Source organism: Rhineura floridana, chromosome 7, assembly GCF_030035675.1.
Source record: "Rhineura floridana isolate rRhiFlo1 chromosome 7, rRhiFlo1.hap2, whole genome shotgun sequence".
Lineage (NCBI taxonomy): Eukaryota > Metazoa > Chordata > Lepidosauria > Squamata > Rhineuridae > Rhineura > Rhineura floridana.
In genome coordinates, this window is record NC_084486.1 from 115,569,851 (window position 1) to 115,641,939 (window position 72,089).

General features: G+C 42.7%; 1 protein-coding gene across 7 annotated transcripts; it reads right to left on the minus strand.

Moving 5' to 3' along the window:
• Positions 1-11,642: 11,642 nt before the first annotated feature.
• On the minus strand, positions 11,643-37,100 carry PLSCR5 (phospholipid scramblase family member 5). 7 transcript variants are annotated; one of them, XR_009763840.1, is made up of 9 exons: positions 37,029-37,100; positions 27,096-27,247; positions 23,110-23,152; positions 20,981-21,201; positions 20,146-20,307; positions 17,296-17,457; positions 14,262-14,316; positions 13,164-13,299; positions 12,889-12,971 (listed from the first exon to the last, which is right to left on the minus strand). XR_009763840.1 is itself a non-coding variant. In XM_061634472.1 (8 exons), exons 1-7 carry the CDS (start codon positions 37,054-37,056, stop codon positions 12,933-12,935), a joined length of 807 nt encoding a protein of 268 aa, XP_061490456.1. In that variant the 5' UTR covers positions 37,057-37,100; the 3' UTR covers positions 11,643-12,797; positions 12,889-12,932. The 7 variants fall into 7 exon arrangements, 4 of the variants coding, with proteins under 4 accessions (XP_061490456.1, XP_061490454.1, XP_061490458.1 ...); XR_009763839.1 differs by having other exon boundaries at positions 13,164-13,365; XM_061634472.1 differs by lacking the exons at positions 13,164-13,299; positions 14,262-14,316 and adding an exon at positions 11,643-12,797.
• Positions 37,101-72,089: the final 34,989 nt, after the last annotated feature.

Consider the following 72,089-nt stretch of genomic DNA (forward strand, 5'->3'; position numbering starts at 1 on the left):
TCCTCCCCTCCCTCTTCCTTCTCCTCCCCTCCCCATTCCCTGTGGTCAGTTTCACCTATCCTAAGCATGATTGCAGGGGAGTAAATCCCACTGAACTCAATAAGCATGCAAATGATCAGTCCATTCTCGGCAAACTTGGACAGGATCCCATTTCTTACCTCCTGGATTAAAAAGCAGAGAAATTCACTAATAGGCAAAAAACCTTGCAGTTTAAGAACACACCTATAGCCTGCAAATATTTCTATGAAACTTTAAACAGCAGGGAAATTGGGCAGCTATAGTGAATGTACCAGGGAAGCAAGAGAACTGACCTCCTCTCTGAGATATTGTACTGCCCTACAAATTTGTCAAAATGCAAACACCATTTGGGTTGGTCTTTGACAGTCTTCTTTTGCCTATTTGTGAATATATATACCTGTCGGATCTAAATTTCTTCAATTTGTAAATATTACTGTACGAAGAGTCATTTTCCCCCTCAGGTTTTTTTTGTGTGGTGCGCACAAGCCTTTATTTCCTCTTTGATCACCTTCCTTTTCTAACTTGCTGCCATGAGAATCCAGATGCAGTGATGGCCAGAGGCATAGATGGCTTTGACAGTGGCTAAAATTCCTAGAAGAGATTGGTCTATCAGTGTCTACTAGTTTGCTAGCTATATAGAGTCTACTGATTCAGGGACAGTATTGGGTTGGCCATGTGCCCTATTTTACCAAGAACAGTCTTCTCTCTCATGGGTGGTCAAGCTCTGGCCTGCAGGTGAAAGATGGTCCACCAGGCCTCCCCATTTGGCTTGCAAGGCTGTTTTGGTGAAGTAATGCCCACCTGCTCTACATGACATCATATATGGCAGGTGTTGGGTGGGTAAGGATGGGGCTTCAAAGAAACAATTGGGAGCTTAAAGTGGGCTGTGATGTCCCTGTATATATATGACTGTAAATATGGTAAGTGCGGGTTTATTAGAGTGTATATGGTAAGTGGACTGAGTGAGAGAGGGGAGTACATGGGCTGGGATGCTGGATAATATTGTATTATGATTGGCTGAGCGTTTGAGTGTCTGAAGGTATAAATGAGAGGATGACAGTTGAGAGGGAGTTCTGTTGGTGGGAGTTCTGAGGGAGACTGTTGGTTGGTTTTGTGGGTTGGATTGGATTAGCCTGGTAGTGAGGCAGGTTATTGATGACTAGTAACATAAAGAGTAACGCATCTGATGAAACCATACGCTTGTTAAACTATACCTTTAAGTAATCTTGTTATTCCTGTGTATATAAATAAATATTTCTTGGTTTACCTAACGCCTGATCCTTGGCTGGGTTTACACAGACCAGAAGGCTGGGCAGGTCATATACCAAGGTTGGGAAACAGTATCAATAGTGGCAGCTGTGAAGAGATAGTGTAACATCATCAGGTATCCAGAGCAACCCAGGGCTGTATGCTTTATTAGGCACAAAGATACAGGGGGATTGTGGGCTGCAAGTGCACCCAGACACAAAGTATCAATAGGCCTGGAGGAGACTAAGTCACAGTCTCAAGGCAATATTGAATGACTGGTGGTGCTGCCTAGCAGTGGGATCTTGAGAGATCTTTGCTAGAGCCTATGAGAGAACCATTTAAAAACCAGGACCCTGAGGTGCGACTGTGACAAGGCAGTAGCCACAGGCGGGATCCTAGCAGGTGGTGGCCTGAGGTGGGATCCTGATGGAAGGGTCCTGACAGGGGCTCCTCTGATGGTTCCTTTGCTGGAGCAAGACATGCTGCCACCCATCCATCAGCTGATGGGCGGTAACAGTGTGTCTTGCTCAAGGTGAGGGAGGCAGTTTCCATTCAATGGCACTTCTCCCTCCCAAAGCTATTCTTTGAAGCAGCTTTGCACTGCTTCTTTGAAAAATGGAAATGGACTGCCTTCAATTCAATCCCTACTTACAGATTTTCATGGTAAGCGGTATTCAGAGGGGGGTTACCATTGCCTCCCTCTGAGGCTAGTCCTCCCCAGCTGGCTAGGGCCTGCTCATTATTTATTTATTTATTTATTAGATTTATATACCGCCCGACTAGCAATAGCTCTCTGGGCGGTGAACATAAAATAGCATAAAAATACAATAAATAACAAAATAATACTAAATAATACAATCAAAAATCCAATACAATAACATTTTTAAAAGTAAATCAACTTAACTTAAAATGCTTCAGAGAATAGGAAGGTTTTGACCTGGCGCCGAAAAGAGAGCAGAGTCGGCGCCAGGCGTACTACCTCAGGGAGACTGTTCCAAAGTTCAGGGGCCACCACTGAGAAGGCCGTAGATCTTGTCACTACCTTCCGGGCCTCCCTGTGAGTTGGAACCCAGAGGAAGGCCTTCGTAGCAGAACGTAATGTACGGGCCGGTTCATATCGGAAGAGGCGTTCCGCAAGGTATCGTGGTCCCGCACCGTATAAGGCTTTATAGGTCAGTACCAACACTTTGAATCTGGCCAAGTAGGAGCGGAACCACTGCCAAGCAGTACCTCCAACTCCCAACTCCGCGAGCCTCTCCAGAAGGATACCATGGTCGATGGTATCAAAAGCCACTGAGAGATCAAGGAGAATCAACAGAGTTACACTCCCTCTGTCTCTCTCCCGACATAGGTCATCGTACAGGGCGACCAAGGCTGTCTCAGTGCCAAAACTGGGCCTAAAACCCGATTGAAATGGATCTAGATAATCGGTTTCATCCAAAAGCGCCTGGAGCTGGCCAGCAACCACTCGTTCTAAGACCTTGCCCAGGAACGGAACATTCGACACTGGCCTGTAGCTGTTAAAATTGTCTGGGTCCAAGGAAGGCTTTTTCAGGAGTGGTCTCACCACTGCCTCTTTCAGACAGCCCGGGACCACTCCCTCTCGTAAAGAGGCATTTATCACTTCCTTGGCCCAGCTACCTGTTCCATTCCTGCTAGTTTTTATCAGCCAGGAGGGACAAGGATCCAGTACCGAAGTGGTTGCACGTACCTGTCCAAGCACCTTGTCCACGTCCTCGAGTTGAACCAACTGGAGCTCATCCAACAAAACAGGACAAGACCGTGCTCCGGACATCTCACTAGGATCAACTGCTATAACTTGAGAGTCTAGGTCCCGGCGGATACATGAGATCTTATTCTGGAAGTGATCGGCAAACTGATTACAGTGGGCCTCCGATGATTCCACCGTGTCCAGAGGGTTTGAATGAAGAAGCCCCCGGACAACTCAAAATAGCTCCGCTGGGCGGCAAAGAGATGATTTAATAGTGGCAGCAAAATGATGTTTTTTAGCTGCCTTAACCGCTCCTACATAGAGCTTAGTCGAAGCACTAGCCAGCGCATGATTGTATCCGTCGGGGGTTCGTCTCCATTTCCGCTCAAGCTGCCTCCTATCTTGCTTCATCGTTCTCAGCTCCGGAGTATACCATGGAGCTGTATGAGCTCTACACAGGAGAGGGCGTGCAGGAGCAATCGTGTTTACAGCCCAGGTCATCTTGCCACAGCTGCACAAGCCAGCCCCTTCCTTGTCCGCAACTGCCAGCTGGGGGGCAACTGGGCTCCTTGGGACTACAGGTGGTAGGAAATGTAATCTCTGAGCCACTCACTGTGGGGGTGATCTTTAGCTGGCCTTTGACACCCAAGAGACACGAGTGGGAATTTGAACTCACAGACTCTGGACTCCCAGCCAGGGTGTACTCCCCACTGTGCCATACCAGCTGTCTACTGCTTCTTTATACCTCTGAAAATCTGAAACTGCCTGCTAATGGGCTTTCAAAGAGCCACACACTGCTCCTTTAAACCTCCACATGATTTGCAAATAGCAAAGTTCTGATCATTGCGGCTTCAAAGTGCAGCATCACCTGATGTCGCTATGATGTCAGTTGATTGACAGTTGGGCGATCCCTCCCACCTGTTAAATTTGGCCCACAAGTAGTGGGGTGAGAACAAGCCGACCTACTGGCCAGAAAAGGTTCCCCATCCCTGCTCTGGGTGAAGGGCTGCTCGGTCCAAATGTAGTTTAAAGACAAAGAACCATAAGACAGGAGAGGAGCAGAGGCCTTGAAATTGCCTGTCAACACTTGTGGCCAGCAGACTGAGCAGGCACACGGGTTACCTGGTTTTAAATGTTTTTATTTTATTTTCAGTTGTAACCTTTGGGTGTTTGCTACCCTGGGCTCCTTTGGGAGGAAAGGTGAGAAAAAAATTAGTAAAATAAAGAACGTAATAAACTCCCAAGCCCAACCATCTTAATTTTGCTAGCCCTCCAGGGAAACTTTAAGAGTGGGCCTGGCATAATTAGGTTACAATGCAAAGGCATGATCTGGTGCATGATCCAGAGCTCTGAGCAGCACCACTATTAGGGTAGCACCAGTGCATGCTTGTCCATTAGGGTGAATGGGTCACTGCCCCACCTGCATCAGTCTGTCCTCAGCTAGGCCCCCCACTTGCCTGCCCTCAACTTACAACTAGTCCTGGGGTGGTAATGCCTGTTGGCTTCCTCCTTCTTAGTGTTGCCCCTTTAGAACTCAGCAAGGAGTTGGGGGCCCTGCCTTCTGCCCTACCAGCCACTATGGGCACCAGCACCACCGCCTACTGGTGAGTCCTCACCACAGGCAGGCTTTATGCCCTTTAGCAAGAATCAGAGGGGTGATGTGACAGCAGCGTTCGCAGGACCTCCAAAACCAGACCTGAACTTCGCAGTGACCCTAGTTTAATTATGCCAGCCCTGAATCTGCTCCAGGTTTTAGTCCAAACATTAAAAGAGCTCCCTTGGAAGTTCAGACTAAAACACAGAATGGATTCCGTTGTCCCACTGACATGGAACCAACACCCACCACAGCCTTAATGCACATAGATTGGGGCTAGGAATGACTTAATTAAGATGGAAGGGCTGGCATGTGCAGGCACACAACTCACAGCTCGGAGCTGGCTAATGGCCAGCTGCAGCAACAGTGATGGACCCTGTGGCAGTGGTAGTCAGCCCTGCTGGGCCAGCCAAGCCCACTCCCTTACTCTAGCATACTGAGTGTTGGTGCCTGGCCTGAGATGGGCCCTTGGTCAGAGCCAGTAGAGCTCTTTGTATACAGTATGCTTACGCTCTCTTCCAAATAGACTGTACTGGTAAAAGAACACTTAAAGTTATCAGCAGGGGAGGTCAACTTCTTGGAAGGCTAACACTGGTGTAATTCCTTTCTTCCACAAATGGCTTAATCGAGTGGGTTTGTGTAGGAGGGAAGCTGAGCTTATCAGTCAGAATGTCAGCCATATGGAGAGTGAGCAGGACCAGGGACTGCAGAAGTGACATTAGTCATTACTTGGGAAGCAACTTGGGGGGGGGGAATCACAGGAGGCCTGCCAGAAAAGACTGTTGCGATTCTCAAGAGGGATTCAGTCACATTACAGCAAAATCAGATTTCACAATGAAAGTACAGTTGATTTGGCACTCTTGCACAAGAAATCTGCTCCAGCCCCCCCCCCCATCAGCCTTTTTATCATAAGGAAAGTGATGGGACAATGCAAGTGCAGGATAACAATTGTTCAATGCTTGGGAAGTGTAGTTTGTGAAGGGTGCTGAGAGTTGTTAGGAGCCCCTATCCCGCTCACACAGATATAGTCCCTAGGGTTTCCTGGGAAGGGGGTTTGACTGTTAAACCGCTCTGGAAATTGTAGCTCTGTCCTGCAAATCACAATGCAGTCAGGTAGCTGGGAAAACACCTCAGGGGCTAGAGGCTGAAACACTTAAGGAGGCAATAGACTGGAGATGGGCTGTTCAGGTGGAACTAGGGCCCCATCTGCGCTATACACTGAAAGCAGTATTAACACCACTTGAAACGGTCATTGCTTGCTGTGAAGAATCCTGGGAACTGTTTGTTAAGAGTGCTAAGAATTGTCAGGTTAGGAGAACTACAATTTCCAGAGTGGTTTAACAATCCCTGTTCCTGGGGAACTCTGGAAATTGAAGTTCTGTGGGTGTTTTAAATGTACAGTGAAGATGGACCCTAGGTTGGAGATGGACTATCAAGGAGGAAACAGCAGCCTTTCTTCTGCTCTCGGATGTGACTCCTCCTCCATCAAGACCAATTGGAGAACAAGAGATGCTGAACATCTTAAAGTGACAGGTGACCATGAGGCCCGTGCCAGAGAGGGTCGCCCTTTAAATAACAGCCATAGGAGGGGGCAATCAGGACCAGTTCTGCCTTAATTTTTTTTCTGTTTCTTCTTTGCTGCAGCCCTGACCAAACAGACACAAAAGTCCTCTCCCCTGAAGCTGTGACTTTCTGTGGGGTGGGGGAGCTGCTCTGAAAGCCAGTGGCATTGTCCCTCTCATGCCAACTGTCAGTGGGGGGATTTTGTTAGAACCATGCCAAAAGGAAGGGTTAACCCTCCCTCCCTGCATACCATGGTTCCAGTCTTTAGTCACCCCCATGACTTACTAGCAGTAGCTGGGGAAGAGAGGCCTCCTCCTAGGCCACATGGCTCACCTTTTAAAGCAAGACTGGGAAGCCTATGGCCCTCCTGGTGTTGTTGGGCTCCACCTCCCATCACCCCATCCAGAATAGCCAGTTGACAGGTGGGAGATGGAGCCCAACAACATTTGGAGGGCCAGAGGTTGCCCATCCCTGTTTTAAAGGTTTAGTCCCCTTTTCCAAGCTGCAGTCGGGCAATCCAAGTGAAGAGTGCAATCCATGCTGTCTGAGCGGCACTGTTGGTTTCTGTGCATAGCTCCAGCAGTTGGCCAGTGAGGCATTCAGGTCCCTCCAAAAAACATCTGCAGAGGTGCCTACTTTCTGGGATCTGGATTGATGCAACTTGGGGAGTTTTCTTGATATGCATGTTTTATGCTTTGCATCTTCAGTATATAAAAAATGAAGGAAGAGGGGCTTGCAGCCTGGATTAATGAATTTCCCCAGATTCCTTACAAGCCAAGCAATGAGCAAATACCCAAACAATGTGAAACTCTGTGTTTGCATATTTTGAGAGCACAGCTTATTTCCTCTAGCTTGTTCAACTTTTAAGAATGTAAACAACAAATAATTTACAGCTCACAGCCCCATCACACCCTGCCACATTCTCTTTTCACCTGCTAGGATAGTTTGCTGATGATGTGGGAATATTTCCCTTTAATACATTCTCACACTGCCACCTGGTGGTGCCTTGACGTTATTTCTCATATGTTACTATCCTTTGGTACTTTGTAGCTTTTATTCAAGGCCACTTACAGTGCAATCCTGTACATGCCTACTCAAAGGTAAGCCCCAGTGAGTTCAAGGAGACTTACACCCAAGTAAGTTAATGCATAGGATTATAGCCTTACTAAGTTTTCAAAGCAGCCTTAGGGAGGGTGGGTAGGGCTCCCTTCCACAATCTGTGGCAGTGTCGGCTCCCAGTCCTGCTGCAGATCGCAGAGAGGGAACTCCCAGGCACCTCCCCCCATTACTGCACAGGCCTGCAATGCCCGTCTGCAAGCCCCACCCACCTCTCCCTTGAAGTAAATGCTGGCTGCGCTGTGCATATATGTATGCCATCAACCAAGATGGCGGCCAAGGTTTCCCTAAGGGGCTAATGCCCCTGCTGCCATCTTGGTTGATGGCAGATATGTGTGTGCGTAGCACGCTTGTGCCCACAGCACAGCCCACAGGGAGAGGTAGGTGGGGCATGCAGACGGGCATTGGAGAACTGCGCTGTAGTAGGAGGGGTGCCTGGGAGCTCCCTCTCTGTGATCTGTAGCAGGGTCGGGAGCTGACACTGCCATAGATCATGGTAGGGAGCGCTACCCACCCACCCTAAGGATGGGCCCTTTAGGGGCCCTTGGCCAGGGCCAGACCTGGCTGCCCTCTGGCGCTGGCCCTGGCGCTGCCTGAGATGCATACCAACAGTGCTCAGGGAATATAGAAGGGAATCTCTGAAGAGCACTGCTATACTGGTAGAGCAAAGAGTAAATAAACACCTGTGTCCTCCTCTTTGCTAACAGAAGTGGGTTGGTGAGGGAGCAGGGGCACAACAAGGTCCAATCTTCATCAAAATGGTCTACTGCAAGGGTAAGGAACATTGGCTATGCTGTCTGGGGCTGATGGGACTTGTAGTCCAGCAACTTCTTGAGGGCCACAGGGTTCCCATCCCTGATGTATAGCTTTCAGCAACTACTACAGCTTTTAATATTCATTTCTCCCCCTTTTCTGTGCCTTTCTGTCCTCTTTTCCCTGATCGTTGCTGTGTTGCAGAACCACATGCAACTAGTTGGCTCTGGAGAGGGACTTCGGTCAACTACTATAGCAAATGTGCTCCCATCCTCTCCCTCCACCAAGTACTGCCTAGGCAGCAAGCGAGGGTCACTAGTAGCATTGGCACTCATTCTTCTCAGAAAACAGTAGAATTGGGCAAAGTCAGGAAGATGGGATGAACCAATTACTGTTTAACAAGGAAGTGTTTTTCAGACACTCTGAAACTGGGGTCCAGATTTCAATATAACACAGGAACAAAGCAATTTCCCATTTTCCACAATTTGACATTCAGAAGAATCCTTTTAAGTTAAAGGTTTGGCAAAGATTTATTTATTTTATATAAATTATTCTAGTAACATCCAGACTGTTCCAGCAAGATATGTCAGCATTTGGAATGTCTGATGCCTGCCAACCAACAATGATGTCTGATGATGTAATGTTGTATCCTGGACCTCCTGAAAAAAAATCTACCAAAAAAACCCTGAAGAAGCAACAACATTTTGTTTACCTGACACAGTAGTTGTTGATTGTTCATTCCCCCCTTTTTTGTTGCAAATATGCATATGTACCTACCTATTTATGGAAAATTATGTATTGTTTTAATACTTTGTTTTATTAGCAGAGGTCCAAGTACAGTCATAAGTGATATTGCAATAATGAAGCAATGCTGCCACCTGATGGTCTTGTTTAGACATGCACAACACACGGTTAATTATATAATGCCTTGATCCCGTGAGCTGGTTTGTGTATTTGCAAGGTGCACACCATGGTGACTTTACCATGCCATTGTCACCCACAGAGTTGTGTGAAATAATCACCAAGTAAAAACTGTAAATGTATTGTGTCCAAGAGATGCTGGGCTTTCCCTCTGATTTAGCAGGGTGTTTTTTTTTTCTTGTGGATACTATTTTTAAAATAGTTCCCCAGGTAAAAATAGAGTAGTACAGTCATTGCATGAGGATTGCATCTTTTTCAAAATCAATGTACGAACTGTAGAAATCTGTCATGGGCATCAGTAATATCCAATCCACAGAATAAATGCTGTTGTTTCTCAGAACCATTGCCAACCCCAACAACAGCAGGCAAAACACCTACACATATTCCAAAATAAATAATAAGGAAAAGCAGACCACCTTCCTCAAAAAAGGCACCGCTCAAAGAAAAAATAACCCATCAATTTAAAAAGTGGATGCAAAGAGGGGTATTTTAGAGTGCCATGCTATTCATTGGTGCCACACTGGAGAATCCAGGTCTACAGTGATTGGCAGAAGTTGCCAGGATCTCAGACAGAGGTCTCTTCTAATCCTTTCAGGAGATGCCAAGCCCTTCTGCATGAAAAGCATATGGGCCCATATGCTCCAGCCCTTATACAAGAGCTCTTTCCGTCCTTAAAATATATGGTCTTGTGTGTGTCCTAAGAACAAAACCACCAGAACTCTGTGTGTCCTTTCACTTACGCTCATGGACTATACTGGGGACTAATCTTTTGTGCATCCATCGATTAAAGAGGTTCAGTGCATGTTGTCTCATTTCCTGTGGTAGCCCATTTATGGAATGGCCTCCTAAAGTGGCTCATCTGCAATGCAATCTTTTTACTGCTAGGCAAAGACATTTTTACTTACCCAGGTATTTTAAACTGTTTCTTGTTTTAAACTCTGATCTAAAGCTGCATTTGTTGTTTTATTATTTTTTGTACATTATGATAAGAAAATACAAAGAGCTCTACTGGATCTGACCAAGAGCCCATCTAGACCAACATCATATTTCCCACAACAGCCAACCAAATGCCCAATGGAAACCCACAATCAGGACATGAGGGCAACAGCCTCTCTCACTGTTGTTCTCCAGCAGCTGGCAATTGAGAGGCTTGCTGCCTCAAATCCTGGAGATGGTACACAAACCTCCTCATTAGTAGCCATTGATTATCCTCCGTGAATTTCTCTAAATTGGTGTCCATCAGCACATCTTGTGGCAGTGAATTCAATACATTGACTATGCACCGTGTGGAGTACTTCCTTTTGTCTCTTCTGAATTTTCTACTGTTTGCTTTCATTGGGTTACCTTGGGTTCTCATATTATGAGGGAGGAAAAAAACTTCTCTCTACCCACTTTCTTCACATGATGTATACACCTCTAAGTGTCTCTCCTTTGTTGCCTGCCTCCCCCTGAAATAAAAAGCCCCAATCGTTGTAACATTCCCTCATAGGGGAGTTGCTTCAGTCCCCGGATCACCTTTCCCTTTTGATCCATTTACTAACGACCCATACCATGGAATTCGCCTTTTTTTCACAGCTGCCACACACAGGGTTGACATTATCACTAAGCGATCTGGCACAGTGTTTCCACCATGACCCCAAGACATCTTTCCTGGTCAGCCAGCCAGTTCAGACCCCATCAGTGCGTATGTGGAATCTGGATTCTTTTTTTTTGTCCCAACATATACCACTTGTATAACTGTTTGAGAGCCAGTGTAGTGTAGTGGTTAGAGTGTTGGACTAGGACCTGGGAGACCAGGGTTCAAATCCTCACTCAGCTATGAAGCTCACTGGGTGACCTTGGGCCAGTCACTGTCTGTCAGCCTAAGCTACCTCACAGGGTTGTTGTGAGGATAAAATCAGGAGGGAGAGAACGATGTTTGTATACCACATTGAGCTCTTTGGAGGAAAGATGGGACAGAAATGTAATAAATAAACTGAGGCAGACCATTGGTCCATCTAGCTTGCCATTTTAATGACCATTCACCCAATTTAGAGACATTCTTTTGATGTTCTTCACAATCTCTTTGTTTTTAGCACCCTGAATAACTGGGTGTCATCAGCAAGCTTGGCGCCATAATGCTAACCACCCTGTCTCCAGATCATATATGAGCAAGATAAAAATCGTTGGCCCATCCCAATACAGCTGCGCAGTAGTGTAGTGGCAAATTCAGAAGTGCAGGATCCCTTTATGATAGTCACAGCCATGTCTTCTCCCCTTTCCCTCCTATTTTGCTGCTGGGTTGAGAATATGATCCTTGTGAATGCCTTCACTCACCACAACAGATGTTCCTAGGAGCCAATGAGCATGAAAGAGGAGTGTGTTAGCTACTGAGAAGAGTCTTCTCAGTGGCTGACTCACCTCCTTTCAGTCTGATTGGCTCTAACCAGCAGAAAAGGACAAGGAAGCTTGTTAGAATACTCTTCTCAGTGGCTAACACTCTCCCCTTTCATGCTGATAGGCTCATAGGATGCTGGAGACGTAGAGACCCTGCTGGGACCCTGCTCCTAAAAAAGTAAGGTGTCTAAGACCCCCTGAGATCCTGGACGACTACACCCCTGCAGCTGCATGGGAACCCTACTCCTTTATCTTATGGCCCTCCATTATGAGAAGTTTTTCTTACCATCTGCTTCCAGTTCTTTAACCAAGCACCAATCAATAAGAGAATCTGTCCTCAGGAGCTTTTAATGAAAGACTTTATCAAAAGTTTTTAAAAGTCTAGGTACACAATGTCTACCAGATCAGTCCTATCCATACATGTTTAATGTTACTCTCAAAGAACTCTAGCTAACCATTTGCAGAAAGCATGTTGATCCTTCTTCAACTATACTTCTTTTTCTACATACTTGATACCTTTAGCAATGCTTTTGACCAATTTCCTTAGAACAGATATTATGATAATTGGTCTCTAATTTCCCCTGGATATCCTCTGGATCCCCGTTTTTAAATCACTGTTACAGTGGCTTTTTTCCCAGTCCTCTGGTACAGATAGGAGACAATCTTAGGGACAAGTTATGTATTTTTGTAAGAAGCCCAGAAATTTTGCATTTGAGTTCTTTAAGAGTTATCTGGTGAAAACAAAGCACTTTGATAAATTTTAACTCAACAGTTAATAAGTCCTAGAATTCTGTCTCTTGTTACCGATACTTGCTCAGTTCTTCAATCTCCTGTTCAGGCACAAAGATCTTTAAAATCAATCACAACTTTAAAATCAATCACACCATATGCATTTCAAAGGGTTTGGTTTGATACGCTCTGATCCATCACCTATTACAGGAAACAGGCAATTGCCATCAGTGAGGCTATAAATTTTAACTATGTTATTTAAGTATATCTTAAATCTGAACAATTAACGCCATCACCTGCAAGCATCCCTTCAGACATCTCTTTAGGTTTCCCAGTGGATGGTGTTTAATCTATTAGTTTCTGTTAACTGAACTCTAAAGCTGAAAGCTTATTGGGATATAACAACAATCCTCCTTTTTCTTTTTGGTTAATAGCTGGTGCCAAGTCTCCCCAAATTTCAAAGGGCTCTATAAGTAAAGACTTTTCATCGGTGGGACGACACGCCTTAGTTCTAATCTTTCATGCTTTCTGACACAAAGACATCAAATGAGAGAATTTCAATATGCCAAAGCAATGTTGTGTGCACTCCCTCTTTTTCTCTGTAAAGTGTATGTTTAACAACCATCTGTGCAAATTAAAATGAGAAAATCATTATTTGCATTATTTATAGTTTAATAAACATGGTCATTCCCTTTATCCTCTTGCAAAAAGACCGCAAGGAAGCCATAGAATTCTGCAGTTCAAAAGTAATATCCAGAGCTCAAGGGACTGCTGGAAGAAAATGAAAAAGAATTAGAAAGTGTCTTATGTGTAAGTCTTCAAAGCAAAGGCGAACACTTTATGTTTCATTCTTACTTACTGAAATGTAGCTTGCATATTTTATTGTTCCTATCATCTTCCCTGTTACAATCCATCCAAGGAGTTTTCAAAGAACATTAAGTCCTACAAATAAATAAACGGTGAATGATGAGGAAGATACAAAAAGGCAACAATTAATATCAAAAGGCTGACTTGAAGGGTTTCATTCAAGCCTCTTTTAATTATTAGACAGCAGTTCTTCCGAGGCAACATAGTTTTGCATCAGAAGAAATCAATCATTATGCACCTTTACAATTTTTACAGCATGCTAGTTACCTGCCTTTCAAGCTTAAAACTAGGTTGGGACCGTTTGCACTCAGTCCTGTCCGCACCTTCAGATATATTTCAGGGCCTGCCAGTGACGACAATCAGACCTTCTTGGTGGTGCCTTTGCAATTATGGAACATAATTCCTATACAGATGAAGCAGGTCCCATCTTTAGTGTTTTGAAAGAAGGCTTCACAATTTTATCTCTTCTCTAAAGGGAAGGGGATATAAATAAGGATAGCTAGCTGGGGTTTGGCTTTATGCAAACTGCTTTGAGATTTATTGATTTTTTGATTAAGCCGCCAATAAATTACTATTGTTTCATGCTGGCTTTGAGATTAATGTTACGGTTTGTTTGTTGTTAGATATTTTATATCCCACCTTCAACCCGGATGGCATTGATGCGGACACCAGCAAAGTGGGAGCCTTCTTGTGTACCCGTGAAGCCTCCCCCTCTGCAGATGTCAATGTCAATACATGGACAATGGAGGGTGGAGACAGCATGGTGAGGAATGTGGGGTCATGGCAAACTGGCATGGTTCCACTCCCAGCTCAAGGACCAAGGGTCAACTTGTGAGCTCACAAATGAAGAAGGCTCCAATTTAGAACAAATCTGTGCATATATGTGCATGAGAGTTAACTCCAACTGACTGCTAGTTTTCAGCACACCTCATATCAGAAGTGGCTCATTGGGCAGGATGGAGCCACTATGCTAGCTTTTCAGCAGGTGGGTCGCTGCTGCTTCCCAGAAAGGAGAGGGGGAGAGGGCAGGTGGAGGTTGGTACAGGGCAAATGTGGCACTGCCCCACCTAGGGAGCTGCTCAGCCTTGTATGATTGTTCAGATCAAAGGATACTATGACTACCCCCATTAGATATAATTATGCAACATTTGAATTTAAGAAAATTAAAATTCTTTACAAATTATCTGACATGTTAAGAGCAAATCTGTGTCACTTTAGGCTTTCAGTAGCTTCAGGGTGTGTGTGAGAGTGAGAAATACCATAGTACAATTGAGAGCCAGTGTCCCAGAGAGGCTGGAGTGTTAGACTTGAACTAGAATTGGGGAGAGCAGGGTTCAAAAACTCCCATTCAGCCATGAAACTCACTGGTTGGGCCTTGGGAAGTAGTCTCTCTCTATATAACCTTCTTCACAGGGTTGTTCTGAGGATAAAATAAAGAGGGAGGAGAAGCAATGTACCCATCCTGAACTCCTTGGAAGAATGGTGAGATAAAAATGTCACAGATAAAATTAAACTATGAAAATTTTGGTTAACAGCATAATAAATGTGGAAGCCCCTCTTATGAATGTATCTAGTCAGGCAGAGATCTTTCCTAGCCCTACAAGGAGATGCTGGTGGAATGAACCTGGCCCATTCTGCATGCAAACCACGTCCTTATAACAACAACCTTGAGGGACGATCCACAGCCTCTCCTTCCAAGAAGGTAAAAGTTAATTGATTTATATAATTTTGCAACAAAGTGTTACCACTTACACTGCTAGCGTGAAGTAGGAACCCAGTTAAAAGAAAGGAAGGAAATATCTAGTCACTGCTTGATTATTTCCCTCATTCTTTAACTTACTTTATGCACATCTATCAAAAACAATGTCCTTTTGTCAGCAGTGAAGACTTTTCTGTTCCAGCAGGCTTTTGGGAACTGACACTGTAACAGCTATTAAATAGGGGGCTGTTTTTACTGATTTGTATTTTGTGGAGTTTTTTTAATTTTCTGTGTCTGTGTTAGAATTGCTTAATATGTTTTTTAATAATGTTTTTAACCCTTTTTTAAAGTTTTTTTTTTTAAATTTAATGCTGTTTTGTTTTAATGTATTTTAAGATCTGTTTTTATGATGTTTTAAAGTGTTTTTAGCGCTTTGTTTACCGCCCTGGGCTCCAGCTGGGAGGAAGGGCGGGATACAAATTAAATAATAAATAAATAAATAATTGCTGTTTTGAGTGGTTTTAATGTTACAGTTAGTTTAATTACATTTTAATTATAACTTCCGTATGTTTTATTTGTATGTTATTAACTGTATTTGTTTTCATGTCTGTAAGCTGCCTTGTGTTCCAATTCTGGGGAAAAGGTGGGATATAAATGAATATAAAAACCACAATAATAAATAATACCTTGACAGCCTCATTAACACTTCATTCACTTGGCAGAGCAAGGAAAGAAATCCCAGAGGGATCCTCCAAAAGAGGGTGTCCATTGCAAAAGGAAAGACCCTACAGAAACCTGCTCTGCCAACATGGTATATAGGTGGTGTTCTTAAGTTTATTTTATTTATTTATTTATTTATTTATTTATTTATTTATTGCACTTGTATACTGCCCCATAGCTGAAGCTCTCTGGGCAGTTTACAGCAATCAAAAACATGAAAACAAATATACAATTTAAAACACATATTTTAAAAACAATTTAAAACACAATTTTAAAATTTAAAACAATATAAAAACAATTTGAAACACATGCTAAAATGCCTGGGAGAAGAGGAAAGTCTTGACCTGGCGCCGAAAAGATAACAGTGTTGACGCCAGGCGCACCTCGTCAGGGAGATCATTCCATAATTTGGGGCCATAATTAAGTTGGCTCAGTCTTAGGGTTGCTTCTTCATACAATAGTGTACATGTGCTGTCTCTGTGATTTCCAGATTTGCCGATGGGGTCATATGTCACAGCTGTCCTGAGAGCACTGCACCGGCTGCCAGTGAGCGACCAGGACCAATTCTATTTTTTTTAAAAAACCTAGAGTTTTATTTGTAAATTTAACAATGAAAGGAAATAAAAAGAAAGCAAAGAAAATAACCAAATAAGCAAAAATACTGAAGGTACAAAAATTAAATATATATATATTTCTATCAGACCAATTCAAAATGTTAGTACTGGCATACAAAGCCCTAAATAACTTGGGACTCAAATATCTAAAAGAAAGGCTCCCTAAGTATCAACCATCTGGGGGCCTATAATCAATTGGGCCCTGTTGGTGGTGGTGCTGCTAGGTAATGCCCAGATGGCATTGACCCATGATAGGGCCTTCTCGATGGTGGCTCCCAGGTTATGAAATGCCCTCCATGGTGAGGTGTGCTTAACTCCTTCCTAATTAACATTCAGGAAGAATTTAAAAACATTCCTCTACTCAGGCTTTGATGGCTAAAAGATACTGTATCCAGCAACCTTGAAATGATTCATTGTGAAAAGTTTTTAGATGTTTTTAATTAAAAAATGTTTGGTGGTGTTGTTTGCTGCTCTGGGCTCCTTTGGGAGGAAGGGTGGGATAGAAATCATAATGTGTTTTTCTATGCAGTTGTATTCCATACACTTCAGTTGGTGGCCCAGCTACGCCCCTATCTGGACAGGGATAACCTGGCTTCAGTTGTCCATGCTCTGGTAACCTCCAAGTTAGATTACTGCAATGCACTCTACATGGGGCTGCCTTTGAAGATGGTTCGGAAACTGCAGCTTGTGCAAAATGCACCAGCCAGATTGGTAACAGGGACCAGATGGTTCGTACATATGAAACTGATTCTGGCCCGCTTGCATTGGCTGCCTGTATGTTTCCAAGCTCGATTCAAAGTGCTGGTTTTAACCTATAAAGCCTTACACAGCTTGGGGCCACAATACCTGATGGAATGCCTCTCCCGACACGAACCCACCCATACACTACACTCAACATCAAAGACCCTCCTCCGGGTGCCTACTCGGAGGGAAGCTCAGGGGATGGCAACAAGGGAGAGGGCTTTCTCAGTGGTGGCCCCCAAATTATGGATCTCCCTGACAAGGTGTGCCTGGCGCGAACACTGTTATCTTTTCAGCGCCAGGTCAAGACTTTCCTCTTTTCCCAGGCATTTTAGCATGTGTTTTTAAATTGTTTTTTTTAAGTGTTTTTAAATTTGTATATTTGTTTATTTGTTTTTAATGTTTTTAATTGTTGTAAACCGCCCAGAGAGCTTCGGCTATGGGGCGGTATACAAATGTAATAAATATTATTATTGTTGTTGTTGTTGTTGTTATTGCATGTGTGGATAGAGAATATAATGGGAAATAAACCAGTGTGGCATGGTGCATAGTGTATTGGGTTTGGATGTGGGAAACTCAGATTCAAGTCTGTGTTGATGATTTTGCCTTTTTTGGATATACTTACTAAGAGAAAACAAGCACCAATCATTACAGCCTTGATTTTTACATCAAGATCTACAGGAACCTGAATACCAAAGTTGGCTGTATTAGTAAAGATGTTATTGACAAATCCAGACCAATACTTGGAAATCTTGCCAATGGTCAACATTCCATTTAGAGATTTTACCTGCAGAAAAGGAAAAGGACATATAAGGGTTGAAAGGAATGTGTAGAGAACATCATTCAGATATTTGGATAGTTGGCAGTGTGGATAAATGGAGTTAAGGCTAACATACTGGTAGTTAACTATGACAATGGGACTAATTAAAAGACAGCAAATGAATTTTAAAAAGGGGGAGGCCATGAATCACTGAAAATAGGGAAAAGAGAGTTCATTTAAATGTTTAATGGTTTAAATTCAGGATAGGTATTTTATTTCCTATGAAAACTTACCAAGTAATACAAACCATAATTTAATCTGGGCTGAAAATGACATTCCAACCAGCAGAAAGCCTACAGCAATTTAATTTAATGATTCTGGTTGTTATAATAATAATAATTTATAAAGCACGAACTTCAATTATTACAAATATATTAAATAAAAATATTTGTGACTGTTTTTATTCATCCTGCCGTCCAAAATTTTCCTAGTATTTTTCAGACAGCTATCGGGGAAAAAGAATTGCCACAATTTCAAACCAAAATGATACAGTGAAAAAATAAGATCTTTCTGCAGAAGAACTTAGCTAGAGTGGACCTTAGCCAGCCTTCTTCATAGCCTTATACCTAGTCAAACTATTGGTCCATCCAGGTCAGTATTGTCTAAACGGAGTGGCAGTGTTCTCCAGGGTTTCAGATGGGAGACAATCCCATCTCTAACGGGTGATGCAGGGATTGAATTTGGGACCTTCTGCATGCAAAGCAGATGCTCTACCACTGAGCTGTGTTGTTTCCAAGGAAGTGGCACACAGAGATATACTGCCTCTGAATACAGATGTTCCATGCAACTGTCATGGTAATAGCTGTTGATTAGAGATGAGGGACAAATTAGCATCTAAAGGTGAATCTATCCGCCTCAGCCCTTCCCGAAACAATATTCAAGCTGAAACACAGCCATCCTTCAAAATTCACACTTGTCCAAATTTTGCCGTGCAGTTCTTTAGCCAAGTAATGTGTACAAAAATGCATATGCTAGGTAAAACATGCATTAAAAGTTGTATTTTAGTGAAATTGCATTCTATAAAAGGAAATTACTTGGGAAAATGTGTCTATTGTGAGAAATTAGCATTAAATACATGAATTTTCATTAGGACTTTTTCTTTTTTTAAAAAAATCACAAACGAATATGGAAATATGGAGACCTGAACCTAAGATTGGAAAAACATGAAAATAAGAGGAACTGAAATTGAACGGATATGCCTATCCCTACTATTGACAGAAATTTGAATCCTCTTTTAAAACCATGTAAACTAGCAGCCATAACCACATCTTGTGATAGCAAATTGCTTAAATTGACTGTGCATTGTGTGAAGAAGTACTTTTGTTTGCCTATCCTGAATCTACTTCCAATCAATTTTCATGATCCCAAGTTCTGGTAATATAAGAGAGGGAGAAAATCTTCCCTCTTGTCTGTTTTCTCCAAAGCACAAAATTCCTTTTTATTGCCTTATCGGATTGGAACTGACAGAGCTGACAGTACTGGTCACGTGGTACATTTGTGAGCTGTACACCATGGAGCCATGATGCTGCCTCCCACACATCCCCAACCTGCAGAACCTATTTGTGCTAGCGGTACAAAACAAGGACTATAAGGGAGGGAAGCACACAACCCAATAACATAAATTGCATTTAAAGACTGCAAATCACAGCCAGGTTAGTTTAAATATGATGAAAATGTGCATGTTTAGAAAACTTATTGATACTTTTAAAGCAGAGTTTAAACATGTATTTTGTTCCACTTGGCATTTGATTGATGGTTTTATGTCGTATTCATGTTTTTAATTATTGCTACTGTTACAGGGTTTGGGGGTTCAGACGGATAATTTTTATGAATCCCCTTTCTAGCCTCTGATTTGGGATCTGCAAAGGAAGAAACCTGCTCCACTGGTGAGACTAGTTTCCTTTGTCAATCTAAAGGTTTAGCCAAGTTAGCCTGTGAGTTAATGGGCTTTCTGAGTGGTCAATCTGCACGTCCAAATGGATTTGGCCAAGAGAGATCTTGCTGCTATTGGAACTCTGTTCAGGGGACAGGCCCTCCTTCCCGCCTCCTGGAGCCAAGGAGAGGCTCCCACTCATCTTGGGAGTGAAGTTGGAAAGACACAGAGAGAGGTTTGTCCTCAGTGTCTATAGCTTTGGGGAGCAAGATCTGATGGACTATTAATGCCGAGACTCCCTCCATCTTATGCTCAAGTTGTGAATACATGTGTAAATAAAAACCATATATGCTGTATGACACCGCAGTGTCCACTGACCTTCCTTTGCAAGGGAACCAAGCCCTGGGTAAGCTCAGGAATCCCTGGAAGTCTCACACCGCTCAGAGATGAGTGGCACACACTGATTTAGTCCTTAATTTAATGGACTTGATTCTAATGATTTTTTCAGTATGGGTATCTTACAGCACATTCACATACATGTCTACTCATAAGTAAGCCTTATTGACTTCAGTGGGGCTTATTTCCAGGTAAGTTGGCACAGGATTATAGTCTTATTGACTTTCATTAGTTGCCTTTTGCTATATTCCCCAAAGGTGGAGTGCATTACATAAATAAATTGCAGTATTTTGACTTGGGCATTTTTGCTGTGAAAGTACATCCCACCTCTCCCTGATAGTTTGCAGACTGAAAACACTGAAAATTTAGAACATGATCAAAAGTACCTCAAAGTCAACATCGCCAAAACAACCGCAAGTTGCACAAGGGCCTATGATCTTCAGCACATCTTCATTGCTCTCATTCCTGATAGTGAACTTGGGCAGGAGAGGATCCCATTTCTGTACCACATAGCCAACTGTAGTCCCAGGAGGAGACTGGACTTCTAACTATTGGACAGTAAAAAAAAAAAGATAAACTAACAGGTGGCTTACAAAGATAATTGCTATAGATTTTAATAAAAACACATCTGGATCAAAAACAATATGACAGAATAATATTTTAAGGTTTCTTCTCCCTTTTCATTTCAATATCATATTAAGCCTTGGGGGAGGGAGGCTAATTGTGGTGTGGGGATGGACAGTCTTCAGTGAGTTCACGGCCAAGGAGGGATGGATTGATCCTTCCTTGTGCTCCTGTCCCAGTGCAAATTGCCCCTACCTATGTTTGTAATTAAAGAAAGAAAAGACTTTTGGGGTACTTTTAGCGATGCAATTAAATTAGCACCTAGTTTCAATTGGAATCTAGTTACCACTCCCAAAGGACCCCTTAGATTGCAAGTAGGACTGCCCCTTCACAGATTAAAAAAATGGAGGAATTGGGCTCAGAAAAGGCACACTCTCATGCACCCATTCCTTGAACCCAATTCCACTTCCATAGGATCCTTTAAACAGGAAAGGCAAATGCCCCCTTACAATATAAAGGGCTATGGAATAAGTGGGATGCTTATGTACATTCAGTCTCAGGTGCACTTCTAAATGTAAAATCCCATCCAGATCAGGAGGCATGTATGGATGTAAATATGTGAAAAGAAAAGATGGATGGTTACTAGGATTTACTAACCTCTTGCAGGTAACATGGAAACCAGCAGCTATTACACCTTAAAGGTCTATTCACTGTGATCACCTCTTGGCCTGTGTTGTCTGTAATCCTTATGGTGAAAGACCTCAATGGTGAGCAGAAGTTACGGTCAAAGCAGCCATTTTCTTCCACTGCGAAGTAAACTCTTTGTCCCAGGTGGTTTTTTATCTCATACTTGCTGCAGGTCTCAGTCCCGAGGATAACTAAATAAAGCCAAACATGTAGTAATGTATGTAGCCTCATTATGATTGGTTAGAGATGAAGACCATTTTGATTCAGAGCTATATCTGAATTCTGTCCAAGGCTCATTCTTTCTGGATTAGATGCTTAATATGTGTCAAATGTTTCTTAAATGAGTTTTGTTAGCTGAGTGATGATTCGATTCAATTATGTTTTCTCTGGTTTTGCGGTTTTTTATGTCAAGTGTTAATCTATAGCAAATTAAAGTTTTAAATTTATATATATTTATTTTGACATATTTATATATTGCTTTCATATGTTTCTTAGTCACAGTTGCCTCTAAGTGGTGTACAGTGACTCAGTACAATGAAATTAAAAATGAGTCAAAATACAATCAGAATTCAATTAAAATGCCTGCTGGAATTAAAAAAAAAGGCTTCATTAGATGCCAGAAGGTAAACAAGGAGAGGCCCTGTCTGACCTCAGCTGGAAGGGAGCTCCACAACATTTTGTACCGTTTTCTGTTTTTAACTTCTGATTTGCTTGTAAGCTGCCTTAGATGGGCATTTGCCCAGAAAAGTGGCTTAACAATGTTTTTAAAAAATAAAATATTGGTTTTGCTTTTCACTGCTGTATCAACAAATTAATCATACTTTAGAAATTTTAAAGAAACATTCAGTATGACATGAAAATTTAGATCTTGCATTATTTTATATTAAAGACATAATTTTAATTATAATGTAGAATCATCTGGAGGGGAGTAGGTACTTTACAGACCAATCCTAAATAGTAGCAGCTACAGAAGGTGGAGGGAGCAGGCAGCTATCAGGTGTGGATCAGTCTCTTCACTGTCCAATGCCAGCTGTGAGAGTGGCTCAGGATCCAGCAGATCCCAAGCTAGCTCAACTCTACTCTGCCCTGCCCTCAGAATGCCCCATTTCAGGGTCTTCTGCTGGGCTTAGCCTCTGCTAACAGGGACACCGCCAGTGGGGTTTCTGCTCACCCACCTCCATGTTTGGGAGGAATGTGCTGATAGACTGGCACAAGCATCTTTCTGTTGGCAGCAGCCATTGGGAGGCTAGCTGAGCTGGCCAAAGCGAGCGGAGGGGTGCCTCCACTCAATCCTGGGCCGCCTTGGGCTCCTACTGGGAGGAAGAGTGGGGTATAAATCTATTAAATAAATAAATAACATGATAAATAAAATCCAAACTCCCCATCGCCCAGTGTAACATTGGACTGTAGTGCATATGTTTTGCGGAGACTGTGCTTGTTGATATGTTTATATAACTACAAATTTATAAATTAAGAATATATTGTTTTTTGCAGTTTTATTTTTTTTGCTGCCCTTGACACCTTCACAAGGAAGGGTGGTATTAAATAAATAAATAACCATTTAAAAAGAATATGGGCTGCTAGCTCATTTGAGGCACTACCTGGCCACATTAAAGAACTTTCAAGTCCGCTTGACTTTAGTGGGAGTGTTAAGCATGGGACAAGTTCTCTTCCAATGAAATAAAAGTTCTTTCATTGGAATGAGCCCATGATTTGCCAGCATCAGACCATAGCAGATTTTTATATTTAGTGTAAGAAAATTTGAGGAGTTGGATGTCTGAGAATTCTAATACAAACTGAACTGGTCTGTCCTTCCTCAACTAAAATGTGGACCAGAACTTAGTAATCAGCCAGCTTCTTTTGCACTTCTCAAATGTTTTGACATATCTGTAGCTCAAAAATATATTTTAAAATGTATATTATTTTGAGAGAGAATATGTTCAAAAATGTGTTTAAATGTAATCTATCTATATCTATTTCTGAAGCTTAATGCAGAAATGGGGACAGAATTGATGGTCAAAGACATGCAAAAATGTTACGGACTAGAAATAAATGGATTTGACACACCTAACAGCGTTTTGAGCTGGAATATGCAGTACCTTGGAGAAGCTCCACTTGCTGGTGAATAATGATCCGGTCCAACTGTTCAGAAATGAAAATAAATAAGACAAAATGAGAACTATGGATAGCTGAGAATATTTGGAGATTTGAATATTGATCAGCATCCAGAACTAATAAATAAAAGCACTTTGCATGATATAGCAGAAATATGGTATAGTACAGTATTTATTTATTTATATTTTGCATGTATATACTACCCCATTAAACCATGTCCTCTCGCCAGTTCACCCTTTAAAAAAATCAATAAAATGCAAAGACCATCAAAACTAAAAACAGTCAATACAAAAACAAAACTGTACCAGCGCAAACGTCTGCATAAAACCAACCCCAAACCATCATATGATAGTATAGCTTAATCCAATCCCCCTCACAATGGGAGAGAGAAACGGAGTCGGTTTGAGGGGAGAAAGTGCTGAAAGTGCTTTTAGGGCAAAAGTACATTTTGTTAAAGCAGGGGTGGGGAACTTTTCCATTCCAAGGGTCGCATTCCTTCATGGACAACCTCCCAGGGGCCACAGGCCAGTGATAGGCAAGCCAGAGGGTGGGCAACAGACATGACTCTTACCTTTGTACAAAGCGCTTTTTCTTTTTGACTACTATGTGAGTTTATTTCATATGTTTTTATGTACTATTGTAATATATCATATTGTCATTCCTATTAGTTACAGTAACTGCATCTTATACTGTTGATGAGTCCCACTAACTTTGTCTGGGGTTTTTGCGTACCTTTGTACAGCAACTGGGCAGCCAGGTTGGGCACTGACTGAGGGTCCTGGCTCTGAGAGGGGTCTCTGCTGCTGGGGCCAAGTGGGTGTAGCTCCCACTCCATGATCCACCCTAGCATAGAGTCTTGGAACATGCACCCTGCAACCCAATGCTGACATGGATTGTGAAGCTGCAGCCACCCTCCCAGGCATCACCCCTGCCACTGGTACAGGCTGACTGTGCAACTTCCTGTGGCACCACAGCGATGTGTGTGCATGCTTTCCATCACCCAAGTTGGTGGCAGGGGCATCCACCCCCCCCATCATCTTGGGTGATCTTGGGCTCCTGCAGTCTGGTGCTCAAGGGCCCACTGCAGGGTAGTGCCGGCCCTGTACAACAACACAAAAGCAGATGCTTCTTTACATGTATATCTCCATCCAGGCAAGTGAGGTGTTCATTATCACAGTTCAAGACCTCATTACTGTGAGGTATGGAGCAGGGCCAGTGAGGGGCGTGGCCTAGGGAAGAGCATGTGCTGAGAAGTTTCCCAAGGGCCACGCAGATAGGCCTGGAGGCCTCCAGGCTTGAATTTCCCCACTCCTCTGCTAAATGATGTACACAGATGGTTCATCCTTCATAGGAGAGGGAATATCTCCCGAAACACTAGGTAATCTGATGTGGATAAGAAATTATTCTGAGACTCAAATCAACTCTGAGTGAGCAAGTAAGGGCTGTCTCTAGTTGGAGTGCCAGAAAGAAGTCACCACTGTGAATGCCTGCTTGAAGATAGATCAGGTGTGTGACCGTAATGCTTTAAGGCAAGGGAGAGACCTCAGGCCTGAGAGTAGGGAGGATGCAGTCCTCCAGGCATCCCTTTCTGGCCTTGGGACTATGGCCAGCCACACTCTCTTTCCCCAGGCCACCATCCTCATTGGCTGCACTTCACACCCACATTGAATGTTTTTGACTAGTTAGAATGTGCCTTAGAACTCTGATTATGACTTCTGCTTGCCTGAATGGAGAACAGAGAGGGGTTTTTGAGTGTACAGAAACTAGCCTACAAAGGCTAAAAATACCCATCATTGCTCCTCCTACTTTTGCCTCTGGCCCACCCATCACTGGCATGTGGTCCCTGAAAGATTGCCCAGAAAGGAATGTAACACCTTGGGCTGAAAATGGTTTCCCACCCTGCTTTGAGAACTCAAGTTATTCCTCAATTCAGTCTGAGAAGCAGGGAAGTGACTTCTGTCCCACTGTAAACACATTTCTTGGGGTGACTCATGAGACATCCAGAACAGTAGAGTATTCAAAAAACCCAAAACTGTAGCTCAAATAAAGAATTTGATGCCTGCCCACTTTACAGGAAAGAACCACATCAAAAACAAAACATGATTACCAACAATAGTAATTCCTCGTCCAGTAATCCCCTTGGCATGAGCACTTTTGACAATATGCAAGTTTATCCCTTTAACTGTCTCAAAGTTCATCCCCTGTTCATTGTACAGAAAAGCCTGGAGAAAAAATGGGGCAACTTCCAACTGCAATTCTAAAAAAAAAAAATGCTTTCTGAAGCAGCTCTTGCCCTTGTTGAACTGGCTTTCTATTAACAATTTTCATGGAGTATTTGGAAGTGTTTGATCACATACAATATTCCCGGGCAAGAAGTCTCACATCTATGTACACTGATGGTGTGACATGAGTTCTAAGGCTTTGTAATTTAGATTTGATTTCAGCAGATCCAGCTATAAATCCAAGGTCCAGTTATAAATCAAAAGTTTTGTTTTTCAGAAAACTTCAAAGCGAACTTCTTTCATTCTACAAACATGAGCCTGCAACAGAATATCAGAATAAGTGGGCCCTTTGCAAGAATACCTATGGACTGCCTTCAAGTCAATTCCGACTTATGGTGACCTTGTGAATAGGGTTTTCATGGTAAGTGGTATTCACTTAAGAAGGATAGCTTCCTGAACATTTGCTCAGCACTCAAATACCATGACAGACAAATGTAGGTAGTGGTGTTTGTTCATAAGGGGAGGAAAAAAATATAGAATCACAGAATCGTAGAGCTAGAAGGGGCCTATAAGGCTATTGAGTCCAACCCCCTGCTCAATGCAGGAATCCATCTTAAAGCATACCTGACAGGTGGCTGTCCAGTTGCCTCTTGAATGCCTCCAGTGTTGGAGAGCCACCACCTCTCTAGGTAATTGGCCCCATTGTCATACTGCCCTAACAGTTAGGAAGTTTTTCCTGATGTTCAGTCGAAATCTGGCTTCCTGCCACTTGAGCCCATTATTCCATGTCCTGCACTCTGGGATGCCTGAGAACAGATCTTGTACTCTGTGTGGCAACCTTTCAAGTATATCTACAGTATGGTAATACCTGGTCAACCAAGAGCTTTCAAGTCCTTCACAACTCTTTACCAGACAAATTGTTCAGCAAAATGGGGGGAGAGAAAAAAAGTGATGTGTATACCTCAAAAGTCTGCGGTTTGTAACAGTTTTAAGGTGGATAGCAGGTTTGCAGACAGGTTTCAAGAGGCATCCAAGACTAGAGGGAGGGGGGAAGATAGAGAGGGTTGGAGACCCTGTGGCCCTCCAGATGTTGATGGACTACATTTTCCATTATCCCTGACCACTGGCCATGCTGGCTGGGGCTGATGGGAGTTGGAGGCTAATGACATCTGGAAAGCCACAGGTTTTCCATCCCTGGTTTAGGCAAACCCTCCATTTCTGGAAAAGTTGTTTCAGAAAAGAAATAACTGAAAATCTTGCATGCATCTGCTCAACCTACCTCTGACACTTCATCATACCAGGAAACAGGACAGAGTGTTTAGTTACCTACTGTAGAGGAAAGGTCAAGCATGGGATGGAATTGCCCAATAGCAAAAACACCACTCTATTCCCAGTGGAGGAAGCAGCACTGGCCAACACAGTTCTCATGCTGTGTTGATGTGTGGCATCCCCAAGGTGCTTGTGAAGGCAATTCATAACTACCCCAAAGGAAAAAAGTACCATCTGGAATTGCTATGCTTCTGAGGAGGAAAAAATGTTTCGAACACATCTGGAGTGAAATGTGAAGTAAATTACAAGAGAAGATAGATAATCAGTCCCAAGGTGAAAATTACAATAATCTGTTGATCCATTTTACAGAATCACAAAAAGTTAAAGACACAGCAGATCATTTTGGCAAGATGGAAGTAAATTTAAAACAGGCTGTTCAAACACATCTAACGTAAAGTTAGTTTGAAATGGAACACGACCTGGCTTAGGTACTCCAGACCAGGAGGCAAACTGGCAGGAGGCTGCGTTTGTTTCCAGACGACAGTGTTTTCTAAAGCCTTTGGTTGATCTGGAGGCTCTGGAGAACCAGAAAGAGGATGTTGTATGGTTTTTTGAATGTGGCCTGAAATATCTGCATGAAACAGTTAAAAAGTTGTTAATAAGAATAGGTGTTAGTTTGGTCAATAACAGTAGTGCTATTCAGACATTACATCTCCATCATGTGAGGCTCACATTCCCCTGTCACAAAATATCTTGACCAGCTCTGGATCTATCACTGTGAAAGGTGGGTAACTCAATTAGGCTATACCCACACAATATATTTAAAGCATTATGAAGCCACTTCGTCATGACTTCCCCCAAACATTCAGGGAACCATAGTTTGGTAAGCAGCTGGAGGAAGGAGAAGTGTGCAGAGGCCAGAGAAAGAACTGTGGGTGGAGGGACCTCGTTGGGACCTCCGGGAAACTCACCAAACAAAATCTGCTGCAGCCTGGAACTGGGTATGTATGGTGCAGCTGACTGCTGAATGGGACACAGTTGGGCACAGCCTGAGGAAACTCCCACCACCTTGGTGCCTGCCCATAAAAGCAACCTAGAGTGAGAGGCTAAGGCTGTGGGCACAGCAGCTACTTCAAAAGCAGACAGAATGGTTTTTCTGGCTGCACTTTGAAGCAACACTGTCCTCTAATGGTCACATCTTCCTTCCCCATTGCTGCCTTCAGACCTTTCAAGACCACCCACAGCAAAGTATTGGGCCAATCGCTGTCTCTGCCTGAGCCTGCAGCAAAGCATTTCCATTGGCCATACCTGGAAGACAAAGGGGTTGATCTATCAATCAGTTGTGAAACCTCCATGAAACTGATTTTTTAAAAAATGGGCACTGGAACTGATCTAACAAGGTTATAAGAGTAAAAAGGGGCAGAGTTTGACTAGTGTCATATGCTCCCGTATTGAGAAAAGGGAGGCAGAGACACACTGGAAGTGGCACAACAGTAAATGTTTTTCTACACTAGGATGATGTCAGCAGTTTTCAGCAGCAGTTTTCAGCAGCTGTGTTTTTGTGAGATTTTCTTTTGTGTGTGTGGATGGAATGAGCTGTGTTTGGGCCCTGGTGAGAGCCAGGGTGGATGTATGGAGTCCTGGGTGAGAGCCAGGCGGCTGAGAGGGGACCTGTGTCAGATGGAGAAGAAGAAATTGATATTGGTTTATATTTACATATTTATATTGGATTGATTGTTAAATCGCTCTGGGAAGTGTGGCTGTGTGACGGAAACATGGGTCTCCTAACAACTCTCAGTACCCCTAACAAACTAAAATTATAGGTTTTTGTTGGGGAAAAGCCATGATTGTTTAAAGTGGTATAAAAGTGCTTTAAATGTATGGTGCAGACGTGGAATTAATGTGCGAAGTCTGTATTGTTTGATGCTTCTAATTACTGTTTGAAAAAGTTTTTTTTTTAAAAAAAGGACTTCCTTTTTTTCTCCATCCATGAGACAAACAGAATTCTCAAGCTTTTATTTCCAACATCTTATCCCCCCCACCCCCCCACACTACCAGAGGTAAGGATGGCTGAATCTGTTAGTTTCTCTCCAGTTTTTCAGTCTTAAATTTCAGTTCACCACAGTGAGGAGATTTGAGAGTGCTGAAGAATCCGAGAGCAATGCCATCAGGAGTCTAGACCAAGAGGCTAGGCTCTTAGCAGGGGCACCCACGGCGGAATGGTCAAAGCTGAGACACCAGACTAAGATGCATCCAAACTCAGAGGAAGGCAATGGTAAACCACTTCTGAATACCTCTTACCACAAAAGCCCTATGAACAGAGTTCTGAGTTTGAGTTTTAGAAAATTTGGCAACATTTTATTCTAAAATACACATTTTTGCATATTAATTTCACTAATACATGATTTGATCATGGATGAAGGTGCTGATTTGGTGTGCATTACCAAGATCTGGGTGGGTGAGCTGGGAGGAGTTGATCTGACCCAGCATGGCCCACCTGGATACTCGGTGCAACACCAGCACAGGCTGCAGGGATGGGGGGGAGGAGTTGCTGTGGTCTACACAACTTCCATCTCTGTTACCAGGAAACCATTCTGTATTGGAGCTGGCTGTGGGGGCCTGCACCTGGTGTCGGGCCAAGGAGACAGGAAACTAGAGTTGCTGCGGGTGTACCATCCACCCTGCTGCCTGGCAGTTTCTTTGACCGAGCTGGCAGAGGCCGTCTGAGCTGTGGTATTGAAGGAGCCCAGAACAACAGTCCTGGGTGATTTCAATGTCCATGCTGAGTCTGCCTCTAGTGTTCCAGCTCAGGACTTCATGGCCTTCATGATGACCATGGGGCTGTCTAGGGTTGCCAGGTCTCCGGTTTTTGGCCGGAGTTTCAGGGAAAAAGGGGCCGTCTCCGGCCTCTGGCAATACTTTGCTTAAACTGGATGATCTCCGGCTTTTCATTGGCCGCCTTCCCGCCCTTTGTCATTGAGGCAGGGAGAGCTGGTGCCGCCAGGGCCGGGCTCTGTCTTCCCAGGCAGCAGCCTGTCTTGGACAGGGGCGGGTGGGAGCGGCAACGAGGGGCTGGCCCTGGGCATGCGAGGCGGGCGCTGCTTAAAAGGCCAGTCAGGCGAGCGCGGCGCTGTCATTCTCCCTCCTGCTGTGGGCGCCGCTGGGCAGGAGTGGCCGCGATGGAGCTCGGCAGTGGAGGCGGCGGCGGCGGCGGCCGCAGCATCTCTGGCTGGGGAGCGCATCGCAGCCGCTGCCGCCCAGCGGCGCCCACAGCACGAGGGGTGAAGCGGCTGGGTGTCCTCGGGGCTAAGAAGGAGCTGGCCCCGTCCGGCATCCACTGCTGCTGTGGGTAGCAGGCTGGAGAGAGAGAGAGAAAGAGAGAGAGGCTGGAGAAAGAGAGAGATGCGGGAGAAAGAGAGATAAAGAGAGAGAGGCTGGAGAAAGAGAGAGATGCTGGAGAGAGAGAGAGAGATGCTGGAGAAAGAGAGAGATGCTGGAGAAAGAGAGCGATGCTGGAGAGAGAGAGAGATGCTGAGAGAGAGAGAGAAAGAGAGAGATGCTGGAGAGAGAGAGAGAGAGAGAGAGAAAGAGAGCGATGCTGGAGAAAGAGAGAGATGCTGAGAGAGAGAGAGAAAGAGAGAGATGCTGGAGAGAGAGAGAGAGAGAAAGAGAGTGATGCTGGAGAAAGAGAGAGATGCTGGAGAAAGAGAGAGATGCTGAGAGAGAGAGAGAAAGAGAGAGATGCTGGAGAGAGAGAGAGAGAGAAAGAGAGCGATGCTGGAGAAAGAGAGAGAGAGAAAGAGAGAGAGAGAAAGAGAGAGAGAGAGAGAGAGAGAGAGAGAGAGAGAGAGAGAGAAAGAGAGCGATGCTGGAGAAAGAGAGAGATGCTGAGAGAGAGAGAGAAAGAGAGAGATGCTGGAGAGAGAGAGAGAGAGAAAGAGAGTGATGCTGGAGAAAGAGAGAGATGCTGGAGAAAGAGAGAGATGCTGAGAGAGAGAGAGAAAGAGAGAGATGCTGGAGAGAGAGAGAGAGAGAAAGAGAGAGAGAGAAAGAGAGAGAGAGAGAGAGAGAGAGAGAGAGATGCTGGAGAAAGAGAGAGATGCTGGAGAAAGAGAGAGATGCTGAGAGAGAGAGAGAGAGAGAGAGAGAGAGATGCTGGAGAGAGAGAGAGAGAAAGAGAGCGATGCTGGAGAAAGAGAGAGATGCTGGAGAGAGAGAAAGAGAGAGAGGCTGGAGAGAGAAAGAGAGAGTTTGGCCCTAATCCTCAGTTTCTTACTATTTCCTCTGGATAATTGCACTGCTGGAAACGGACAGAATCATCATGTAATTGTCTTTTCTTGACAGGATGTGGGAGTGAGATTGAAATGACAACAAATAGGAATGTGTGCCATTGTTCCATTTTTCTGCACATTTCCCATCTCCCCAAAGCAGCCTTCCCCAACCTGGTGCCTTCCAGATATCTTTGGGCATACAGCTGCCACCAGCTAACATCTGGAGGGCACCAAGCTGGGGAAGTCTGCCCTAAATTGTCAGCTGCTTCAGGTCTATCAGATCTAAGCATATGGTCACCCTGTTGTAGGAAAGTTCCCAATAAACTGACTCGTGTTGTCTCATTAAGTCTCTAATGTGGCAATTTAAGCGAACAGACCTGATCTTGTTCTGGGTTTTGGACTTCCAGCAGGGGCTTAGACTAGAAGGACTAAAAGGCCCCTTCTAGCTCTGTGATTCTATGCTACATGTAAGTGTGTGTGTGTGTGTGTTACACACAAACGCACAGGCACACACACAAGCATACTTTTTTTCTTTGATCAATTTTGCTTAGAAAAAAAGTGTCTTGTTCTTGTCAGTTGACTTCCTTTTTTATTCTTTGTATGTACTTAAACAAGCTGGTCTGTTTTAAAAGAAAAGCTTGGTGGTGTTTGTGAGAGCCCACGAAAGAGCAATTTCAGGTAACTGCCACAGCCAAATGGTTAAGAATTGGCCTTATGACATAATGTGTACTGGCTGGTCTCTACAGAATTCCAAACACCATTTCAGACTTAAGGCTGCCATCTATTATCCCAAAGGCAGCCAAAGTAGCATCCTCCAGATATTGTACTAAAACTCCCATGAGCCCTATCCTGCTTGGCCAGCAATCACAATAAAGTCCAAAAACTTGACTGCATCTGTTTAATTATATGCATGGAAATGGAAATGGACTGCCTTCAAGTCGATTCCGACTTATGGCTACCCTATGAATAGGGATTTCATGGTAAGCGGTATTCAGAGGCGGTTTACCATCTAAGGCTAGTACTCCCCACCTGGCTAGGGCCTGCTCAGCTTGCCACAGCTGCACAAGCCAGTCCCTTCCTTGTCCGCAACTGCCAGCTGGGGGAAATGGCTCCTTGCGACTATGCACCTTGCCCACAGGTGGCAGGGCACATAATCCCTGAGCCACTCACTGTGGGGGTGATCTTTAGCTGGCCTTTGACATCCAGGAGACACGAGTGGGGATTTGAACTCATAGACTCTGGACTCCCAGCCAGGCTCTCCTCCCCACTGTGCTATACCATCTGTTGCATGAGCATACAGTTAACATACAACTGACTTCACAGCACCATGCAGATAACAACTGGCTCACTCTGCATTAGCATAGCTGCTGCAAGCACTCTTAGTTCATTTTTACAAGATAGTTCAACATGCTACCTTGTTCATTAAAAAAATGCATTCATTCCTGACTTTACCTCTTACCACTTCTCCAGGCTGTAAAAAATAAAATAAAACACCTTCCACTTTCCTTTTTTGTATCTTTAATTCAGTTGTTGTTGTTAATGTGCCTTCAAGTCAATTTCAACTTATGGTGACCCTATGAATCAGCGACCCCAATAGCATCTGTCATAAACCACCCTGTTCAGATCTTACAAGTTCAGGTCTGTGGCTTCCTTTATGGAATCAATCCATCTCTTGTTTGGCCTTCCTCTTTCTACTCCCTTCTGTTTTCCCCAGTATTATTGTCTTTTCTAATGAATCATGTCTTCTCATTTTGTGTCCAAAGTATATGTGTCCAAAGTCAGAGGAAGGCAATGGTAAACCACCTCTGAATACCTCTTACCATGAAAACCCTATTCATAGGGTCACCAAAAGTTGGGATCAACTTGAAAGCATTCCATTTCCATTTTCCATCCATACTCCCTAAGATGGTAAGAAGGAATGACCTTGTCACTTCAGCTGGACCTCTTTTAGGTAAGATTTCTATTTTAATTTCCAATCAGAAAATTTTTTTTGAATGGTATGCTGCACGCAAGCGTGGTTGATACAATGTATCATGCTTCATGACGTCACTAGGGCCCGCCCCATGATGTCACTAGGGCCTGCCCCATGATGTCACTAGGGCCCGCCCCATGACATCACTAGGGCCCACCCCGTGATGTCACTAGGGCCCGCCCCATGACGTCACTAGGGCCCGCCCTCATTTTCTCAGGTTTTTGGATGGTTCCGACCTGGCAACGCTAGGGCTGTCTCAAATTGTCACCGGCCCAACCCATATGGCAGGGCACACCCTTAACTTGGTTTTTGCTCCAGATGAAAGGTGGTCTGGAGATAGGGGGGTGGATGTCTTCCCATTGTCATAGTCAGACCACTTCCTGGTGAAGTTTAGACTATGGCTCCAATCCTCCCCTGCAGGAGTGATGGACAGACTAAGATGGTCCGCCCCCAGAGACTAGTCGAATCCACAAGATTCCTGAATGCTCTGGGGGAGTTCCCAGTAGATAAAGCAGGTGACCCTGTTGAAACCCTTGTCATGCTATTGAACAGCAGGGCGCATCAGGCTTTTGACACGGTTGCCCCTGAGCACTGTCTCTGGCATTGTGTAGCCCAGTTTGCACCTTGGTACACTAGTGGACTATGGGTAATGAAACAGGCTGGATGATGGCTAGAGCGCAAGTAGCAAAAGTTGAGCTGTGAGGCTGATTGGGCACAAGTAAAACATCATCATCATCATCATCATCATAAATTTTATTTTTCAGTCGCCTATCTGTCTGGGTTAGGGACACTCTAGGCGACGTACAACAAAATTAAAAACAATACATATAAGTATCAGCATAACCAAATTTAAGCTAAAAAACCATCCTTCAGTTCATAATAACATAAAATTAATCTGTCCCAATCTGGTAGGCCTGCCTGAATAGCCAGGACTTTAAGGCTCGGTGAAAGCTGGACAAGGAGGGAGCATGTCTGAGATCAAAAGGGAGGGAGTTCCAAAGGGTGGGGGCCACAATAGAAAATGCCCTCTCTCTGGTCCGTACCAGCCTAGCTGTTCTCACCGGTGGGACCGAGAGAAGGTCTTGCGAGGCTGATCTCGTCAGGCGGCATAATCGATGATTCTGGAGGCGTTCCTTCAGATATACTGGGCCGAAACCGTATAGGGTTTTAAAGGTCAACACCAACACCTTGAATTGGGGCCGGTAAACAACTGCTAACAACATCATAACCATGCCTACTGTGCAGCCCACTTCTCTGCCACCATCACATCCTCAAGTAGCCATCCAATGGAGCTTTTCCATATTGTCAGTGGTCTGTTGACATCTGCTCCAGGAAATGGGAGTTGTAGACCCTTCGGAGACCCACTGTGAATGTTTTGCAAGGCACTTTGAGGGTAAAGTTGTTTGCCTCCGTAGCAGTCTTGATGCGTCATCCACATCTACTGTAGTCCCCAGTGAGGTGGCCAGTGCAACGTCTGCTGCAACTTCTTGGGACCAGTTTCAGTTGATGTGGCCTGATGACATGGACAAAGTGCTTGCGACGATGCAGCCAGCAACATGCCCTCTCAACCCATGCCCTTCCTGGCTTATTAAAGCTTGCAGAGGGGGGTTAACCGATTGGATCCAGGGTGCGGTCAATGCATTGTTGTGGGCAGGGCTGGCACCAAAGTGTGGCCAGGTCGGGCCCTGGCTGAGGGTCCCTGCAGCCCAAAGGGCCCCCTGAAGGGACCCTCATTAGGGTGGGAGAGTAGCATTCTCCTTCCACGATCCATGGCAGGGTCCTTGCTGTGGATCGCAGAGTTGGAGGTTCCAGGCCACCCACCCATTCAGTCGCTCCACCTATCTCTCTCCTGTGTTCTGCTGCTGTGTGCACCGGGCTGCCATCAATGGTGGGGGAGGCTTCTTTAAGAGGCTGATGCCCCTACAGCCATCTTGTACATGCATGTAGCGGCGGCGGCATCAGCCCCTTAGAAAAGCCTCCGCCACCATCTTGGTTGATGGCAATCCTGGACATGCAGCAGCAGAACACAGGACAGAGGTAGGTGGAAAAGGCAGGAGCTACGGGCCTGGGGAAGGCTGGTGCGCAAGGGCACAGTCATGCCTGGTGCCAGCCCTGGTTGTGGGAGGGAGTGGTTCCAACCATCCTGAAAGCGGTGATCTGACTACTCCTGAAAAAGCCCACCCTGGACCCATTAGTTTGTGACAACTACCGCCTAGTTGCAAATACCCCCTTCTAGGGAAGGTGATTGAGAGGGTTATGACACAGCTATTGCAATTACTCTTGGATGAAACAGACTATCTGGACTAGGGTTGCCAGGTCAAGCAACCCAAAACCTGAGATTTGAGGGGCAGGCCCGAATGATGTCACGGGGTGGGCCCTAGTGATGTCATTAAGCATGATACATTAAGCATCAATCACAGTTGCTTGGAGCATACAATTAAAAAAAATCTGATTGGAAATTAAGATAGAAATCTTAGCTAAAAGATGGAGCCTGGGTAGCGAACATTTAATCTAGCCTACTCGCTTTCAGCAAGAAGGGTTGAGTGCCTTCAGGCCAGGCCAGTCATCAGAAGGCCACTGTAGGGACAAAGGAGCCTAGTGTTGTGGAGATGTTAGATGGGAGCTTTGGGAGGTAAAGATGGATGCTCCTGAAGGCTGCAATTCTAAACACACTTACTAAGGGATTAAGCCCCATAGAACTCAACAAGACTGACTTCTAGTAGATATAGTTTGGATTGTGCTGTTGGTAAAGCTTGACTAGGGATCCTCTGCAAAGACATCCATATCCAAGCAGGGTTGGCAACCCCCTGCCTGGAATGCCCTGCCCTTATCTTTTAACGTGGCTGCTCCAAACTTCTTTACAGATTTGACCCTTCACTTCAGAAAGAGGTCTGAGAAATGAGTAAGAGTAAGAAGTATCTTTTAAAATTGTTCTTTTCAATTCACTCTTGAATGCACATCATGCCTAGGGCAGATCCACACCATTCATTTAAAGCACATTCAACACCCATTTGAAGAACATGAATCCCACCACAGAATCATGGGAACTGCAGTTTGGTAAGAGTGGTGAGAACTATAACTGTGACGGGGAAATGACACTTCCCAGGATTCTTTAGGGGACGTCATGCGCTTCAAATGCAAGTTGGATGTGCTTTAAACGTATTGTGTGAATCCACTTAATAAATTTAACCTGCATGTAAATTGTTTTAATTAATTTTTCAAAATGGAAATGAGCTATAAACTGTAATGGGTGACCAAGGGCTGCTCACCATCTCTCAGCCTATCTGCCCCTGAGGATGAAAACAATGGAGAACCATGACCACCCCAAGGCATACTTAAAATGTAAAGGAAGTATTGTACCACCATAGTGTGAAATCGGATACTTATTGGGACACAGTATGACAAAATATTTATATAAACATGACTATCAAATATGTTCATTATTTACACAACCTGTAAAGATACTTATAGTGCAATCCTGTGTTTGTTTACTCAGAAGCAAGTCCCAATGTATTCAATGGGGCTTACTCAACCAGGGAAAACTGTACCCTGAAGTGATAAGGAACTTGTTCTTTTAACAAGCCTTTTAAGTTGAGACCTTATCCCAGTCTGTGTCTGTGTTAGAATTGCTTTTTAATATGCTTTTAAACCTTTTCTTTAAAAAAAATGTTTTTAAAGCTTTTAAAAATGTTTTTAAAGATGTTTTGTTTTAATATGTTTTAAAGTCTGATTTTATGATTTTTAAAGTGTTTTTAGTGCTTTTGTTTGCCGCCCTGAGCTCCTACTGGGAGGAAGGGCAGGATATAAATCAAATAATAAATAAATAAAAATAAATAAATAAATTTCATTCACTCAACCCAAAATTCAGAATCATGCCACTTTAAGCTGTTTTGCAACTGTTTATACTTGTTTTATGGTTATTGGTTTTTAAAGTGATTTATTTCTTATTGTGAGCTGCCATGGTTTTCAGTCACCAACCCTACCTCACAGGGTTGATGGAAAGGACACACACACACAGAGAGGTGTAAAAATACACCCCATATAATCCTAACCATGTCTACTCAAAAGTAAGTCCTAATGGAGTATTAGATTAAATACTTTCATATTTCATAGCCCAGGGTCTGACTCTTGCACAGAAGAGAAAAAAAACTTTAAGCCATATTACTTACACAAACTGCAAAATCTGAAAGCCTCCATTTTCTGACGTTGAAATTAAGTTTAGGCATGCCTGGATCAAGAAGTCACAACCTGGCTTCATTTATTGGCTACAATCCTGAAAGGGCCAGAACTTGAACAAGTTACTTTTTTAAACTACAGCTCCCATCAGCCCCAGCCAGCATAGCCACTGGATTGGGCTGATGGGAGTTGTAGTTAGAGCTAGGAGCTGTTCTAAACATCTGTAAAACAGATTTAACAGTCATGTGGGGGCAGTTGACATTTTGGTGTATATCTCGGGAACCAGACCACCTAGAAACTTAATTTTTAAAAAAATTGAAGCTGAGATTCCAGAGATTAAGGGGCACTAGCCGGAGAGTCGGAGGGCCCCCCAAAAAACCAGAGACTCTGGTCAAAAACCAGAGACCTGGTAACCCTAATCTGGACCCATTCCAGTCTGGGTTCAGTCATGGTTATGGGACTGAATCGGCCTTGGTCACCCTGATGGATGACCTTTATCAGGAGAAGGACAGGGGGAGTGTGACCCTGTTATTCTTACTTGATCTCTCAGGGACTTTTGATACAATTGACCCTGGTATCCTTCTGGGCCGACTTGGTGAGATGGGTATTGGAGGTACTGTTTTACAGTAGTTCCAATCCTATCTACAATGTCGCTCTCAGAGAATAGCATTGGGTGACTGTCTTTCGGCCCACTGGCAGTCGTGTTATGGGGTGCCACAGGGTACCATCTTGTCCCCCATGCTGCTGAACATCTATATGAAGCCCTTGGGAGCAGTCATCAGGAGATTTGGGGTGAGGTGTGAACAGTATGCTGACGATACCCAGCTCTATTTCTCCGTAACATCTGAATTGGAAGAGGCCATGCAAGCCTTGGACTGCTGCCAGGACTCGGTGGTGGGCTGGATGAGGGCCAATAAACTGACTCTGAATCCTAGCAAGAGGGAGATGCTGTGGGTTGGTGGTTCCCGAGTTCGGATAATTGGTCGGTTGCCTGCTTTGGATGGGGCTGAATCCCCTCTGAAAGAGCAGGGCTGAAGATGCTCTTGGATCCATCTTTGTTGCAGTGGCTAGGAGTGCTGTTTACCAGTTTTGGCTGGTAAGACAGCTGCAGTCATTTCTGGACTGGGATAGCCTGATCACTGTTGTCCATGCATTGGTAACCTTCAGGCTGGATTACTGTAATGCACTCTATGTGGAGCTACCCTTGAAGTTGGTATGGAAACTGCAGCTGGTGCAAAATGCGGCAGCAAGACTTCTCACTGGGGCAAGGTATCACCAACATGTCACCCCACTGCTGAAAGAATTGCATTGGCTACCTATTAGCTACCGAGCTAAGTTCAAGGTTCTAGTCTTGGTGTACAAAGCCCTCTACAGCTCAGGACCAGGATACCTAAAAGGCTGTCTTATCCCTTATATGCCCAGTTGATCACTGCACTCTGCAGAGGAGGGCCTCCTGTGGATACCATCTTATCAGGAGGTCCATTCCACACAACATAGGAAATGGACCTATAGTGTAGTCGCACCTACCCTTTGGAATTCCCTCCTCTTAAACATTAAACAGGTGCCATCTCTGTTATCTTTCCATCACCTACTGAAATCCTTCTTCTTTCAACAACCCTTTTAAGTAGAGCCCTTATCCCAGTCTGTGTCTGTGTTAGAATTGCTTTTCAATGTTTTTTAAACCTTCTTTTTTTTAAAAAAAATAGATGTTTTTAAAGCTTTGTTGTTGTTATGTGCTTTCAAGTCGACCATGACCTATGGTGACCCCATGAACCAGCGACCTCCAAGAGCATCTGTCATGAACCACCCTGTTCAGATCTTGTAAGTTCAGGTCTGTGGCTTCCTTTATGGAATCAATTCATCGTTTGTTTGGACTTCCTCTTTTTCTACTCCCTGCTGTTTTTCCCAGCATTATTGTCTTTTCTAGAGAATCGTGTCTTCTCATGATGTGTCCAAAGTAACCTCAGTTTCATCGTTTTAGCTTCTAAAGATTTGTTCTAACACCCAATTGTTTGTCTTTTTTGCAGTCCATGGTATGTGCAAAGCTCTCCTCCAACACCACATTTCAAACGAGTTGATTTTTCTCTTACCCGCTTTTTTCACTGTCCAACTTTCACATCCATACATAGAAATCGGGAATACCATGGTCTGAATGATCCTGACTTTAGTGTTCAGTGATACACCTTTGCATTTGAGGACCTTTTCTAGTTCTGTCATAGCTGCCCTCCCCAGTCCTAGCCTTCTCCTGATTTCTTGACTATGGTCTCCCTTTTGGTTAATGACTGTGCTGAGGTATTGATAATCCTTGACAAGTTCAATGTCCTCATTGTCAACTTTAAAGTTACATAAATCTTCTGTTGTCATTACTTTAGTCTTTTTGGCGTTGAGCTGTAGTCCTGCTTTTGTGCTTTCCTCTTTAACTTTCATCAGCATTCTTTTCAAATTATTACTGGTTTCTGCTAAGAGTATGGTATCATCTGCATATCTTAAATTATTGATATTTCTCCCTCCAGTTTTCACACCTCCTTCATCTTGGTCCAATCCCGCTTTCTGTATGATATGTTCTGCGTATAGGTTAAGCAAATAGGGTGATAAAATACACCCCTGTCTCACACCCTTTCCGATTGGGAACCAATCGGTTTCTCCATATTCTGTCCTTACAGTAGCTTCTTGTGCAGAGTATAGGTTGCGCATCAGGACAATCAGATGCTGTGGCACCCCCATTTCTTTTAAAGCATTGCATAGTTTTTCATGATCTACACAGTCAAAGGCTTTGCTGTAGTCTATAAAGCACAAGGTGAGTTTCTTCTGAAATTCCTTGCTCCGTTCCATTATCCAACGTATGCTTGTGATATGATCTCTGGTGCCTCTTCCCTTTCTAAATCCAGCTTGGACGTCTGGCATTTCTCACTCCATGTATGATAAGAGTCTTTGTTGTAGAATCTTGAGTATTACTTTACTTGCATGGGATATTAAGACAATAGTTCGATAATTACTGCATTCCCTGGGATCCCCTTTCTTTGGAAGTGGGATATATATTGAACGCTTCCAGTCTGTGGGACATTGTTTAGTTTTCCATATTTCTTGACAAATTTTTGACAAAATTTGGACAGATTCAGTTTCAGTAGCTTGTAGCAACTCTATTGGTATGCTGTCTATTCCTGGTGATTTGTTTCTTCCAAGAATTTTAAGAGCAGCTTTCACCTCACATTCTAAAATTTCTGGTTCTTCATCATATGGTTCCTCCATGAATGAATCTGTCACCCTGTTATTTAAATTGTATTTTGGCATTATGATTGCTTTGCTGTTCTTCTTTAGCTTTACTCTGATTTTCGATATGACCAGTTCATGATCTGTACTGCAGTCTGCTCCTGGTCTTGTTTTTGCAGAAAATATGGAACTTCTCCATCTTCTGTTGTCAATTATATAATCAATTTGATGCCTACATTGACCATCTGGTGATGTCCGCTTGTATAGTCATCTTTTCGGTTGCTCAAAAAATGTATTTGCAAGAAACAAATTATTGACTTCACAGAATTCAATAAGTCTTTCTCTTGCTTCATTTCTGTCTCCTAAGCCCCATTTCCCCACAATTCTTAGTTCTTCTCTGTTCCCTACGTTTGCATTCCAGTTCCCCATGATTATCATCATATCTTGTTTTGGTGTGTGATCAATTTCCTCCTGTACTTCTGCGTAAAATCTCTCTAATTCTTCTTCTTTTGCATTTTGACGTTGGAGCGTAGACTTGGATGATGGTTATGTTAATAGGTTTCCCGTTTAGTCTCATTGATATTACTTGCTCAGATGTTGCGTTGTAGCTCCTAATTGCTTTTGCTACATCACTTCTCACTATTAAAGCAACCCCGTTTCATCTTGATTTCTTATTTCCTGCATAAAAGATTTTGTAGTTGCCTGACTGAAAATGTCCCATTCCCGTCCATTTCAATTCACTCACTCCAAGTATTTTAATGTTGATTCGTTCCATTTCTTGCTTGACAATTTCTAACTTTCCCTGGTTCATGCTTCTTACATTCTATGTTCCTATTGTGTGCATCATACAACTCCAGACTCTCCTTTCACATTTGTGCGCATCAGCCTCTGGGCTTCCTTTCGGCTTTGACCCAGCTGCTACTCGTACAGAGCTACTCGTACTTGTCCTTTTTTCTTCCCCAGTAGCTCGGTGAGTGCCATCTGACCTGGGGGTCTCATCTTCTAGCACTATCTCGTGTTTCGTTTTGGATACTCATAGGATATTTGTGGTAAGAGATATTCAGAGGTGGTTTACCATTGCCTTCCTCTGAGTCTGGATGCATCTTAGTCTGGTGTCTCAGCTTTTACCATTCTGCCTTGGGTGCCCCTGCTAGGAGTCTATCCTCTTGGTCTAGACTCCTGACTGCATTGCTCTCAGCTTCTTCGACACTCTCTTTTTTTTTTCAATAATTTTTATTCAGATTTTCATAAAACATACAAGACAAAATCATAAAACATTCAAAGACAAAAAACAAAATCAAAAATAGTTAAACAAAAAGAAAAAAAGAAAAAAAAAACAAAAATAAAAAATAAAGAGTAAAATATTGACTTCCCATTTGTCAAAGATCAAATCAGTTATAAGTCTATAATATATAACAATCCTGTCTCTTAAGTCATATTATAAAATCACTTTCCTCCAGTAGTTATCTTACTTAATCATCAAATCTCATAAACATTACTTTATTCTTTCCACAAAAAGTCAAAGAGAGGTTTCAATTCTTTAAGAAATATATCTATCAATTTTTTTTTCCAGATAAGCATATCGATTAATCCATCTCATTACTAATTATGATAATCTTATTGTCATAACCATAGTCAAAATAAACATTTCAATTAATCCATCACATCAGAATCTGTTAGGTTCAGTAATTTCAATAGCCATTGTTCTATTATCTCTAGTAATTCCATTTTCCATCTTCCATCTTCAGTAGTCTTGTTAAGTCCAGTAATTTCAATATCCAATCTTCCATTATCAGTATTCCATAATAATCTTGCTGTCAAAGCCATAGTCATATAGTAAGAGTCTGATGGGAATTACCTCTATCCCAAATATTTTCTTGCCATCCATTCTGAATAGGTTGCTGAAATACTGCTGTAAAATCATATCTCTGTTCTTTTTTTCAAAATACACTGGGTCATCTCTTAAAAGTTTTTCCATTGTCACATGGCTGCAGTTAATTCCATAGATTTTCTCTATATTGGGCTCCATCACATCATTCCAGTCCAGAAGATAGTCCATGCCATTGATAACTTTATCTCTAGAATCTTCATTAATTTCTTCAGAGATAACATTGAGTTCCAAACAATAGATTTTATTTCTAAAGTCCATAGACTCCAAATCTTGTTCCTGTTCCACGTTTGTTCCAATCTCCGGGATCTCCTCTCTCACAGGGACCCCTATTCCAGTCTCCAGGGTCTCCTCTCTCACAGGGACCCCTGTTCCAATCTCCGGGGTCTCCCCTCTCACAGGGACCCCTTCCAGGGTCACCTCTCTCACAGGGACCCTTATATCTTTAATCTCCTGCTTCATTTTACTCAATTCAATTTTCATTATCTCAATCTCATCCATTATTTTCTGAAACATAGTTATTTCCAGATTCTCAGCCACTTTCTTAATTGCCATTTTAAAAGAAAAATATAGGAAAACCACTTCTTATTTCAGCAACAATTGGGTTAATACTCCAAACTTGGTGACATCACAGTATAAACAGAGCAGACAGCCTTATCTCTCCAATAGTTAAGTAAACAAAATGCAGTTCCCAGGATCGAAACAATTAATGGCAATCGTCAAGAAACAGATTCGTCAAAATAAAATAGACCAAAAAGAGAGTAGTCTCAAAACAGTATAATATTTTTCAAAATAAAAATCTGGAATAGAAATCCCTCTTCTGTGTGTATCTTTAGAATGCAAATCCAGGACAGCTTTTTGCAACAAAAACAGAGATAAGCTATTAATTAGTGCGTAGCAGAGAGAAGTTACGGCTCCCCAGTGAGATGTCAAAAACCGATCAATCTGGCAAATCTCTTTTAAACAGCAACAATTTAAGTCAAGTAAAAGAAAAATATAGAAAGAAGGGTGCTTGCCTGTTAGTGCGTTCTCTCTTAGAAGATAAGATGAACGTTCGCTTTAACAGATAGAGCTTGCTGTTGAAAATCCGTCCCACCTTCGTCGGCTGGACCTCGTCCCATAAATTAATGAGATCTGGTCGTCCCAACAAAAATAGGCTTTGAGGTTAATCTCTTCGTTTCTCCCTACCCGGGAGAAGTTTAATCAGTCAAAAAAAAAAAGAAAAAACTGACTGATATATCTGAATAAGCTTCTTTTGAGGCAGGAGCCCGTCTCAAAAGCAGGCACAGGCTAAGTCACCCTTCCCGGAAGTCAGCTTCTTCGACACTCTCAAACCCCCTCACCACGTTTAGGTGTGCATCCTAAAGGGGTTTTTAAAGCTTTAAAAAAAGAAATGTTTTGTTTTAATATGTTTTTAATGGCAGTTTTTTTTTAATATATCTTAGAGTCTGTTTCTATATGTTAAAGTGTTTTTAGTGCTTTTGTTTGCCATTCTGGGCTCCTACTGGGAGAAAGGGTGGGTTATAAATCTAAATAATAATAATAATAATAATAATAATTATTATTATTATTATTATTATGAAGAAGAAGAAGGAGGAGGAGGAGGAGGAGGAGGATATTTTTATGCATACTTTACCCTAATATAATTTTTGTACACTTTTTTGGTGGTAGTGGCGGCGTAGAAAACGGCATCATAAAATTTGGAGAAGGGAGAATTTGAAAGGATACCTGCATTTGGTCCACATACTGCAAATTAGACAATGTGAAAAGGCAGAATGGTCTCTGAATATTCTGTTGTAGGGGTGGGGAAATTCTGGCCTGTGGGCCAAATTGAGTCCAGCATGGCTCCCAGTTGAGGACCCAATTTGGCCTGTGAGGCCATTTCCTTCAAATTGCGCCCACCTGCTCCACACCTGATGATTTATGTGACATCCTGTGGGGCATGTATCAGCTGGATTGGCTGTGCAACCGAGTTTCCTTGGGGGAAGTTGATCACTTAGCCGATCTCTGCAAAAATCAGGGTTGAAGTCACTGCCCAGCAGCTGAGAGGCAGTGACTCCAAGCCTGCTGATCAGTGCTGCTTCAAAGGGCAAATTAGGTAGGTTCACATTAAAATGTGAACTAAATCAGATTTCCCTGTCCCTAACCAGAGGGATCAGCCAAGCTCATACAGCAGTCTATACCCTGTAAAGTTCTTTATGGTCTCCAGTTCTGCTTCATCCTTATATTTTCAGTGCCTGATCATCTCCCATCTGTCTCATTTCATGTCAGACTCCAAGGAAGCTTTCTCTCTCCCTTCCCTAATCGCACTCTGCTCACTTTTCACACTTTCCTAGGATTTTTAAAGAGATCAGGTATCCCATTTGAAGAAACCTTGTGTGACAATGATGTGTATTTTACCTTTTGCAGGTAAACCATGAAGGTTTTGTTTCTGTTATTGTAGGTTTAGAAGAGGCCACTTTGTATTATTTGAATGTGAGCATGTCTGTTTCATTGTGCAATTTTACTTTGATCTTAATTTATCATTGCAGCCACAGCTTTCTTTCAAAAGCCCAAGACCACAGGAAGGAGGAGGAATCCCTTTGAATTTCTATCTGGCTTTTAAAAAATGTATAACCAGGTCATAAATATTTCATATGCTCTCCTGCATCATTTTACCTCACAGAGTCCTGTTGTTGCCCAAACTCGTGTTTCACGAAATGGCATGAAGTTTTATTGGCCAAGTGTAAGTGTCATTTTTAAAGAAGGGGGCAGGCGAGGGGGGGAGAAAAGGGAAAGTGACTGCCCCGTCAGTCAGACTGAAATGACAGAAAATCAAGCAGCAAGTGCAGTAAATATGGAAATAGAAGGCAATTTGAGGAGGTATATATTATTTTGTGCATCTTTAAAGGTGGAACACGGAGGATCCTATTTCAGTAGTTTTCCACACTTAAAAAATACTGTGTTGTAAATAAAGCAGATGACATGATTGCAATGTTTTAAACCACTGGCTGATGATTAGTTGTGGATTTATGATTTATGTTCCTTTGCTGCAAGAAGGATCCCTTACTCCAAATGATTTTCCTAACTCCATTTAAACATCGTTCTGTTCGTTTTCATATAAACAAAACATTACATTTTGCACAGTGCTTTACATTTTTTTCTTTTTCCAATAACCACAGCCATTATTTCTTCCATTGTACAGATGGGACAACTGACTTTTTCTATTGCTTTAGGAAGTACATTAATTCACACTTGCCAAGATGACAATCTATTTAATGGCATACAATAAAAAGTGTCATAAAAATTTCTCAGAAATGAAGACTATCCATATTAAAAAAGCATTTCATATATAATTTTCTTTGAGGGGGGGATTAAGGAAGTTTGGGTGTGATCTTATTAGTACTTCTAGAGAACCCTCATGCCAAATTTTTAACACCCGTGCTATTAAAAGAGACAACATGGTAGCTGTGAGAGAAAAATTTGACTTCATTTTTAAGTGTAACATTTCATTTCTTTTTTTAAGGGAAACGGTTTGAAAGGATTTCCATTTGCTGGCAATTTTCACCTTTAATGAGAAGTTAGCTGTCACAAAGTAAAGAGAAGACATGGCACGAACTACCCCCTTCAGTCTGATTGCACTCAGTTGTCCTTCAGATGCTTGTTAGCAGGAATTTTGTCAACCATGTTCCAAATGATCGCTAGTTGCTGATGAGATATTACTGAAGTGAAGTGTGCCTGAAGGATGCAAACCTTTTAATGGAAGTATGACCTTTCCATGTTTCCTATTGTTGAATAAATAGCATGCATGCAAAAGCAGGAAGAGGCAGGTGCAGAGTTATCACCACCAACATCACACATCTGCAAAGCAATACCGGCTGCAATTTATATATTATATTTGGTATTCTATTATATTCCGCCTCCACTGAGGCATAGTCAGAGCAGAAATTACCATGTCTTCAAGCTGTCACTTTCCTGTTTAATCAGATTTCTGATTGGGGTGGGTTTCTTTTTTAGTAAACATCCCTTTATAGGTTATATATAATCACTTACCTTGAGAGGCCATGAAGCTGCCTGATTCACTTCTTCAAAGGAAGCCAGGTTAAAAGAAAAGGTTTTTCTTGTTGCAGCAAAGGAGGTGGGGGGAAACACAGCATGCACAAACTTCAGAAGGTGTCTGTCTACTTCATGTCAGGTTACAAAAGAACAGCAAGGAAACACATCGCCTTTCTCATATTCCTGATCACTGCATTTTATGGGTATGGACAACAGGGGGAGACGATGCTTGTAATCAAGGCTTCAGAACCAAGAAACATAAACGGGATACATAAAGAAATTAAACTGACAATCTGTGTTTGTATTAAGAACCTGGAATTCAGACTAACCTTTACATTATATGTACTGTTTGTTTTTAGATATCAATGGTCTACCCTGAGAAGAAGCATCAGCAAAATAAATGGGGTAATGTGAGGTCTGCCCAAAGCTAAACACAACGTTTTCTATAATACAGAAGAATGAAGCATGGTTGTGCACAATGGTGGTTTCAATCTTCATGGGATCCTGCAGCAGGGAAGGGTGGTTATTCCTGTACAGAATGAAATTATTTCCAGGGTAAAATGCCATCTGCCTTGATCAGTGGAATGCAATAAGTGCTAAGGAAATTAACGTGTAGACCAGCCTTCGGTGGCTCTTTGGATTAGACTAAGAATGGGAAATAGGATATAGGTACAGAGATCTTGCTTCAGAATGGAGACAAAATTATAAAGCTAATGGTTACTCTAAAAGCATTGGGAGAGTAACCTTGAGTTGCCAGCCATATTTCTAATTCAGGTGATCAAGTTGCCATGGAGACTGTATCTGTGTGTGACTCACATAGGCATGATTCACAACTATATAGTGACCACAAAAAGGACAAGGCAGGAAAAGGCTGTCATGTAATACTTGGCAGACTGAGACATAGGAATTCTCATTCATAGTTATCTGTACTCACATCTCTTTGTACCCTTTTAGCTTGTTCTCCAGGTCATTATATGCAAATTGCAGTTCCACTGCAGACAATATGGCAAGTGCAGATGTCTCTGTCCCTTCACACCCTTATTATTCTGGGTGGGGGGAGTATGGAATCCATTCTTCTCTCATTTGTACTCATAAATGTTCAGTGCATAATTTAACCTATCAAATTCATTGACACAAGATGTCCACTACCTCAGGGTTGATTGACATATTCCTTTTATTATACACAAACAACTTAATATCTGGTGTTGCTCAGAATTCCAAGAAATCAAAAAATCAGCGCAGTTTTGAAAGCAGTGATTAAAATCAGTGCAGTCTTAAAACGTTCAGTCTGCCATCTTGATTCAAAATGGCATCCAAGTGTATCCAAACGTGATGAAAAACTACTCCTTGATCTCAGGAACCATCATGCAAATTTTTGTAACAATATCTTAAGTGGTGTCAAATGCATAGCAAACAGACAAACACAAATTAGATACTAGGTCAGCATCTGGAAGCCATTTTCAAATGGCCTCCATGTGATAAAATTAACATGTAGATCAGCCTTCAGTGATTTTTTGGATTAGACTAAGAATGGGAGACCTGTGGCCCTCCAGATGTTGTTGGACCAATTCCCTACATCTCTGATCATCTGCTAGACACCAGAGTGCCTGCCTGAAGAACAAGAACTACTTGGGAGTTATGGTCTACTCATAAGGAAGCTGTGCTCTTGATGGGGCTAGAACAATATCCTTGCACCAGCTTCCTGACTTGTTGTTTGATCTCACTAGTGATGGGATTTCCCTGTGTTTTGACCTTGTTTCTCATGTTGCCTCTGTGTTTTGACTTGGGACCATGACTAGACTTCTTTTGACTTTTCCCTTTGAGTGGACTTGGGACTGCTCGATTTGGTTTCATATGAAGCAGGACAATAACCAAATTTTGCATGATGGTTCCTGAGATCGATGAGGTTTGTGGGTTTTTTTGGTCTCATTTTGGATAAAATTGGATGCCACTTTGAATCAAGATGGTGAACTGAACCTTTCAAAACTGCACTGATATTAACCATATTTGGTAGGAAACTAATAAATTACAGTATCTATTTATAAATCTCAGTATTTGGGAGTTTCTTAGAATTCCTGAACAATGCCAGGTATTTTCCGCTAGTTATCTATAAAGCCCTAAATAACTTGTACCCAAGCTACTTGAAAAATTGTCTCTTCTTATGTAAATCTACCCATCCTTTGAGATCAACTGTGGTGCCCTTGCACCTGCTGTTGCCTTCTGAGGCAAGGTTGGTGGCAACACCTGGGAGCGCTTTCTCTTTGGTGGCACCCCATATGTGGAACTCCCTGCTCCAAGAGGTTAAGTTATAGAATCATAGAATACTAGAGTTGGAAGGGGCCTATGAGGCCATCGAGTCCAACCCCCCCCCTCCGCTCAATGCAGGAATCCAACTTAAAGCATACCCAACAGGTGGCTGTCCAGCTGCCTCTTGAATGCCTCTAGTGTTGGATAGCCCACCACCTCCCTAGGTAATTGGTTCCATTGTTGTATTGTGCTAACAGGAAGTTTTTGCTGATGTGCAGCTGAAATTTGGCTTCCTGTAACTTGAGCCTCTGTGTCCTGCACTCTGGAATGATTGAGAAGAGATCCTGGCCCTCATCTCTGTGACAACCTTTCAAGTACTTGAAGATTACTTTCATATCTCCCCTCAGTCTTCTCTTCTCAAAACTAAACATGCCCAGTTCTTTCAGTCTTTCCCCATAGTGCTTTGTTTCCAGTCCCCTGATCATCCTTGTTACCCTCCTCTGAACTATTCCAGTCTGCATCCTTCTCAAAGTGTGGTATCCAGAACTGGATACAGTACTCAAAATGAGGCTTAACCAGTGCCAAACAGAGAGGGACTAGTACTTCACATGACTGGGAAATTATACTTCTGTTAATGCAGCCTAAAATAGCATTTGCCTTTTTTGCAGCCACATCACACTGTTGGCTTAGATTCAGCTTGTGATTAACAACAGTTCCAAGATCCTTCTCGCATGTAGTATTGCTGAAACAAATATCCCCCATCTTATAACTGCGCATTTGGTTTCTTTTTCCTAGGTGTAGAACTTTGCAGTTATCCTTGTTAAATTTCATTTTGTTGTTTTCAGCCAATGCTCCAGCCTAAGTTCACTTTGAATCCTGTTTCTGTCCTCCAGGGTATTAGCTATCCCTCCCAGTTTTGAATCACCTGCAAATCTGATAAGCATTCCTTGTACCTCCTCATCCAAGTGATTAATAAAAATGTTGAAGAGCACTGGGCCCATGTCCGAGGCCTACAGTATTCCACTTGTTACCTCCCCCCAGTTTGAGAAGGAACCATTGATAAGTACTCTTTGAGTATGATTCTGTAGCCAACTGTGGACCCACCTGATAGTTGTTCCATCCAGCCCACATTTAGCTAGCTTGCTAATCAGAATATCATGGGGCACTTTGTCAATAGCTTTACTGAAGTTGTGATATATTATACCCACAGCATTCCCACAGTCTACCAGGCAGATTACCCAATCTTCCTCTTTATTTCTTTTCTGCCAGCAATACAAATCATTCCCTTTTAAACAAGTTTTTGATTCTGTTGTTGCTTAATGTATTGATCGCTAGTATTGCTTTGTGTTTTTTGCTGCTGTATTTATATTGATAACTGTTGTTTTCATGGTTGCGTCATGCTCTCCTCACCAAAACTCTGGGGAAAACTTTGAGATGGAGAAATGCAAAAGTCATATGCAAAGGGCCACAGGTTCAATGCGTGGCATCAACAGCTATAGCTGGGACAGGTTCCTGCCTGAAACTCTGATGAGCTGCTGCCAGTCAGTGCAAAATACTGAGCTAGATGGACCAATGGTCTGACTCAGTATAAAGCAGATTCTTATGTTCCGTACCTGGAGTCCCGAACCCAACCATGGTTTTTGTGTAACTCAAGGAAGCAGCCAAAGTGAAAAAAGTGTTGCAATTTGAGCTCAACCAAGATTCTCAGAATACATTTTTTTCTGAGAAAATGGGAGAGATTCGATTATATTCTCCCTCTCCCTACTTATTTATTAATTAAAATTACAAGTTCCTTTCACTGTCTACTGTGGCTGGTGTGATGCAGTGGTTGATCTACTACTCTGCACCTCCCTGGTGGCCACACTCAGGACTGCTCTGCTACGCTCTGCATAGAACAGATTAGAGAGGAGTGAATTTAAACCTAATCCTCAGTAGTGTACAGGATTTGGTGCAAGACCTGAGTGTTGTCAAACCGATTTGGAAAGTGTTCCGTCAGTGCAAGGATTTCCACTTGCACAATAGGACTTTTTCTCCCTTTCCTCCCATTTTGTGCATCCCACACTCTCCCCAAATCTGCTCTAGAGGGTTGAGGAAGCCCCTAGAACAGATTTAGGGGGCCCACAGGTGGAGGAGAGGGGGATGTCCTGCTGTGCAAGCAGAAATTCATGTGCTGATGGGACCGTGTTTTAATGCTACATTGGATACAACCCAGTGGCCACTGTATCAAATTCAACATACATGTAAGAGGAAGTTGTCAAGGAAGACCAGCACAGTCACTTTTTAAAAAGAAGAAGAAATCTAAATAATGAGTGGGGCTGATTAAAAAAAAGATGGGTCAAATCATTCCAAGATGATTCAAGGTTATTTGAAACCTCAATAACAGAAGATCTTCCCCAATATAAACTTTCCTCACTCTGATTCTTCTTGATGTTTTGAACTGCAACTCCCTTCATCTCTGACCATGGGCTGGGCCTCACTGGACTTGGAGTCCAACAAAGTCTAGAGGGCAAAGCTTGTGGCTGGCTGAGCTAGAAGGTGTCCCACATATTAGGGAGGGTACTGACATATCTAAGAGGATAGCAGTGTAGTTAACCAGTAATAACAAGCAAGAAGAGTTTCTTTTAAAAATGGAATTTCTTTATGAGGAAAATTCTCAGATGAGGAAAACACCCCAGACCGTCACTAGCTGCAGAACCTAATGACACCTATGGAATTCACTCATGGTGAATTTGATAAAGTGGCCTCATCCGTTGAGAGGTATGTGAACTTGTTCAGGCTTCATACAACCACCCTGTTCAAAATTTGGCATTTTTATTATTATTATAATTCAGGGAACATAAGCAAGCTTGATATGCTTTGTTGCTAAGGCCTTTCAGCTATCAGACCATTCAGTACTGAGAATGCTTATATCTACAGGATTTGCAGTTTAAACATGTTTTACTAATGGAAAGATTTGCTACTGAAGTGTCAATATTATTTGTTATCATGGGTGGCTAATGTTCATTTGATTGTTTGGAACCTTGGTTTCTTTTCAACAAAAAAACATAATGTAAAAATTAAAGCCAGCATAAGAAAGTAATAAGAATTTAGCTTTTGCATATTTTTGCATTATTTTAGTAGGCAAAATTTGTCGCATCAGATGCTCATTCTTTCCTACAAAATATGCTCATTTTCTTGCCTTATACTCACATTACCACCGTGCTAGGCTTGATCCTGAAAAAAGAAGTGGCAAGAGAGGATAGGATACGCATATAGAAAGATCTGAATGGAAGAGATTGCCCATGGCATCTCCACATAGGATTGGGAATGTCCCCTCTCTGAAACCCTGGAGAGCTGCTGCCGTCCACTGTAGGCAATACTGAGCTAGGTGGATCAATAGTCTGACTCAGTATACGACACCTTCTTCTGTTCCAACCCAATCAAATGAACCTGACAATAAATTCAAGTGAGACAACCGGAAGTCAGGGAGGGACCATAGCTCAGTTGGAGAGCACATGCTTTGCATGCAGAAGGCCCCAGTTAAACCTTCACTTAAAAGGTTCAGGTAGCAGGTTATGGGAAAGGTCTCTGCCTGAGATCCTGGAGAACTGCTCAGTCAGAGAAGACAAAACTGGGTTGGATGAACAAATAGTCTGACATGGTACAAGGCAGTTTTCTGAGTATGTTCCCACAGAATACATGCTTCATTTATGGAATTCACTACTAAAAGATGTGATTATGGCTATGAGATTGATTGCTTAAAAACAAATGAACAACAATTATCCAGATCAACTCATTGCTATTTGGCATTATATAGTTAAATGGAATTGCTCTGTTCAAAGAAAGACACCTCTGACTGCAAGATGTTTGGAACAAAAGGAATGGCTATCACTATTATGCCTGGCTTGTGAACTTTCCAGAGAAATATGGGTAGCTATTGTCGGAGACAGAATACTTGTCTAGATATTTATTTATTTATTATTTATTTAAGGCATTTATGTACCACTTTTCAGGCAGACCTCACAAAGCGGTTTACATAAAATTATTATAATAATAAGTAACTTTTAAAAAAAAAAGTTACAATAAAATGGAAAAGACAGCTTGTTTAAGAAGATTCTGTTACTGCTTCTTCTCCTCTCCCCTCGGGTCAAGATTAGGGTTGCCTCCAAGAGGTCTTCTGTAGCTTTAGAAGTTGTGCAGGGGAAGGGAGAATTCCACCTTGTGGTTATTCCCATTACAGTGTTGCAAGAACACCTGCACTTGGCTGACTTTCTCTTCTCCTAAAGATACAGGATCAGTCTTAGGCCCTGAACCTGGCAACCCTAGTCAAGATGGTTCTACTGCAGATGCCCCTGTGGTGACAGTATATGCCTTTGGCCTGATCCAGACAGGAAAGGCTTGAGTGTCATGTGAAAAGGGAGCCCTTTTTCCTCAAGACATTCTCATGCTTACCCGAGTAAGCCATGTAGACTTAAAGGCTTTACATCTCATGCTGGTTTTGCTATCTGGCTTTCATAAGTAAATAAACTGGAACACACATCTTCTATATTTCTCAAGCCTTATAATACTATACTGGTAATTCAAACTGTAAGATACTCACCTGTATGTATGCACTTACCTATATGATCTTATACTCCTACATATGAGATACATCATTATCAGAAATACTGGCTCTGGGGAGGGGGGAGGGGAACAGGTTTACATTTATATTGCTGTATTATCTGTGTTATGTTTTTGTATAACAATAAAAGCTTTAAAAAAAACTGCATGAGATTAATACCTGGTGCATGATTCTCCATATTAGACCTATGTGTACATGATGTTTGTGTACAAAAAGAAATTCCTGAATATTATTCCTTACTGCTGTTGGTCCAATTTGTGCTTGCACACACAAAATGATGTAAGTAACTTCTATCCACTTTGCTTAGTCCTACAGCTAATTGTATTGATATAGATCAAATGAAAAGCCCAATATTATCATATTTAGTAAGCTGGAACTAGTGGCCCATAACTTGTCATTGTTCTTGGAACTGATTAGAGATTACTCAGCTATTTGGTTATTTGACTTAGTTTCAAAGTTCCAGACCATTCAAACAACAGAATCTGTCTGTACTTGGTTAAAGTTTTAAATCATGAAAATGAGCAAGGTTCTGGAAAAAATAGTCACAGGAGCTCTGGATGATGGTGACAATGAAGCAGCTTTCAAGGGTATGATTTAAAGAAATTCAGAATTTCAAGTATGTGAGCTGAGCTTCACATTTAATACCATATTTAAATTTAATTTGTTTTCAAAATGTGTACCTCAACAAGTACAAACCACACTTTAAGGAAGGGTTGTTTTCTTTTCGTCAAAGAATTTGATATTTTAACAAATATTTTACTTTCAGTGTTTCACACCAGTGGGTCCCAAACTGTTTTTCTGATGGACCACTTGAAAATGGATGAGGGTCTTGATGGACCATTTGATTTTTTAAGCCTGTTGTAGCAATTGTAATGAGCTGTACGAGATGCTGTATGATTTTAACTTATTTGTATTGCTTTATATATATATCTATATGTATATCTATTGTACTGTATTTTATTGTATTCCATAGAGTTCGAATTGTAATACAACATAAGAAATAAGATAAACAATTAAAATACAATTAAAAATCACTATGAATGTGATTGATGTGCTGTATCCCATCATCAACCACAAATCCACAACATGCTGTGAACCACCTAAAGGAAGCTTGTGGACCACTGGTGGTCCATTGACCAGTTGGGGAACCCCTGCTTTAGATATTTTAGATTTGAGCTAAAGAGCTCCTTTTGTTTTCAATATTCTGCTTTGTCCATTTGCCCTCTTCCTTTCTCTTGTTCTTAACAAACATTCTACGGTATGACAGTTAAGTCTGCATGCATGATTGCCAAACTCACAGGGTCTTGTGAACCCATCCCCCTTGAGCTTAAGCCACTTGGTTCGTGCTACAGTGCTGCAGGATTTGGGGTTGACAGAGGAAAGTAGGCAGCTCTGATCTAGGAGAGAGACACAGAGCTGGGCGATGGATGTGTACTCCTTGTAAATTAAAGAGGAGTCTTGTTGGGGTAAGCAAGTTCCTTTCCCTTTGCAAAGGGCCAAGGGAGTGAGAGCTACCTCGGAGTTCCTATTTAATTGTCTGGCCTAAGAGTACCAGACTTCCCTCCTGTCTGGCAGCTATAAGCATAAAAGGGGAGGGTGGTGGCAGCGATTACTGGATAGTTTGGGACTAAATGGCCTTCTCTGCTGAGCAGGTGGGTAGCAGTTGTGCAAGGAAGGGCATAAGCAGGCTCTTTTGGCCTCTCCCATCACAGTAGTCATATCCTAATGTGGCAAACTGTGGCTTGTTCAACCCAGTTAAAAAACTTTGCTGTCAATCCACAATCTGCTTTGCCAGTGCCAAAGGAGTAGCAACAGTCTGAAAGCTGAGAGGAAAGAAAAGAGAGTGGTCTCTGTTGAGAGAACGTATAATCTTTCACTTGAAAGAGAGCCTACCCTAATGTCCCTTCCTCCTAAGAACTCTGCTTAGAGTGACATCAGTGCCTCTGTGATAGTAGCAAGATTTACTCCAATCCCCACCTTGCCCTTAGATTGATTTGCATGCCTAGCAACCAATACCCCACTTACCCTACTTACCCTGGTCATCATGAATGCTTGTGGGCATGCAGAAGTAGGGTTGCCCAAGAGAAAATTCAGCCAAGTGCAGGTTTTCTTGCAACATTGTAATGGGAAAAACCATAAGGTGAAATTCTCCCTTCCCCCTGCACAACTTTTAAAGATACAGAAGACCTCTTAGTTGCCAGGCCCAGCCTCCAAGAGCTCTTCTGTATCTTTAAAAGTTGTGCAGGGGGAAGGGAGAATTTCACTGTGTGGTTTTTCCCATTACAGTGTTGCAAGAAAACCTGCACTTGGCTGAATTTCCTCTTCTGTTAAAGATACAGAATCATTCTCAGGCCCTGAGCCTGGCAACCCCATGCAGAAGTGAACAACTGGCCCAGCTAGGGTCTGGAGATACAACTCTTTGCCTTTCCAGGACTTAGGGAAGAAGGAATGCATCCACCAGGTTTGAGTCAAGCAAAAACAAAACAAAAACCTGCTCATTATAAAAGGCCTCACCAATCTGTATGCCACATTACAATATACACTTCTATCATTATGAAGGCACCTTTGTTGCAAAAAATGCAGGGTACAAACTGAATGTAAGAATCTACATGAGAGTTTGAACCTTCGTTGTTTTACTCCTAGAGATGTTAAAACAACGTTCCCCTTCCCCATCTTCCTTAACTTTCTGTCAAAAACATCAGCATCCTAAAAATTATCATCTGCTTTTGTGACTCACCTTGAATTTTGGTTTCTCTGATGTGTCTTGTTATAGTTGGTACCCACATAACTCCACTGATGCAAGCCTGCTTGAACAGATACTGCAGTTAGCCCAGTTACAGCTGAAAATGCTGCACTACTATACTGGCTCTCCTTCAGCTGCACTTAAACTACCCAAGTCACACACTGCTTGTGCAGCAGGTTCTGGGTAGTTCATCATGGGGGGGGGAGTTTGCTTTGCTCTTCTGTGGCGCTGAAATCAGGAGTTTTTGAACGACATAAAGAAGAAAATCTTTAAAATAACAATTAACTGTTTATTGCAAATTTTCTTAGTAGCTAATTCACTATTTATGTTAGCAATTAACTGAAATGAAGAACTAGGTCATGATGATAATTTAACCATAGATTTCAAATGGCAAGGCAGAAAAAATGAGCGAGCGAGCAAATGTTTAATCCTATATCTTATACTAATGAATTTTAGATAAGGAAAACTTTTGTAATGGCATGGAAGGATTACACACTGAAAATTGCTTTGTCAGAGCTTCTAGAGTTTGCAGGACAGTTTATCAGTTGGCCATTAGCTTCTGTTTTACAGGGTATACCCATCCAATCAGACCTGGTGCCAGGGGTTGGAATGATTAGACATTTGCCAATGGATCAAGTCCTGAGAAGGGTCCACCACTGGGCTACCTGGACGTCTCAGCAATCATGTGCATAGCACTGGTGGCTACGCAGCTGTGAACATAAGAAGAGCCCTTGATGGACCAGCCAAAGGTCCATCTACTCCAACATCCTGTTTTCACAGTAGCCAACCAGATGCCTGTGGGATGTCTACAAACAGGACCTGAGTGCAACAGCTTGTAATTTCCACCAACTTCCAGAGCATATTGCCTCTGACACTGGAGGTAGAACATAGCTATCATTACTGCCACCTGGATGTAATAAATAGCTTTGAATGTGTTTATGTTTTGTGAATGATTGAATTGTTACCTTATGTGAGTCTTTAGTTGGAATTGTGTTGTAGTTTAATATGGTTTGAGTGTATTGAGTGTATATTTATTGTATTTTATTATTGATTAAGTGTGTGTGTATGTGTGTGAATTTTTGTGTATTTTGATATAAATTTTTGGTATTATTTGTTATTATTTGGTATGAATGTGATCAGGTGTGTGTGTATTGGTGCTTTTATCTGTTTTAATATGTGTCTGGGAGAGTGTATTATACATCAACCGGGGAGACCTTCGGGGGGCCCAATTAGCGTAGTGATGGGTAATGGGAGGTATGGTGTTGTGAGGAGAACATGCCAGGTAAGGGGAACTCGTCCCAGACAAGTAGTGTCTGTGACCTGTTCCGGTTCTCCTCACATCCCCAGGACTGCTGGTTGTCCTATCAGTCAGCCTTCGGATCTCCATATGCTGTTGTTAAACGCCAGGTCGGTACAACATAAGATCTCCCTTGTTTATGATTTAATTGTGGAGGAGGCGGCTGACCTGGCGTGCATAACCGAGACCTGGGTGGGTGATATGGGAGGAGTTGCTCTTTCCCAGCTTTGCCCACCTGGGTACATGGTCCAGCATTATGGTAGAACCGAAGGTCGGGGAGGTGGGGTCGCCGTGGTCTATAGGAGTTCTTTCTCACTCTCCAAGCACCCTGTACAGGTGACGACTGGTTTGGAGTGTCTCCACCTTGCGCTGGGCCAGAGAGACAGATTGGGAATTTTGTTGGTGTACCGCCCGCCCTGCTGCTCAACAAATTCCCTAACTGAGCTGACAGAGGTAGTCTCGGAGATATTGTTGCAGTCCCCTAGACTGTTGGTACTGGGGGACTTCAACGTTCATGTCGAGACTGCTTTATCTGGGGCGGCTCAGGACTTCATGGCGTCCATGACAACCATGGGGCTGTCTCAGTTTGTTACTGGCCCAACGCATGTGTCGGGACATACCCTTGATTTGATCTTCGCCACTGGGCAGGGAGATGGTGATCTGGAGGTTGGGGATATTTCATCTACCCCATTGTCATGGACAGATCACCGCTTGCTGAGGTTTAGGCTTACGGCGACCCTTTCCCTCTGCAAGGGTGGGGGACCTATTAAATTGGTCCGCCCCCGGAGACTAATGGATCCTGAGGGTTTCCAAAGGGCTCTAGGGGATTTTCCGACTGAGAAGACTGGCGCTCCTGTTGAAGCCCTGGTTGAACTGTGGAATACGGAGATGACCCGGGCGGTTGACACGATCGCTCCCATGCGCCCCCTCCTATGTAGAGCTCATACAGCCCCATGGTATACCCCGGAGCTGAGAGCGATGAAGCAAGAGAGGAGGAGGCTTGAGTGCAGATGAAGGCGGACTCCTGATGAATGCAATTATGCTTTGGTAAGTGCCTGCTCTAAGCGATATACAGCAGCGGTGAGGACAGCAAAAAAGAGTTACTTTGCTGTCAGTATTAAGGCATCACTCTCCCGCCCAGCGGAGCTTTTTAAAACTGTACAAGGGCTTTTACATCTTGGCCCTCGGGATACTATAGATCCATCTGTAGCCCGTTGTGATGAGTTCGCTGGACACTTCCAAACTAAGATCGCTTGCATTCGTTGGGACTTAGACTCCAATATTATAGGAGTTGGATTCAATGAAGCATCCAGACCATGGTCTTTTCCTCATTTATTGGATGAGTTTCAGTTGGTGCAGCTTGAGGATGTTGACAAGATCCTTGGACTGGTGCGGGCGACCACGTCTGTGCTGGATCCTTGCCCCTCTTGGCTGGTGAAAGCTGGCAGGACTGGAACCGCCGGCTGGGCCAAGGAGGTCATCAATGCCTCTTTGCGAGAGGGTGTGGTCCCTGACTGCCTAAAAGCGGCGGTAGTGAGACCGCTCCTGAAGAAACCCTCCTTGGACCCAGATAACTTGAACAACTATAGACCTGTGGTGAATGTTCCGTTCCTGGGCAAGGTTCTGGAACGGGTGGTGGCCGGCCAGCTCCAGGGACTCTTGGATGACACTGATTATCTTGATCCGTTTCAATCCGGTTTTAGGCCTGGGTTTGGTACCGAAACAGCCTTGGTCGCCCTGTATGATGACCTTTGTCGGGAGAGGGACAGGGGGAGTGTGACCCTGTTGATTCTCCTTGATCTCTCAGCTGCTTTTGATACCATCGACCATGGTATCCTTCTGGGACGGCTCACGGAGTTGGGAGTTGGGGGTACTGCTTGGCGGTGGCTCCGCTCCTACTTGGTGGGTCGTCACCAGAAGGTAGTGCTTGGGGAACACTGCTCGACACCCTGGACTCTCCATTGTGGAGTCCCGCAGGGATCGGTACTGTCCCCCATGCTTTTCAACATCTATATGAAGCTGCTGGGTGCGGTCATCAGGAGTTTTGGAGTGCGTTGTCACCAGTACGCTGATGACACGCAACTCTACTTCTCCTTTGCATCTTCCTCAGGTGAGGCTGTTAACGTACTAAACCGTTGCCTGGCCGCGATAATGGATTGGATGGGAGCTAACAGACTGAAGCTTAATCCAGACAAGACCGAGACGCTGTTAGTGAGTGCCTTCTCTGCCCAGATGGTGGATGTTTACCCTGTTCTGGATGGGGTTACACTCCCCTTGAAAGAACAGGTTCGTAGCTTGGGAGTTCTTTTCGACCCTTCCCTGTCTCTTGAGGCTCAGGTAGCCTCAGTGGCACGGAATGCTTTCTACCATCTCCGATTGGTAGCCCAGCTACGTCCCTATCTGGACAGTGATGACCTCACCTCAGTCGTTCATGCTCTGGTAACTTCTAGATTGGACTACTGCAATGCGCTCTACGTTGGGCTGCCCTTGAAGATAGTTTGGAAACTACAGTTAGTCCAGAATGCAGCGGCCAGATTGTTGACGCGGACCAGAAGGTCCGCTCATATAACACCTGTTTTGGCCCGTCTGCACTGGCTTCCTATTTGTTTCCGGGCTAAATTCAAAGTGCTGGTTTTGACCTATAAAGCCTTACACGGCATGGGACCGCAATACCTGGTGGAGCGCCTCTCCCAATATGAAACTACCCGTACACTGCGCTCAACATCTAAGGGCCTCCTCCGAGTACCACCCCATCAAGAAGCTTGGAGGATGGTGACTAGAAATAGGGCCTTTTCGGTTGTGGCTCCCGAACTGTGGAATGGTCTCCCCGATGAGGTGCGCCTGGCGCCGACGCTGCTATCTTTTCAGCGCCAGGTGAAAACCTTTTTATACTCCCAGGCATTTTAAAGTGTATTTTTATAGTATTTTATTACTATGTTGTATTCAGGATGTTGTTTGGTTCTTGTATTGTTTGTATGTTTTTGTTTTTTGAGTTATGGTATTTATTGTATTTATATATTGTCCTTGCTTTTACCTTTTATGTACACCGCCCAGAGAGCCTTCGGGCTTCGGGCGGTATATAAATTAAATTAAATAAATAAATAAAAATAAATCATGGCTAGTAGCCATTGATAGACTTTTCATCCATGAGGTGGTGTGGCTAGCACCCACCTTTTACTTCTGTCTAGGGCCCCAACATACAGCAAACCCACATCAGAGCCCCAGAGGCATTGTGGGAATATTAAAATGGTGGACAGCAGCATTACCACTAGCTGGCTAGTCCAGCCTTTTTGCTGCTGCTGTGTATGCTTGAGGCTGGCAAGATAAGGGGATAAAGGGAGGCCCACCCCCAATGGAGGTCCTGCCAAACATGATGCTGCAGCCAATTACCCCAGAAGTGAATATGACCTTCTTCCTTGACCAAAGCAGTGCTACTGGAGCAGCAAAGAAGCGCTGAGCCTTCAATTATGTTGCAGCGCCTTACTCCTTATACCTCAAGTCCAGTAAGTGGCCGATTAAGAATAATGAGATACTTTAAGGAGATATTAGGATAGCTATGCATATTTAATTGTTTTGTATAAAATGGAAAATAGATCTAAAATGGTGCACAGAGTTGAAATGCAAAGAAATCTCAATAGATTTCTTCAATAAATTGGGATCTTTCTAATGCTTCTGTTTATATGGAACCTAATGATTTCCACTGACACTAGAATTACACTGTACCCCCTAATACACCTAAATGTTATGCCTCTTTCATATGTAATACTTTTGTCCTGTCATAGTACAGCAGGGCTGATGAGAAATATTTATCAGGGTCATGATTCATAGGAAACAGTGAATCAATCAAGGAAGAAAGCTCATTGGTCCACTGCCATGTTATTCATGCTCACTGTGACCGCCATGCAGAATCTCATGAGTACACAGGGCTGACACCTGGTTTGTGGTCAGACAATCATCATATTGAGGAGCCATTTGTAAGATCTAGCATATCTACACGAGGGCTATGTGCATAGGTTTGGGCTCAGAGTTGCATGAGCAGATCAGACCTACTGCAATTTGTATATTCACAACAGCCATCCTTTGGGCTGCTACAACTGCACAAATAGCCACACATATTGCTCCCACATGGAGGCACCAGTTGTCCCAAATGAAGGGTCTGCATCAGTGGAGTATGAGCCCAGCAACAGCCCTCTTGTACCTGCAGGGAGTGCACTATCCATATGAAACAGGTTTACATCTAATCCAAGATGGGCCAGAAAATCACTTTTCAAGCATGAGGATTTTAGGAGAAGGATCACAGGTGCATGGTAGAGCACATGCTTTGCACACTCAATGTTCCATGTTCAGTCCCTGACACTTCCAGTTATATGGATTAAAGAGCAAGTAATTTGAAAGATGTTTCCCTGGAGACTATGTCAGGGCTAGCCTATGTGCAGCAATCTAAGATGATACTGCTTTAAATGTATAGCACAGATAGGATCTAGTTCCAGGTAGGATATGGGCAGGAACCAAGAAGTGATCATCAGTGACCATCAGGAATCTGTTAAGAGGGGACTAAGATCCCTGAATTACTTGGATTCCAACTCCAATTCCAACTGCATCCACACAGCAATTCTACTGACTCATCACATTTGTACACATTAGAATTGTGTCATTCTACAATTCTATTACAAAAGCAAACTAAATAAAAACATTTACTCTCTTTAAAAATAAAAAAATCACAAACAAAGTATTGGGGAAAGATTTAATGACATAATGGTAGCTCTATTAGGACATCAAAATTAATTTCAATTTCCCTGAGGTATCGTATTTTAATTAAGAAATCCATGCTCTTACTCTATTAATTAGCATACTGAAAGAATAATAAGTTTCAGATGAGCTTAATTGTAATAAAGCATTTCATCTCTTAAAAAAATAATAAAAGGAAGTAAGGGCCTCAATCTAATTTATTTTCTACATTTAATAGCAATGTTTCGGGATGCTGTTCAATGTAGCTGCCGAGTAATCTTTTTTAATTCATAAAAGTTACATTTTTGGTGCTTAATTCTTTTAGAATATCTTGTTGATGGCATGGATGCCAACATTATTCTGTCCCTCCACACCCGCAGTCATTATTTCTACTAGGCATAAAATCAGTTCAATCTTCATATTGTTTTCCCTGCTATTAACGCAGATAACAAAAAGAAGGCTGTTGAAATTGTAAAAACCTTTTGCGCTGATCAACTCAAGTGGCTGTTTCCCATTAACATTCCATTAGAATGAATAGCAGGTTTGGATGAAGCTGATGCATTCCCAGCACAGCAGGCTCACTATGTCTGAAGATACCTGGTAAATTCAGTGGTCAGTAAGCAATTGATAAATTACCGGACAAATCCCAGAACATTTTTTTAAATAAATGCATGGAGCAGGATTGCCTATTAAATACTGTGCAATACACCAAAGTCAAGCCTATCTTCCTTAATTTATCTTTGAGTGCATCCAGTTATTTCTTTTCCCTATGTGTAACCCACAGGGAATACTTGCTGCACTCAGCAAAGATTTTCAAATCTGATCAGTAGTTTTTGAATATCCAAGCTGCAACACAGTAACGTATTCTATGATTCTGTCCCTAATTATCAGACTTTACCACAGAGTCTCACTTTCATGCAACGTAAGTGCCTCCCTAGTTTGGCGGCCTGTAAATAGGGCTGCAAAATGGGGAGGTGTTTAGAGCACAGTATTCGTTTAAATGTTATTCATGCTCAGGTCAAGAACATTTACTTTCTCTTGCCACAGTTGCAAATTTTGCAATAGTCTTTGCAGTACAATACTGGGAAGAGAAAATGCATTTATGAAAGGGTGCATTTAAATTCATGCTGAGTTGAAGCTTCTTCTGAATAATTCTCCTCTGAATTACTGTGTGCCTGTGTCTGTGTGTTAGGGGATGAAAGAGAGGGTGAAAAGTGCAGACCAATTTTTTGTGTTTGGAGAGATGTCTTAAAATATTGTAGCAGCAGCTGGTTGTAAATTTGTCCTTGCTGTTTCTTAAACATAATTGACCCAGTGCTGCAAATGGTGATGTAGTTGCACTTGGCAGGCCTGTGGGCTACCATGTACCCCTCCCACATTGCCAGTTTGGATGATGCTCTATCATGGGTATGCCTCTGGAATGATGCCATGTTGTGAAGGAGTGTCATTCAAATGAACAAAGTGGGGGAACGTGGTGGCCTGCAAGGTCGTCATTTGCAGCACTCACACTGGTTGTGGCAATTGAACAATGATATTTTAAAATGGAAGATGAACAAAACTCAGCAGCTGCTGCTGTGGTCCTTAACCCCCACCCTTTTTAAAGGGACTTCTTCCCCTGGAAAAATGTCAAAAAGTCCCCCCCCCTACTTTTGAGGCCTGTAAATAGGATGGCAAAAGTGAGGAGTTTTCAGCACAGCATTAATTTAAACATTATACATATACAGGCCAAGGACATAGGCTTTCTCTTGATGTAGTCAGGGACCAGTCCCAGATTGTAGCTTGACCTCCTGCCTCTCTATCTTAGACAATGCCATCTGCCTCTGGTTCTTCAGACTTTTGCTCTGGAGCTTCACATTTTGCCCACCTTTGACCATGTGACCTATCTTTGACTTCTTTGTCCCTGTTGTGCCTGCCTCTTTTTCTTACTATGTGGTACTATGTCAAATTAAGTTTTCCAGTGGAACTGAACCCTGGATGCCTCAAGCCCCACCTCAGAACCACCGTCAGCTTTATAAAGCCTGAAATTCTCCTCCCCTCTGATATTAATCTGACCCCAAAAGAGAATTCCCTGCCTCCATCCCCCTCATCTCCACCCCCCATTCACCAGAACTGTTCCTGCTGCCTACCATCCAAACACACTTCCCTTCCTTTAACTCAGAAGTAGGAGTAGCAGCATGGAGGGAAGAAAATGAAGGGTTTTTTGTGCTCTAATCTCTGTTGTCCTGTTCTCCTTCCTCATAGCACAAGGAAGTGGAGGGGGCTATAGGAGATGAAGTTCTCCCAAGTACTTCTGCAATCAGTCTGAAGGGCCATAGGTGAGCAACTCCTGGTCTATTCCATCAACCCATCTACCAGATGTAAAAGAAACAGAGCTCAAAGGGGGGGACGGACCCAAGTTTCTGATAAGGAACACAACAAAACACCAGATATCTACAGAAAGGGCTGTAGCTGAGAAGTAGAACATCTGCTTTGCAGGTAGAGGGTTCCAGGTTTAATCCTGGGCATCCCTTCATGGGATGGGACCCTGCCTGAAACCCTGGCTGGAGATCTGCTGCCAGTCAGTGTAGACAATATTGAGCTAGGTGCATCAATAATTTGAATCGTTATACGGCTATGTTCCTATATCCCTGCTCTGCTGGTATATGTAGTTGCAGCATCTGTGTTGCCTGTGGTATTAAGTTGCATAGGATGGAAAGCAAGCACTGCAGAAAAGAATTGCCTTTCTGCATCATGGCACCTGTGGAATACTTTCTTCTTAGCCTGAATCTGGAGTGTTGTGTTTCTCACACCAGTGCTCAGTGGAATTCTACACTGCCCATCTGCTAACAAAGCTAATTATTATGAGTAAGCCAATGAACCATCCAAGGCTGGCCTCACCAAACCCACCCCCACTCCTGTTCTCATCCTCCACATTGAATAATTTAATGATGATCAAATATTAGCTTCATCAGTGGGGAAAGAAACTTCACACACACGCTTGCCACCTGGGAGACTAAAAATAGAGTAACTGCCAGGTAGGGATGGATCATCCAAGCATTTGGTGGTGGTGGCTGGTGGATCCATGTCAGTGGGGCAGTGAAATCTACTTTTAAGAAGCTGTTCAAGGTACTTTCAAGGTGCTTGCAGTTTGGACAGCTCCTTTATTGTTCAGAAAAAACCCAGAGTCAATTCCATTGACCCATTGACATGGAGACAAAAGCCACCACTGTCATTTGGGTTTCCCTTAGATTCTTATTTTTTCAGCCTCAAGGTCTATTCACTGTGTTTTCACAGCAGCTTTCAGTGTTGTTGCTTTTAAAATTCCTCTCAAAATTCATCAGCATTTTAGAGTACATTTCTCCCTACATATACATTTTTCTATGCAATTTTGTCTAATATACATATTTTTGCAAGCAATTTTCTCTAACAATGCATTTTTGTATGTTATTTACATGAATATATGCACTTAATGCACATTTACCCATTATATTCATATTTCTCTCTCTCTCTCTCTCTCTCTCTCTCTCTCTGTGTGTGTGTGTGTGTGTGTGTGTGTATATATATATATATATATATATATATGTTGGAGAACTACATAGCAAAATTCAGAGAAGTGCAGATTTCACAGGATGTGTGCCTTTCATTTTACATATTGTTTTGGGAAGTGTGAATTAGGTAGGTTCAGGTTTGCATTCAGACAGGAACCAAACTGAATTTCTCCCACATCACTACACTACCTGTTCTGGCCAGCTTGCACTGGTTGCCAATATGTTTCCGGGCTAGATTCAAAGTGTTGGTATTAACCTATAAAGCCTTATACGGTGCGGGACCACGATACCTTGCGGAACGCCTCTTCCGATATGAACCGGCCCGTGCACTACGTTCTGCTACGAAGGCCCTCCTCCGGGTTCCAACTCACAGGGAGGCCCGGAGGGTGATGACAAGATCTAGGGCCTTCTCAGTGGTGGCCCCCGAACTATGGAACAGTCTCCCTGAGGAAGTACGCCTGGCGCCGACTCTGCTCTCCTTCCGGCGCCAGGTCAAAACCTTCCTATTCTCTGAAGCATTTTAAGTTACACTGATTTAATTTTAAAAATGTTTATTGTGTTGGATTGTTGCTTGTATTTTAGTATTGTTTTGTTATTTATTGTATTTTTATGCTGTTTTATGTTCACCGCCCAGAGAGCTATTGCTAGTCGGGCGGTATATAAATTTAATAAATAAATAAATAAAAAATAAATAAATACACACAGGGAGAAGTTACCATGTGTGGAAAAATCTCAAGAGCTTATGCTCTAACTGTCTTTATTTGCTCAGGTCATAAGAACAGCCCCGTTGGGTCATACCAAATGCCCATCTAATCTAGCATTCTGATTTTACTGTGGCCAACCTGATCTCGATGGTAAATCCTCAAACAGGACATGAGTAACAGCACTCTTCTCACTTGTGCTCTCCAGCAACTGGTATTCAGAGGCATACTACCTCTGATACTGGTGGACCTCTGTTTAGTACTATCCATAGTAAACCACTGACCTTACTTTGCCATTTAGAGATATGAAGGTGATATCTCAGCTGTGGCTGATAGGGAGGGGTGGTGCCACACACCTGACCTCCTGATAGTAGAGTTGCTACTGCTTACTGGGGTGAAGAGAGGGAGGGGCAATGCTGTGCAGGTGCACTTGCAGAGCTAATCTGGCCCTCTCACCAGTGTGCCTGCCCAGCACTCATGCTCCTGCTCTCTTGCCCCTTTTCCTCCCAGGAAGCAGCAGCCACTCTGAAAGAAGGTCAGGAGTGTGGCACTGCCCATCCTTGCTTGTTGCTACTGGTATGTTTTGGCTATTTGAACTATATTGTTTTCCTTCAATTTTAACCTCTGGCTGCTCCCACTATTCATCCTTCCCAAGGTGCCTCCAGGAAGAAAAAATGGTGGTGTCCAGACTCTACAATTGCTCTTGTGATGCACTGCCAAAGCTGGTCACTTAAAATTTTAAAAATTAAATAAACGTTTTTGAGGAAAAGAAGAACAAAACAGGAACAAACAAGCTAAAAAAAAAAACCTCCCCTCCCAGGAATGGTGAGCTCCCTAAAACCATTATGTGGGTTCAAACTGTAAAATTGTAAATGTATGGCTCCCAGTTTGGAGGCAGTGTGGCAGAAGACCAACAGTAGGTGGAGCCAGAGCCAATGCCAGGTAGAACCAACTAATGTTAGTTTGTCCCCATCCTCCTCTAGGCTGATAATACAAGAGGCAATGCTAAGGAGGAGGAAGGTGACAGCCAGGGTCACCTTCTGGGCTGGTTCTAAGAAGGCAGGCAGGTGGAGCCTGGCTGAGAGCAAACTAAGGTTGGTGGGGCACTGCACAGATCAGTGAATAAAGTGTGAGCATGAAGACAAGTCCTTCTCTACTTGCCCTCACCATTTCTTTGGCAATATTGAATAGCTTTTGTGCAGTTATTTTTTTAAAAAAAGAAATATACTTCTACATACCTTGGGGATCCCTCGCATATGCTAGTCAGTGAGCCCATTTTGCTTCCAAAGCAGATTGCCACGGGATCACCAACTTTGCTATTAGAGGATATGATCAGAAAACAGACTAGCTTCCAATTTTATCAGTGAATGGCCAGAATTCCACTGTCATTCAATCCAATTTAAAAGCAGTTATAACCTTGGGGTTTAGAAGGAGAATTCAGACATAAATATATATTCCAAAGAACAATATATTTTATAGGCTCTAGCATTTGGTAAATGGTTACTAAATCTAGGCATTTAGAAAGACATTAGGAAAACATCCTTGATATTTATGTGCCATTTTATTTCCTTCTAAGTAAAATGTAGAATCCGTACAGCTTTACAATGAAGATGATTATGGCTACAAGACAAGGAGACCTCCTGGGAAACAAAAATATCAATAGCAGTTTTAACTACATGAACCTGATTTGCATTATTAGTTCTGCTGTGTGATACCCTCAGAAAGCTAATGGCATGATTTTGAAGAAGCTTTCTAGATTATGGAAAAGTAAATAACCTTCAGGGCTCCCATTGACCACACGACTCATCTCAGATCTCTGGCATTATAGCTATAGAAACTGCTTTTTAAACTTTTAGATCCCAGGCGATATGCAAATACATTTATGGATGACCTGTTCCTCCTCTCCAGATCTGGAGCGTCATGTGCACTTTAAGGGGTATGTGGGGGGTCTAATAGAGGGGGATACTGACCCCTCTGCTGAAGTGAAAGGAGAATTAAAGGCAACACAGTGTTGTGCTTGTATTTTGAGGCTCCTATACATGCCTGCAATGATTTGCTGATATATTTTATTTGATTTATTTTATACATCTATATGCCACCTATAACGAGCAAGATGTCAAGGCAGTTTACTGCCACTGCAGCAACCACTTTCAAAGAGGGCATCTGTGTTACTGTGCATAATGTAGAGAGAAAGAAAATCATGCTGTACATTCCTCTCCTTTAGAGCAGCTTCTTGTGCTGAACTCAATGGAAAAGGACTTGTGGGAAAGCAGAAAGGAGCTCTTAGGTGCAAGGAATTTCTACTTCAGGTGAGGGATTATAAAACACCCCCCCAATTTTACTTACTTCTTTCCAGATATTGTGGCCTTTATATATGCTCTCCCCCCCCATTGCAGTGCAGTGCAGTGAGGGGACAATCATGACTGGCATTGCAGTGAGGGGGAGGGGAGGGAGTATTTAACCATTACCTCCACAAACAGTGTTCCCCATGCAAATCAGCCTGTCCCAATATTTAGAACTGGAGAAAGGATGACTCCCTGCTTAGTGCATTAGAAATCTGGAAGCAGAGTTACTGTTTCACTACCTGATAACACAGAACAGCAGAGATTGGGTTCTAGTAAATCATACACATCTGGAAGCACCTTGAGCTTTGTGTACCATTTACTGTAGTTGATTTGGCTGCAATGTAAAACACACTAGTAGGGAGTAAGCCCTATTGGACAAAACATAACTTATTTCAGAGTAAACATGAGCAGGACTGTATGGTTAGAGAGGAAGAAAAGCCTGGATATTTAAAAGGCGACCTGATTTATGTTGTTGTTGTTTTACTTCATGTAGAATCATAGAATCACAGGATAGTAGAATTGAAAGGAGCCTATAAGGCCATCAAGTCCAACCCCTGCTCAATGCAGGAATCCAACTTAAAGCATACCCAACAAGTGGCTGTCCAGCTGCCCCTTGAATACCTCCAGTGTTGGAGAGCCCACCACCGCCCTCGGTCATTGGTTCCATTGTTGTACTGCGCTAACAGTCAGGACGTTTTTCGTGATATTCAGTTGAAATCTGGCTTCCTGTAACTTGAGCCCATTATTCTGTGTCCTGCCCTCTGGGATGATTGAGAAGAGATCCTCGCCCTCCTCTGTGTGACAACCTTTCAAGTACTTGAAGAGTGCTATCATATCTCCCCTCTATGATACCACATTAGCTAACCTCGGTTCGACTGTGAGGTAGGTTAGAATGACATAAGATGACAACTGAATGGGGATTTGAATCTGGTACTCCCTAATCCCAGTCTGTCACTCTAACCACTATGCCACACCGGCTCTGCTTCTGGTTGAACCGCCACAACTTTTCAAGCTGGGTGAGAAAACCACATCTATTGCATTTCCCTCTTCTTTGGAGTTTTTAAAGGTACAGTAGCCCTGCCCCTGTTTATCTCCTGTTATCCTACCGCCATACTTTCTCAGACAATATAGGAACACAAACTATTTAATCAGGTGTGTGTGTTTTTGTTTAAGAAGAAAGACAAGACTATTTATTGCCAGAGCATGTGGTAAAAATGGGAGGGGAAAACTTAGTTATGTGTAAGGCACAAAAGTATTATGTTCTCGAATGTCCTGAAATATATAGATGCACTGTATAGCCTTATCCTTTGTCTTTAAATTTTAGAATTTCTACAGTCAAATACAGCTGTGTTTCCATTTATGTAGCAAAATGTTGCCACCAAGTGGTTGTTGTAATATATTACAACTGTTGTTTAAGAGGAGAATTAAGGTGACAGTAGAAATCTGTTATCGATATAAACATGTTTAACAGACTATGTTAGTCATTTGCCGCAAGTCCCGTAATCATATAATTAAGGATCAACTGGAAAACAATGCTAAGGTAAGGTAGATAGGATGGTAAGTGTCAGCGGTTTTGCAGGACTTATGAATCTGATTGGTGTCAGCGGTTTTGCAGGACTTATGAATCTGATTGGTGTCAGCGGTTTTGCAGGACTTATGAATCTGATTGATTTAGAAGTGTCAAGATATAGCACATTTATATATATATATATAAACATAATTGTGATTAACCAAACAGAGGTTTTTATTATATTAACAAAACGTTTCAGCTTCCGCCTTCATCAGCTGCTAACATACAAATATATATATATATATATAGTGAGAGAGAGAGAGAGTCAACATATAGCACATTTAAAAAATATATTGTGGCTTCAGATAGATAGATATATCCAAAGTCTAAACTCTTCTGTCATTCAGTCAGTGAGAGCAGGAAGAGAGGAGCACCTCCATGTTGTGAGGAAAGCAATGCCTGAAAAACAGGACCAGAGAAGAAGGGACTGGGATGAAGAAAGACATCACTAATAATGCTAGTGCTTTGTCATTCATTCTGCCTAAAGAGGAAACTTTCCATATTAACCTCTCTGTACATGCTGCAAAGGATTTTTTAACATCTTTCTGGGTGTAATCAGTTCCCATAGGACTTGCCATCTAGGGGCTGTCCACACCTACTCATTGGTTAATTACACTTCTTCTGTTGCAATTCAGAATGGGCATGCAACCATTCTGCCCACACAACTTTTTATGTTATTGGTAAAAATTGTTTCTGCTGAATACCATGCTTCCATTCAATTGATCCCCACTGAGCATGCACAGGTAGCTATTTACCTGTGTGTGTGTGTGTGATTTTTAAAGAAATCCTCCTTCAGATTAGTGCTAAAGCACATCCTATTTGTTTGCTCTGTTGATCTTTGTTGAGCACATCTGAGTCTTAAAAAGTAAAGAATCATAACAAAGGTGGGGATGGAGGAGACACGGATTTATTGAAACTGAGGAAAGCCTTTGTAACTTCATGGCTTGGCTGTGACTAGGGTTTGTCATTATTAAGATATGGAGATAGCATTGGAGGAACAGAATATCTGTTTAGAATAACAACTGCTCCAGACACATACTTGAAATTTGGTTATATGAAATTTTGCTTGTGTACCAATTGGATGATGATGATGATTACAAAACTGTATTATTTCATGACCTGTCAGAAGCATGCATGGTGGCTACTGGAAATCGAATGAGAAGGACAATGGAAGCCAGGGGCATGGAAAGGGGAGGAGCAAAGTGTTCTGATGCTTTCCCTCCAAAAAATCCCCCACAACAATGCATCTGGTAACCAAGTAACAGTGTTTTGGGGGTAGGATTAAATTTACTTTTTGGGCTATCCCAGGATAGGGGAAATCAAAATTCACTGTTAAAAAGAAGTGAGATGGGTGCTGAATTGAGTGCTACATTTTTATAACCTGCCCCTATGGATAGTAACACCCAAATGAGGCTCAGTCAGCTTTGAATCCACAATAAACTCTGGTGTGGACAAGCCCTTGGTCTTCTCTCGGGTGATGTATGTCAACACAGAGTATAAAAATAATCAAGTTACTACTGTGTTCCTAGTGAACATGCTCACTGGGATTTCCATGTTAACTGCCATTCACGTTTATCAGTTCCCTATGAGCCACACTTGTAGTACTCAGAAACCTTGTAAGTTTATTGAGCCTAGACTGAATGCTCTGTTTATTAAAGCAGAATAAATTAAATGAGTTTGTATGATCCCTTTTGGCAAGAAAATGTCACAGTGAGATGATAGTTCACTGTGATTCATGTATGGTTATTTATTCTTGTGCATGCCACCCCCAGTGATGATGCTGAAATTTGGCCATCTAAAATGCAGCTTATGATAATTCCATTTCATGAATCTTGACTTTACCAGACTAGGAGACTAACTACCAAACAATAATAGGGTATTGTCAGTTTTTTTCAACAGAAAACAATATGATCTTTATATAAACAAAGAGTTGGGAGGAGGTGGCAAAAAGCAAGGGACCTCTGTTATTTGCACTCTAGAATAAAAATAAATTGTGATCAAAGAAATAAATTAGCAAGGAAATGCAGTTCTTTAAATTGTAGTTGACATTTGAAAAAGCAGAGTGGAAAAAACACACATAGTCAAACAGCCTTTTTGCCAGCAGTGGAAGGATCCAGCAAAACACTGGATGTATTCCACTAATCCATAAGTGAGTGAACAAGT

Excerpts from the sequence above, each read along its gene's own strand:
- PLSCR5 (XM_061634472.1), bottom strand. The coding sequence starts at position 37,056 with ATGGAGGCTTTCAGATTTTGCAGTTTGT. Across the intron at positions 20,308-20,980 it reads TTCCATGTTACCTGCAAGAG|TTAGAAGTCCAGTCTCCTCC; the intron begins GTTAGTAAATCC and ends ACTGTCCAATAG. Across the intron at positions 12,972-17,295 it reads TTGGTGCTTGTTTTCTCTTA|GACTTAATGTTCTTTGAAAA; the intron begins GTAAGTATATCC and ends ATTTATTTGTAG.